Source organism: Theobroma umbraticum, unplaced genomic scaffold (assembly GCF_002168275.2).
Source record: "Theobroma umbraticum cultivar Fairchild unplaced genomic scaffold, ASM216827v3 scaffold_56.0, whole genome shotgun sequence".
In the NCBI taxonomy this organism is placed as follows: domain Eukaryota; kingdom Viridiplantae; phylum Streptophyta; class Magnoliopsida; order Malvales; family Malvaceae; genus Theobroma; species Theobroma umbraticum.
In genome coordinates, this window is record NW_018397256.1 from 2,746,073 (window position 1) to 2,810,487 (window position 64,415).

General features: G+C 31.8%; 2 protein-coding genes and 1 long non-coding RNA gene across 4 annotated transcripts; 2 read left to right on the top strand and 1 right to left on the bottom strand.

Annotated features, from left to right (window-relative positions):
• The first annotated feature begins 18,490 nt into the window (after positions 1-18,490).
• Positions 18,491-25,644, top strand: LOC110410524 (basic helix-loop-helix (bHLH) DNA-binding superfamily protein). Of its 2 annotated transcripts, none has more exons than XM_021420258.2 (5): positions 18,491-19,713; positions 19,847-20,009; positions 20,164-20,394; positions 20,523-20,693; positions 25,269-25,644. In XM_021420258.2, exons 1-5 carry the CDS (start codon positions 19,625-19,627, stop codon positions 25,356-25,358), a joined length of 744 nt encoding a protein of 247 aa, XP_021275933.1. In that variant the 5' UTR covers positions 18,491-19,624; the 3' UTR covers positions 25,359-25,644. The 2 variants fall into 2 exon arrangements, with proteins under 2 accessions (XP_021275933.1, XP_021275934.1); XM_021420259.2 differs by having other exon boundaries at positions 18,499-19,713; positions 19,850-20,009.
• An 8,057-nt stretch (positions 25,645-33,701) lies between these two features.
• LOC110411307 (uncharacterized) lies at positions 33,702-35,489 on the bottom strand. Its single transcript, XR_002444743.2, has 4 exons — positions 35,233-35,489; positions 34,633-35,142; positions 34,430-34,542; positions 33,702-34,266 (listed from the first exon to the last, which is right to left on the bottom strand). It is a non-coding gene; the product is annotated as an uncharacterized LOC110411307 (long non-coding RNA).
• A 14,311-nt stretch (positions 35,490-49,800) lies between these two features.
• Positions 49,801-54,037, top strand: LOC110411634 (mitotic checkpoint protein PRCC-carboxy-term protein). The gene is made up of 2 exons (XM_021421873.1): positions 49,801-50,908; positions 53,659-54,037. The coding sequence occupies exons 1-2, from the start codon at positions 49,841-49,843 to the stop codon at positions 53,815-53,817; spliced, it is 1,227 nt and encodes a 408-aa protein (XP_021277548.1). The 5' UTR covers positions 49,801-49,840; the 3' UTR covers positions 53,818-54,037.
• Positions 54,038-64,415: the final 10,378 nt, after the last annotated feature.

The following is a 64,415-nucleotide window of genomic DNA, read 5'->3' on the forward strand; positions in this document are numbered from 1 at the left end:
TAAGCCCAATGATATATATGATATCTGTGGAGGCTCTTTAGGGATGATGATTTTCCCTTATATTGGAGATGTTTGCTAGAATGTTTGGTTGCACTGGTAATGCATTAAATAATTAATGATATATATATGATTTTGATTTTGTCTACACCCTTCATTAAGTATTAAATGACTCACCCATTTGTTTGTACCATGTGTAGATAAATAGGCCATCAGATTACGTGGCAAAGGTCATCCATTAACTCACCCATTTTTTACATCTGGTAAGTCCCCTATTTTGGCCACTTTATTGATTTTGTCACGAGCTTCCACTTCTCATATGGTAGTAGATATATATGTAGGCATGATGTGCCAATTGAACTTGTGTAAGGGTTGTTATGTACGAACCCACCTTGTATGGCCTTATGAATATCATGTTTGTAAATTGTTTGCCAAGGGGCTTATTAAATGTGTTCGAATTTAAACATTTTGTGATACATGGAAATCGAGAACCCTTGGCTATGTATGTTTGGCATTTGAATTCTAAGGCTTGCTCAGGTTTCACGGGCTCCACTTGCTAAGCTCATACATTGATCATGGACCTACGAGTTTAGGTCATGACAATACCTATGTTTTACCTTGAGTTGAGATTTGAGATAAGTTACAAGGACATTATGAGAGATCATGGGTTTGGTGCAACCTATCTCTAGCTAGTTGTTTTCTTTATTTAAATTGTTTTCATCATATACATGCTTTTGTTTTGCTTAGTTTTCTTTTCTGTTTTGCTTGAGGAATAAAAAAAAACTTAAGTTAGGGGATGTGATAACTCTTTATTTTGTCACATTTAGAGGATTAAATGGATTAACTTCTCGAGATTAAATTTAGAAATTATATACTTTTATTTATCTTTATTTAGTTTAGTAAATCATTTTAGGTTGTTTTAAGCTTTTTTATAATAATTTCCTTTAAGTTTAGTCATTATTTAAGTTAGTTTGTTGCTCTTATAAGTGTGCAATTGAAAGGGCTTGAATTGATGAATGCTTTTTCCACACATGTTTCAATATTTTGAGCATAACTTTCATTCTAAAAATTCAATTAATGTGATTCTTAAGCCATTAAAAAGATAAGAGACAAGGCTATAATTTTATGTTTACCACTTTACCCAATTCAACTTTGAAAAAGGAGAAAATTGCATCACAAGTCGAAGTAGTGTTGCATAACAAATGTGGCAAGATAAAGCGTTGGGTGCCGCGATGCTATGAAGAAGAGGTGAGCATGGGCCAAGTCAGAAAGCTCAGTGTCACAATGTTGTGGAGTTAACATGACATCTTAAGTTTCATGATATTTGGACTTTCAATTAATGTAGAATTCTAAGCCCTATTTAAAGACCCTTCCAAAGCACTTAAGAATAACAATTAAGCTAGGTTTTCTTTGAAGAAAAAAAGCCATCAAGAAAGCAAGGAAAAACTCTTGAAGGTTAAAGATCGAGGACCTAATGAATCTTAGTTTTCTTTTCTTCTCTAGTTCTTTTTATACTTTCTTTGTTTTATTTTGATGGTTAAACTTTTTTAGATGATGTTTTTAGCAGTTATGAGGAACTAATTTTCTTATCTAGAATAACAATTGAATCCAACATGTAGTTTGAATTTTTAGTACTCTCTTTTGCTTATGATTGATAGTGTTTGAGTTAATTATTTCAATGCTATTCTTAATGCATTTAATTGATTGGCCACCAATTAGACTGATAAGGTAACCTAAATGGAACTGAAAGAGAAAGTTTAGTGTGAGCCTTGGATGGAATGGCATATGATCAATATCAATTGCATAAGATAATTGATTTGATTTACGTGTAAGGTAGATATACACTTACATGTCATATGTAGCCAATATTAGAATCTAAACTTTTTTTTTTATAATTAGGGAAGTGGGGATTCGAACTCTACTTTTTAGGTAGAGGGATTATGCACCAACCAATGAGCTAAATACTTAGGTGCATATTAGAATCTAAACTTAATGAGTCATAATTGCAATATCAACAATATTGAAAACCCATTATCAAGTGCCAACTAAACTCTTCCAACATAAGCAATATTCTCAAACACAAAAATTCTTAAAAACTTAGCACTTACTTGAGAAAACAATCTGCACTTTGAAGGAAGAAAGTTGGTAAAAATCCTTGAATCTTGTGTTTTTATGGAAGAAACTTGAGTTTTTGGAAGGTTTTGTGAATGGGTTTGATGGAAAGGGAAGCAAGAAATTTGCAACTAGAGTTTAAATTTGAGAAGAAAAGAGAACGTGAGAAAGCTTAAATAAAGGGAGAATCCCCGACCCAACATCGCAACGCTGAAAAATGCTATTCTTTTTGTTTTTTTTTCAAAAGCACTATTGTAGTGCCGCAACACTAAAGGACCAATGCTGCAGTGTTCCCTTCTTAGGTTAGCCTTCATGGTTGTTTTAGCGCCTCAATGTTGAGCTTAATGTTTTACCTTGCTTCTTTTCTTCACTTCTCACCTCTTTACTTCTTTCTTTACACTAAATGAAGGCAAAATGATAGAAAATCTACAGGAGGAAAATAAAACATAAATCAATCATTAAAAATTGAAAAATTAACATCTAATAACTAAAATTCAAAATTTTAAAAGACAAAAGAAACATTAAAAGTTTAAACACTTGGGTTGCCTCCCAAGAAACGCTTCTCTATAGTCACTAGCTTGACTATGGCACCTTTTTGCTCTTCTTCATCCACATAATAAGGCTTGAGGCTTAGTTTATTAATCATAAGCTCTCTAGTGGCCTCACTCTGTATCCCTGTTATCCCATAAGGGTAGACCTTGATCACTTTAAAAAGACCTAACCATCTTACCTTGCGTTTCCATGAAAAAAGTTTAATATGAGAATTAGAGAGTAAAACTTGCTACTCAACCTCAAAATCAAGACAATTAGGAGGTGGTAATGATGCTCCTCATGCGATTGCTTGGTTTTGATTTGTGAAGGTGGCGATTTTAACTCAAAGGTTTGGTCTTGCTCACTTGAAGGTAAAGATATAGGCTTACCAATAATTGTGCTTGCAGTCACTAAGAAAGGACATCCCAAGATTAAAGGAATTTTCACTTCCTTTTCCATCTCAAACACAACAAAGTCCACTGAAATATAAAATGCCCAACTTTAACCAACACATCCTTTATAATCCCAAAGGGTGCCAAATTGTTCTATATGTTAACTACAAAGAAATAGTAGTAAATTGTATCTTATTAAATCCAAGTTTCTTGGAAATAGATGAAGGCATTATCAAAACACAAACACCCAAATCACACAGTTTTAAAAATTTTAAAACTACCAATAGTGGAAGGAATAGAAAAACTTCCTAGATCCTTAAGCTTTGGTGGAAGCTTGTTTTGGATAATAGCATTGCACTCCTCAATAAGTGTCATTGTCTCATAGTCACCCAATCTCCTTTTTTATGTCAAGATATTTTTAAAAAACTTACCATACGAAGGCATTTGCTCTAAAACTTTAGCAAAAAGGATACTAATGTGGAGCTTCTTAAAAACCTCTAGAAATATCTGAAATTAAACGTCTAAAGTTCTCTTCTAGAAAAACTGAGGAAATGGAGAAGGGTGTGCTGCTTGTGTATTTTTTACCTGCACTTGCTTGTCTAGCTTTTGAACTTTTGATTCATTCTCAACTGGCTTCTCTTATGGCTCTTCTATCTTATTACTGCTACTAACTTCTTTCCTACCCCTAAAGGTTACTACCATACAAGGTTCCTTACCTTTATTTCCTCATATTAGGCTCAATATTGCTTAGTAAAGTCCCTTTAAGGCATATTGTTGACAACATTGTCTAATTACCCCACTTGAGTCTTAAGATATTTCAACGAAACTACTTGACTATGAATACAAGCGTCTGCTTTAGCCATATATTACATGAGAAGCTCCTCTATAGATAGCTTACTTTCTTGCATTGGGGGTTTAGGTTGAAATGGAAAACCTAGAGGAAAATTCAGTCTTAGAGTTGACGAAGGACCTTGATTGTTACTCTAAGTAAAGTTGGGGTGATTCCTCGACTTTGGATTATATGTGTTGGAGTATGGGTTGTTTTACTGTATATTTCCCACAAATTACACTAACTTGATACTCATGACACTGATTGCTCGAGTGTCCCTCACCATAATAATCACAAGTAATAAAGGAACTTTGTATTGAATGGACTCTAAAGGAATTGTATTTCTTAGTGAGAGCGATTACCAAGCAGTCAATCATTAATAGCATCCAACTCGTGAACACCAGCTAACCTCCTTAGTAACTCTCAAAATGCCACTGATATTTGTTCGATGCAATCTCTTCCAACAAGTTATAAGCATCATCAACGAACTTAACCATGATAATTCCACCAACTACGACATCAATTGTAGTTCGAATTGGATTCAACAACCCATTATGAAATATTTGTACTTGAAACCATTTAGGTCGACTGTGGTACGGGCATTTTCGAAGCAAGTCCTTATACCTCTCCCATGCTTCGTACAAAGACTCAAAGTTCAATTGTGTGAAAGAAGTAACATCATTCCTTATTTTAGTTATCTTAAGAAGGGGAAGAACTTGGCTAGAAACTTCTGTGCAAGGTCATATCTAAGTAATGATGGAGCTAGTGGGAAAAGAGTTCAACTAAACCTTGGCCTTATCCCTTAGTGAGAAAGGAAACAACCTCAATCAAATGGCCTCATTTGTAACTCCTTTGTGTTTAAAGGTGTCACATCTTCGAGAAGTTTGAAATGTGAACGTTCGAGTCATCATTTGGAGGCTTCCAAATTGAACAAACATTTGGGTCATTTGAATGATGGCCAACTGAATTTCTAAATTTTTGGCTTGATATCATGTCTCGAATAGGTTTTCACATCCAAAACTCTTTCTTATTTCTTTTTGTTGTTAATAGTTAAGTCTCTTTTATTTCTTCATGTGTTCTTCTTTATCTTTTCGAGTATAGATTCCAACAATTATGAGGCTTTTCTTGTTTCAAATCTGATATAATGGGGAGCTAATCAAGAAACAAAAAACTGTTGCCATATCCAATGTTGAGGTCGAATACAAGGCTATTGCTTCAACAGCTGCTCACTCACTTAACTTGCCTCTCTTATGCGTAACCTTGGTGTTCACTTGTCTCAACCGTCTATTTTATAATATCAATGCCCTCTTTATATCTTACAGCCTGGTGTTTCATGCACAAACATAACACATTGAAATTGATTATAACTTGGTTCTTGAAAAAAGTTTCTCAAAGTCCTCTAGTTACTCGTTTTGTGCGTTCTTACAGCCAATTAGCAAATATATTCACCGAAGCTCTTCCAAAAATTTAATTTCAAATGTTGCATGCCAAGTTGGGTGTTCTTTCTCTCTCACGCCTCAACTTGAGGGCGATTAATGAGGCAATCTGTTCCTCCAATTAGAAGAAGAAAAAAAACAGCAATGTTAATACTGCAATATTGACTAAATCGTGGCTGTAATCTGGTGGTCAACTCCACTAATAATTGTTTCCATTTATTATTTGCTCAATTGTATATACATGGAATAGATTGAAATATGACACTCAGCATTGAGAGAGTAAATCTATAAATGTGCTCTTAAAACCTCGTAAGTTTTACTAAGTATTAGAATTTGAATTTTATTCAGCAACTATTTGATCAAATTGTATGAATAAATACAATTTATAATAAATTATTCACGTATTGATTATTGATTCGCTTATTAAACTGATTTATCAATCTATAAGTTATATATAAGTATATGAAAAGAGGAACCTGATAAACTTAACCTAAACAACTTTATCTTGCTTCTACCCTCCTTGTTTAAGTTCTTCTTTTCTTGTTCTAGATCTGTCATTCCCCTCTTTATCCCTCAAAACAATTACTAATAAAATAACATTAATAAAGATATGCCCATTAAATAAGTAAGAAAGGACATTGTTGAACTGAGTTTATTCTCCTAATAATTTCTGTTTGATGGGTTCCTAGATTAGAACCATTAGCTAAGAAAAGCATTAAAGCTGGGGCACCAAAGCCGTGTCCACAGTAATAGAAAGTGGTTATACAAAGCACCAAATTCAACGTGGGAAGATGCTGAGGTAAAAAAGTTTGAGCCCATGGTTTACAGTAGTCTCGATGTTGATTGACAAGAGAGTCTTGATGCATCAATTCCAAAGAATTTTGTAGGTGAGAGACAGCGAGAGAGAGAGAGAGAGAAAGAATGACCCAGGAGTCAAGACCACCGTCCGTAGAGAGTCATTGGCAAGATTTGCTTTTGTCAAAACAAAATTGCTGCTGTTAGATTCACAGCTTCGTTGTTCATACCCCCAATTGCTGTCGTGTTTCTCAAATGCTTGTAAAACCAATGACCTTTGCTGGACTTAGTGTACAGCCCTCTCACATTTTCTTTGCAACGTTGCTTTCCATGCTTAAAATAAAGGGCCCTAGCCATTTATGTCTTTCTTTGACAACAAAAGAATCGTCAAAAAACAAGCAAAGCAAGAAAATACATCGTAATCATTGTTTTCAAATTTTGAAAAAGGAAGCATTTGAATATTCCATTCAATAATTGATATATATATATATATATATATATATATAGACATACATATTTTAATTTAATGAATTATATTTAAATTTTTTCTTTCTCCTCTGAATATAAGATTTTGGTTGATAAGATTTGCAATATGCCCATAAAATAATTAAAGGACAAAATTATGTCATTTTTTTTAAAAAAATTAAATAAATAGATTATTTAATCTTCTGTGCAATATTACAGATATTCCAGATTAACAGTAATGAGATTTTTAGTAAGTTTTTTTTCCATGTATCCAAGATCGAGTAATTAAATTCAACAATATTCTTGCTTAGCCATTGGGAGGAAGAAGAAGCATGTGGAGGGGGTACACTGTGTAATTTCCTAAGCAATGAAAACGAAATAATCGTTGAAGCATCACATCCAGTCCAGGTCAACTCGGTCGCCATCGCCAGGTCTTCCCACCCGTTTCCGCGTGGCGAGAACCCGGACAAGTGTAAACGGGAACACGCCGCTTTCGATATCATGCGTTTGCGGCCCTTTCGGTGATATACATTATATACTCCCTTTCTAAAATATTGAATTTTAAAAAAAATTAGTAAAAGAGATATAAGGATACTAAATACATAAAATAAATATATATATATATATATAAACAATTTTGTGTCATTTAATAAAAAAATTTCAAGTGAGATTTTACACGTGTGAAACTAAATTAAGGAAAGCGAGGGAGGAGGCGAGCCACAAGGAAACAATTCATCACGGCTGTCCCTTGTGTTTTTCTGTAGATCTTGTCTCATTTGCCTCGTTCACCCTTGCGTCATTACAAAGGGTAAGGAATGATGACATCACGTCTCGTGAAAGACAAAAGCAAGTCATTTGCCCCTTGACTGAGATATTATCTATGGGATGGAATAATTCTACTCTTTCTCTCTCTCTCTCTTTCTCGTCCTATCCCTTTCTTTTTTGGTGACTTATCTTTACTTGTTTTTCCGAAATTATTCCAAGAAAAATCTTAGACAAAATTTTGTTGCATATCCCGATCACTCCCGTCCATTCCAATCAGCACATGTAAACCAAAATGATTTCTCGTTTGGACAGTCAAAAAGCTTTTAGATATATTTATTTATTATCAATTGTTGAATTTGATGCAACCAATCCATCATATCAAGTTTGGTCAATTTTATTGATAAAATTATTTAAAATTAAAGAAATTATAACTATATTTATCAAATTAGGAATGAATGTGCTTATTAATTTGTTTTACCAGTAAAATTTTTTAAACAAAATCTTTCAAATATTTATGAAAATTTAAATATATTTTTATTTTTTTATTATATTTAATTATTATTAATAGTTAGTTAATTATTATTAATTAAAATATCACTTATCATTTTATATCATGTGACGTTAACGTAGTATACTGACATGTTATAATGGATAATGTTATAGTATGATAATATAATTATATAATTTTTTTTACTTTTCACATTAGCGTCATGTGAAAATTAAATAATAAATGATATTTTACCCAATGATAATTAATCATTCATTAGTCATAAGGATCTATTTAGTTTAAAATAAAAATATAAAACTCTTAATTGAATGCAATAAAAGCATAAAAATTTAATTAAAATTTCTTAAATAATTGAAAAGCTTTTTCAAACATTATACCATTTTTAAATTTTGTTCTCTTGTACCCACCAAGTGGTTATGTCGAATTCTAGTTATTATTATTTCAAAAGACTAGACCAACCTATTAGATGTCTTTGGCATACAAACCCCATTGATATTATTTAAAAGAGTACTTAGTTTTCATTTTTATTAACTAGAGAAGAAATTAGCATTAACTAATGTCTTTTCTCCTTGCTTGAGGATAGGATCGAAGAATAAGAATATCAAAAACATGATGAATAGATTCATTAGGTAGGTGCATCAAATTATTAAATATATTATATCCCAAAGTGTTAATTGTTGCATTATTTTATAGCTTTGCTTGTTCCAAGTGTTATGATGTTTCACAACTATGGAAAGAAAAGTGGATTCTTTCTTGTCTTTGGAAAACTTGAAAGGAGAATGACTAATTATCTTAGTGGTCTTTATAATCTTTTTGCATTACTTTGTTTGGTTGGCCGACCAGGACCAGTATAATTTAATTAATTAATTAATTAATTGAATAAGTTGTGCATTATCCTTCGATGACACTAAGGAAATGGGGTAAGTGTATTTTCCACTAAAATAATACAATTGGATTGGAGAATAAGATGAGGAAAATATTAGATTAAGTAATGCGTCTTTTTTATTTTGGGCTATAGGCTAATGGCAATTAATTAATCTAGTCATTACTACTAATGCACGTGCCAAGATTAAGAGGTTTGACATTTTTAGTATTATGAGTCAAAAAGCTAAATTCATAATTTATCAACAAATATTAATACAGCCATGATTCTGTAAAAAGAAATAGTATGACCATAATTTTAATTAAAAGCCTTTTAAAAATTAATAAGTTCGATTGATGTTGTGTGTGTGTGTGTGTATATATATATATATATATATATATATGAACTTTTTTAGTGTCTTAAAAAATAATTATGATAACAGAAAAGGAATGTTTCTAATCCATACAATTAGACATAACACTGAAAGGAAAAGGTGATTTCAAGTTTTATTAGCGGATTAAGTTATAATTAGCAAAATTATAGCCAAATGCTATGTCTTTTAATTTAATTTTAATGGAGCTAAATAAAATTTGTCATTATATGCCATAATGGAGTAATTAATATTTTTTTAAAGAATATATAAACAATATATATCATTAATTTTTTAAAAATATTAAAATAAACTGTATTTACACTTTTTTATGATTTCAACTTTGCTCAAATGACTTCCTATGATTTTTTTTATCAATTAATACCTTGTAGTTTTTTTTTTTTCTGATTAACGTCATATGGATAACTTATGTTTTTATAAGAAGTTAGATTCTTAATTTTGTTTCATTAAAATTACCAAATACTCTTAATTGAGAACAAATAGATTAATTTTGAGTTGAAGATATTTTTATAATTTTATTGAAAAATATTATAACACATTTGAATAAAATGTAAAGAGAAAATAGAATAAATTATGTAAACATGAAATTTTATGTAAACAAATAGCTAATAAGCCCCTCACTAGTATGAATAATAATGTTACATGTGAGTCTATGTTTCACACAAAACCTTTCTCTAAAATTTCAAGAGACCAATAACTTTCAATTAAAAATTCACCACAAGTCTAAATGAGGAATAACCAATAGCATAACTTTCGAGTAATAAAAATATCAAATAAAATTTAAATTTCAAACTCCAAAAGATAGATTGAAAGACCTTGGTACATATACCTCGTATAAAAATTTTGAAATAATTTGAATATGTTTTGATACTGTTTAAATTGATGTTCTCATTAAAAATTCTGAAAAAGTTTTCACCGTTCACTAAATATTGATCAAATTTTGTATATAGATAGTAATTTTTTGTACATAGATAGTAATTTTAAGGTCCGTTTGGTAACCGGAAAATGATTTATTAGGAAAAAAAATTTTTTATGTAAAATGTTTTACAGGAAATTCTGTTGTTTGGATAAATTGTCAAAAAAAATTTCTATTGTTTAGATCATTTTATTAAAAATATTTTTCATTATGGAGGAGTTATTTAGGTGTCAAAATAATAAATAGGAATTAAGTAGGAAACAATATTGATATTTAATTTTCACTAAGTTGGGATCAAAATTAAGAATGAAAATGAAAATGGATAAAATCAATAATGATATTTCTCAAAGTATTTAACCACAAATTTGTAATGAAAATAAACTCTAATTTTCAAAAAATTTTCATCTTATAACTTTTTTATCATAACGATAAAAATATAAATATTCATCAATTGTGTAAGATATCCAAAACTTATATTTGTAAATATGTATTCATTAAATAAAAATTATTGAAATATTTTTTATTGTAATTATTAGTAAGATTTAAATCTATTACAAATGTGTATTCATCAAATGATGATCATTGAAATATTATTATAATTATTAGTAAGATTTATTTCATTTATAAATAAAAAATGTAATTGTATTGAATGGTTTCATTAAAATAATATTTTTTAATTTTAATAGTATTGTATAATTTAAATATTAATATTTTAAAGTTAAATATTAATATTTTTTATTTTTTAATATTTAAATTAAATATTAATATTCATCAAAATTATACCCATAAACTTATTATAAAAGTGTTTTTATTGTTCTTTGAAAAATGTCTTATGCCCTTAAGAAGATGTAAGACATTTTTTGTGGTTAACCTTATTGACTCTTAAAATTTTTTATATCTGGAATTAATTTTCCGTTTGCTAAACAAGCACAAATCTTAAAAACGTTATCCAAAAAATATTTTATTGCAAAACTAACAAACCCTTAGTTACTTGTTTTAGGTATTACTATTAATCTTCTCATTGAACTTTATCATTCCCTCAATTTTAATTTTCATATTTTTGTTTTTAATGGAAAACTTAACAAGTTCTACCCAAGAAACTTTACTTAAGTTCTTTCCACACATAAATATTTATGTTTTTAATAGAACATGGTACAATGATAAATTTGATCTTTATCCCAACTATATATTTTGCTGCTTGGTTCACATAAGAACCTGGTTATAACTTTTAACTGCGGCAGTGGATTTTATATGTAGACTTTGGGCAAGACTTAGATAAAAAGCTTAAATAACAATTAAAATTTAAGATTAAATCCATAAACTCTAGAATTTGTTACAAAGATTAAGTACATAGTTTTGAATAGTTTGAACAAGTGTTAATACTTTAAATACTAAACATGTATTTTATGCTGACACCATGTTGTTTTTTATGACTGTTAATGAACCAAAACAAATCCAAAGAGCTCAATAAGATCAAGCAAACAAATTAAACAATGATCAATTAAGGAAAACAAGTAAGTAAAGCTTAGTTGATTATCATGGAGTATTAATCGACTAAAACAAATCCAAAGAGCTCAATAAGATCAAGCAAACAAATTAAACAATGATCAACTAAGGAAAACAAGTTAATGACCTAAATTCTCAAGAAGTCCTGAAGAGCTAAAGAGGCAAGATAATCAACACTTCAGTCTGCTAAAGTTTCCTTTTAATCGACTATGGAAGTAAAACCAATCAATTAAACCCATTTTGAAGGGTTTTAAATCTATGAAGTACTACTATAATGGACTAAAAGAAAATGATGATCAACTAAGGGCAAAGGAAGATTTTCAAATTCAACTAGTTAGACGAACTAACAATCAAAGCTAATTGTTTAACTGATGTGTCAGATAACTTACCAAATCCTTACACATTTAATGGGCAAATTTCCTCTAAACGGCTAGTTTTCCAATTACAGCTATACAAAAAAGCCTAAATATGGACTCCAATAGGAAATGGAAATTCCATTCCCTCTATTTCTTATTACCTTCTTATAGCTTCGCGGGGTCATTTTGAAGAGGTCAAAATAGCAATCATTGATCATCCTTTAGTAATATTAATTTTGCTGACTAAGAAATGAGCAAAAAAGATTGAAAAAAAATGCCCTTAATCATTTTGTATAAATATATGTGTATATATATATATATATAAAAACTTAACATATAAAAGCCTTTCATTTTCCTCTTTTTCTTTCTTTCTCTACATCATCCTCCTCTCTCCGTCTCTCTCTAAATTTCTTCCACCAATGTTGTCTTTCAACGATAGCCGATTTAATGCTCCACAACCAGATTTGGCCTCGGGAAGTGTTGATTTGGTGCTTTAGCAAGCGATATCTAGTTGTACAAACTGTACATCTAAAAAAATGTCAAATTCTAAAAATAAATATCGGGTTTTAGTGTAATTTGTAAAATGAAAAACATATTTTTTTTATTAGGAAAGCCTTTATTACAAAAAAGTGTAAAACTCCACTAAAAGTACAACAAAAACAAGGAAAAAGCTCAATTACAACTGCACACAAACAACCAACATTCAAAAGATAGAAAGAGCTAACAAGAAATAAAATACCTACAAAGAACAACAATATAAAACACACAAATTAACCATAATAGAAAAACCTGAGGGAAAAAAAATAAAAACAATAAAACCCAAGAAGCATGAAGAAAGAAAGCCTAAATGATTAGTAATGAAAACGGAGAAGATCATCAGAACGGTTGATTCCAGCCTTAGCCAAGTGATTCGTAAGATTATTGGCAGATCTAGGAATCTTAACAATCGATCACTGTTGAATTCTTTTTTCATGCAATTGATGAGATTCATAGTGTTTCTCATTGTCCAAGGGATGAGAGAGGGACTGTTGACCATAACACATAATTGGAAAAGTCAGACTAAACAATAAGTTCATGACTACTAACCCAATGAGAAATAGCAAACAGGAGAAAAGCTTCCTTGATAGCCATTAACTCTGCAAAATTAGAATCAGCACTACCCAAAGATTTAGAAAACAAAATTTTTCACACGTCCACAATCATCACTTAAAGCACCTCTTATTCCAGAGTCGCTTGGATTTCCTTTCGAAGCTCCATCGACGTTAAACTTCATGCAATCTCTAGCTAGTTTCATCCAATCAACCATTAGTTTGTGTTTCTTTACCATTGATTTAGCTTTGACACATGAGGGTTCTCTCACAACATAGAGAACAGAAGGATTTCCAAAGGCCATTTTGCCTTAGCTTATCACCCAACTATTAGCTTAATGATATCAAAATTTTGATAAAGGTCCCTAAGGTTTCCATTAAAGAGCAACCCATTTCCTTGAATCCAATCATCCATAAAATGGGGTAAAAAGCCATTCACCAAGAGAGCAAGCAACTGCCTTGAGAAACAGTGTCATTCCAAGCAAGAAAAAAGCTTCTCATGTTGCTAGGGAAAGCCTACTTAAAGCCCTAAGAGTCCATATTTTCCAAATGTCAGAACATCTAAGAAAAAGATGCTTAATAGTTTCAATTTCAACATTACAAATAGCATAAAGAGTAGAATTATGAGCAATTAAACCTCTTCTAGCTAATTCACTTCTAACTGCCACTTTGTCCTAGATAACTTGCCAATAGAAAACCCCCACTTTGGGAAGAGCAAGATTGGACCACACCATCTTCCAAGTATTATCAAAACTAACATGATAACCAAAAATAGTTCTACAAAAAGACTTAGCAAAATAGTTACCACTAGTACTTCCTTTCCATATAAAGCTATCCGGCATATCCCTATCAAGAGAGAAGTTATAAACAATACCAAATAGTTGGTTCCATTGGTTGCCAACAGAAAACCCCCACTTTGGGAAGAGCAAGATTGGACCACGCCATCTTCCAAGTATTATCAAAACTACCATGATAACAAAAAATAATGCTACAAAAAGACTTAGCAGAATAGTTACCACTAGTACTTCCTTTCCATATAACTTTATCCAGCATATCCCTATCAAGAGAGAAGTTATAAACAATACCAAATAGTTGGTTCCATTGGACTCTTTCCTAATCAAAACAATTTCTTCTCAATTGAATATTCCATTGACATATATCTTCATTCCAATATCCAAAATCAATCAAACATCTAGTTTTACTAGTTGACAAGGCAAAAATGTGAGGGAAAGTATCTTTAAGAATCAAATCGTCAATCCAAGGATCACACCAAAATTTTATATTTTTACCATTGCCCGAACATGAGATCATCAAAGGAGAGAGGACTGACAATGTTTCTCTAGATAGATGACATTTTTCTAATCTTAAAGGGAAAAGGAAACAAGTTGTTCGAATCTAAGCCATTCCACTAAGTAATAATTTTACGCTAAAAACAGTTTTTTTCATCACCAAAACTCCAAATCCACTTGTTGAGTAAAGATCTCTTTCTAATATTGAGATCAACAAGGTCTAGTCCTCCATTTTCCTTGGAAGTGCACATAAAAGCCCAATCAATAAAATGGATTTTCTTTCTCGAAGCAACTCCACCCCATAGAAAATTTCTTTCTATTCAATCCAGCTCTTCCTTAACAATAGAAGGAATTCGAAACAAAAACATAAAATAAACAGGGTGACTAGCAAAAACTAACTTTAGAAGAATTAATCTACCTCCCATAGAAAGAAGTTTGCCTTTCCAACCTACCAAGCGAGTCTCAAATTTCTTAATAATAGGCTTCCACACAGCACAAGATTTAATATTTGCTCCAAAAGGCAACCCCAAATAGGATGAAGGAAAAGAACTAATTTTACAAGAGATATGAGAAGCCTAATCCTCCAACACATGATTGTCAATCCCAATACCATAGAGGTTACTTTTGACAAAGTTAGCCTTTAATCCAGAAATCAATTGAAAACATATAAGAATTCTCTTGATATTAATCAAACTATCAATATTAGCTTCGTAGAAAATCATTATATTGTCAACAAAATGCAGATAAGAAATCGTATGTCCATTCTTTCCAATATTGACACCATGACAGTAGCTAAAAGAAATCGTTTTATTAATTAAAGCACCAAAGAATCAACCACCATATCAAATAAAGAAAGAGATAAGGGTAGCCTTGTCTAAGCCCCTTACTCCTTCTAAATTGCTTGGTAAGAATGCCATTGAATAAAACTAAGATAGACGCCCGATGACATGCAAATGGAGATCCATTTTCTCTATCTAGAACCAAATCCCAACTTGTTCACGATCACAACTAGAAAATTCCAATCAACATTATCAAAAGCTTTTCGAAAGTCAACCTTAAAAATTAAACCCATATTCTCTTGTTTCTCAAGATGATCAATGATTTTGCTAGCCACAAAAACACAATCGAGAATTGATTTGCCCTTAGTGAAGGCAAATTGATTATGGCTAATCATAGATCCCATCACCTGTCTCAACCTGTTCACAAAGACTTTTCCAATCAGCTTATAAAAGACAACCAACAAGACTAATTGGTCTAAAATCACTCAGATTCTCCTAGTTAGTAATTTTTAGAATGAGAAAGATAAAAAAGGAGTTAATCTTGTGATTAAATCTGCCCGAAGCATAAAATTCATCAAAAAGAGCCATAACATCAGATTTAATCTTTATCCATTGGTTTTGAAAGAAACTCATATTAAAATCGTTAAGACTCAGAACGTGATTCCCATCAAACTTTTAAGGGCTTCCCAAACTTCAATTTCTGAAAATGGTTCTTCAAGCTAAGAAGATAAAGAAAGATTGAGATGATTCATGGGGCAATTAAATTTGCAACTCCAGCAACCTCCTAACTTTAAAAGTTCTCCTCAAAATGAAAAGTAATAAGCTCAAGAACCAGCCTAGAATCGAAATTGGTCTTACCGCAGAAAGAGATTCTATCAATGAGATTTTTCCTTCTCTTATTAGATGCTACAATGTGGAACAATTTTGTATTTTGGCCTCTTTTTAAAAACCACTTAATTTTGTGTTTCGTATTTAATTATTTATATTTTATTCCTTATAGTTTTATAGTTTATTTTTTAAGTTTAAATATAAATAAATAAGAATATTGAATGATGAATTTGAACCTAAGAAACATCATCGAGCACAATTTTCTTAAATAACTATTATAAGTCTTTTTTTTGTTTTTTTATTTAGATGTTATATAAATTATTATTTATTATAAATCTTTTTATCGTTGGTTAAATTCAACATATTAGTTTTAAAAATTGTTATCTTTTAATTTTTTTCATCTTTGGCCCCCAACAAAAATTGGCTAGTTCCACCCTTGATTATCATCATCCTTTTCATCACCATTTTCAGTCTCTTGATCTTGGTCTTCATCATCATCTTCTTCTACTCCATCTTTTTCTCCTTCCATGTCACCTTCTTCTTCCTTCTTCATAAATGGATTGATCTCTTCATAATCATCATTAATAAGAATTCTATGTTGTCAAGTTCCTTTAAGGTAGCGGCATTTGTTCAAATAGACATTTTAATTTCTTAGATAAACCCCTTTGTTCAAGTCAAATTTATTGTCTCTATCTCAATCACTATTAGGAAGATGAAGTCTTCTCCTAGCTTTAGCTTTGAAAGACAAAGGAAAAATAACAAACAACATCAAGGCTTGATAGGATTTAGAGGTGTATTGGAAGCAACTAAAATTGCATTTGATTGCAAATAATGGAAAATTTTACTAGCTTTAAGCCTCCTACACTTTGAGTAAGGAACTAAAAAAAGAAAAAAAAAGATATGAAACAATTAAGATTTTTTGATGATTTCGCATTAAATATAATTCGGTGTGTAAAATTATACGTATAAAACAGTTTCCTTTTTATCAAATAACTTTTAATATTACTTCTCCAAAAACACAAAAAAAAAAAAAAAAAACTCGTAGATAAAAGAATAAAGCAAAGTGTAGTTCGAAGAGGATATTAGAGGAGATTCAGAGTTCATTTGTCTTCTCTCCTAAACTGATTTTATTTTTTTTTAAAAAAAGGAAAGTTTTATTGTTATGTACGTAACAGAAAATAAAAAAAAAAGAAAAGAAAAAAGATTTTGAATGGTTTATGTTGTGCAACTATTGTGTGAGTGTGATTTTGGTGGCTATCCGTCAATGCCGAAATTCATGTTAAACCCAGTTGAAGACAACCTTATCACGTTCATTAAATGCACTGCCCTTTCATTTCACCTTCAGAACTACATAAACAAAGATATTTTCCTCTATTTCATTAAAAAAACTGAAGTTTTAACTGTTCAAATGTGTTTATGGAATCCACTCTGTATCCCTAGTCAAAGGTTTTTGATCAGATCGATGGATTCAGAAAAGTGTGAATGACCAAATGCATAGTAGCAACTTCCTTTCTATTTCATCTAAATTTCAATCCAACGTATAAATTGATAAGAATAAACTTCCTCCTGTTTGCATATATATATATATATATATATAATATAGTCACATAATTAAATCAAGTAGTTCGTGGTTGAACGGTAGCTTGTTAGCAATCTCCCTTGTTAATTAAAAAATTAGTTTGAAATCAACAAGACGTTACACCAAGAATCTTCTCTTCTTATGTCCTAATCATAACAATGCGTGTAGACAACTCCCCCTAATAATAAACAGACAGATGTTTATTTATTTATTGCCTAAGAAAATAAAATTTCTTAAAAAAACATACATCACAAATGTAGGACTTTATAACATTAATTATCCGTGCGTGATACGAGAATTAAATATAATATATATACATATCACACTGGACGCACATGATTTGGATCCAGGAGTTGTGACCTCTCCAAACAGTTTGACCATCAGCCCTAGTTACAAGACATGGGACTACAGGCTAGGTTTTCTTTTCTCTTTTTATTTTTGTACATCTACAAGATTAATTGTTCTATCATCCTTTACACCCATTATACATATATACATATTATGTGGGGAAAGAGAAAAAAAAAATAGAGAGAAGTTTTATTTTCAAAAAGAATAAGTTATTTTAAAATAAGAACGACTTTTATTAAAAACAAAAAAAAGTACATTTTGTTATGAATATTTTTATAAATATCTATTTATATTATTTATATCTAGATTTGATGTAAATCAAATTAAATTAGGATATAATCCATCTAATCTTTAAGTGTTATTTTCATCTTATAAAAAAATTATCTTGTAAAGAGATTATTTGCCTATAAATAGACTCCCTTAGTTCATTTGTATACACACTTTAATAAAAAATATAAATTATTTTAAAATAAGAACAATTTTTATTAAAAACAAAAAAAGTGAATCCTGTTATGAATATTTTTGTGAATATCCATTTATATTATCTATGTCTAAATTTGATGTAAATCAGATTAAATTAGGATATAATCCATCTAATCTTTAAATGTTATTTTTATCTTGTAAAGGGTTATTTGCCTATAAATAAGTCCTCTTACCTCATTTGTATGCATACTTTAATAAAATTTCTTCTCTCCCCCTAAATACTTTCTTTCTCTCTAAATACTTTCTCTTATATTTTTCTTATAATTGTTCTTTTAAATTTATTTCATAACACATCCCTAATTTTATATTTTTAATTTTTTTTTTGAATTTTATGTAACTTTACCAATTATATTGAGTTTTATGTAATTTCATTAACTGAGTTGATATCACCAAACTTTTAGAGATTTTGTTAACAGTACAGATATCTAAAAGGCTTCAAGGGGACTCCTTGGTGGTTACATGTACCAAACACCTTTACAAGCTATATTGGTAAGAAGATTTATGAGTGATTAAATTAAGTTGGAGACTATCATATAGGGATTTTGAATTCAAATCATGGGTTGAGGAGTCTACAAGACTGGAAAAAATTGTCTTTTTGATCGTGTAACGTAAGATCATACATATAAAAAAAAATTGTTATTACAGGTCAAGGTCGCACTAAGCATTAATGGAGTGATCATGATTTGCCGTGTTTAATTGTGACAAAAAAGAATAATTAGACGTCTTAATTAATAATAAGAAATCAAAATTCAAAAGATTGATCTTCAGTTTTAAAAATAATATATGATATGATAGTAGTACTTTTAAGCAGCCAAAAGGCCAAAACATTACAATGTTTGATAGCTTCAATGTTTAGTTTTGTTTTTATTTTCGGACGTGTGAAATTGTGAAAGGATGAGTTGAGAGAGCTATGGAGAAAATCACCTGGAATAAAATAATAGAGCATGGTAGTGACAAGTGAGGACCCAAGGAAAAAGCTTCAATTATTCGGGGCGTGTGGACTCAAACGGCATAAGAGAGACTGGGGGAGGAGCAGTTGCGTTAAGTGGTGTTTTCATACGCGTCCTTGTAGACCGCGGCTGATTGACGGCTCTGATCTTTCGACGAAGGTGAAGAAACGTTAAACATGGCATCCCACATGGTATAAATGGTGCCTCGCCCCTGCGGTTTGCTTTCCTTCTCAAAAACATTCTCAACTCTCATTGGGCTCTTTCTCACTTGGTCTCTCTGATTCCCAAATCGCTCCTTGTAAATTCTCTCTTGCCCAGCTGGAGTGAGAAACAATCCTTGCTGCCTTTCCTTTCAACGAGTTTAGTCTTCTCTCTGTCCCCTGTCTTTCTCTCTTAATTTTTCTCTACAAAATCAACATATGCTTGCCATGGAGAATATTGAGAATATCGGTGATGAGTACAAAAATTATTGGGAAACCAAATATTTCCTGGAAAACGAAGAATATAGGTACCTTGTTAACTTTCCAACTAAATTAATTTTGTTTTCTTTCTGCCCATTTTAGCCCTTTGGCTACACACTGTATCTATGAACAACTGTAGACAATTGAATTAATGGAAACGGAATTTGCTTGAATATGAAGCAGCTGGGCAATTGATGAGTTCTCCGGGTACTATGATTCGAGTTCTCCTGATGGGGCAGCCTCGTCTGCAGCCTCTAAGAACATCGTTTCCGAGAGAAACCGGAGGAAGAAGCTTAACGAACGGCTCTTTGCACTCAGAGCAGTTGTCCCAAATATCAGCAAGGTGATGGATAAACAAAAAATTCCACCACCATTTGCTTCGCTTTTGCTTCTACTCTTTAAGATTTTTCTCTCTCCTTTTTTTATCCTTTTAGAGAAAAAGAAATGGGATTCTTTGGGTTGTTAATTACTTTGATCTTATTGGTATGTTTTTCCAGATGGACAAGGCTTCCATAATCAAGGATGCCATCGACTACATACAGGAATTGCATGAGCAGGAGAGTAGAATCCAGGCTGAGATACTGGAACTGGAGTCAGGAAAACTGAAGAAAAATCCGGGGTACGAGTTTGACCAAGAGCTACCGGTGTTGCTGAGATCCAAGAAGACCAAACTGGAGAACATTTTTGATTCCGGGGGATCAAGAACTTCCCCTATTGAAGTTCTTGAAGTACGCCCTCTCTGTTGCTGTCGAATATATATGTATATGTATATTTATATTGATGTGGAGTAATTGTTTGCTTTTGAAAATTTCTTCTGTTTTCGAATTGAAATTAACTTTGTTTATCCTTTCTGCAGCTCAAAGTGACGCACATGGGAGAGAAGACAGTGGTGGTGAGCATAACATGTAGCAAACGGACAGACACGATGGTGAAACTGTGTGAGGTTTTTGAGTCCTTGAAGCTCAAGATCATCACAGCGAATATCACTGCTGTCTCTGGGAGGCTGTTGAAAACCGTGTTCATTGAGGTCAGTCCTTTCAAATTTACTTCTCTGAGGCTCTTTGCTCTCTGTTCTATCCCTGCTTGTCCTGTTTCCAACTATTTTGGCATTGTTCCACTGGTGACAAAATCTTATGATATATTAGTGATTTTGTTAAGTATTCCGACAACCCAAACATTGTACACTGTTAACATTATTCTTTCTATTTTTATCTACTCTTCTCTTCTTCCCTTCCCAAATCTCACCATTCCTAGTATTCTTTCTAATTTTTTGGTAAGGTGCGCCAACATTACTGCTAAAACCTGCTCAGCATAAACAATAAAGTTTTTTTAATCCAAAATTAGAAAATTCGAATCGAGCAAGTTGGATGGATGGGTAATTAATTAAGTGGGTTAAATCCCATGTTTAGGGGAGGGGTGGTTGATTATTTAATCATAGGATACCCAGCATTATTGCGCATTAAGTAGCCTTCAGACAAGATTACTCTTGTTGGATTTCTTTCCTTTTCAGGGTAAAAACAATTTATCCAATCTGTTTTCACTTTAGTTTTTCCCATATTTGCTTTCTAGTAATACATATCCTTCTTTCACAGCCAGTGCTTATAATTACAGAAGTTTGAGAAAATACTCTTTTTTTTATTATTTTAATTTATTTTTTGAAACAGAGAAAGTACTTTTTCCATTTTAAAGTTTCACGACTTTTTTTTTCTTTCTGGTTTTAATTACTTTATTTTGTTTGCTTTTTTTTTTTAATTTTTGATTTTAATGATTTTTTTGAGAGAGGGTTTTTCCTCTACTTTAAATATTATTTATTAATTTATTTAAGAAAATGAATTCAACGACGCTGAAACAACTTAAGAATTCCAAGATCCAAATGGTTATTTATTTCTAAATATTTTTTTATAAAACAATTGTCAGAAATTATTGAAGAACACCTTTTTTAAAAAAATATTTCCAAATCATTAATTAATAAAATAAAAAAAATTTAAAATCATCGTAATAACGTCTTATAATTTTTTTTCCCTCATTATTATATATGCAGACATGAATATATTGGATAAATATTTAATAATTTAAGCAATGGTACAGAATCGGACTTTACAAAAACTACTGCGGATTAAGAGCATTAATTATTGGGTAATAAATTTGTTGAAATCGGAGGCGTACATAGTTAGAAGGGTATCAATATAAAAAACGGCCAAGGACTGTGGGGCCTAAAAGATTGGAAACCGATAGACTCACTTTAATAAAGCGGATGATCTATCATGATGAATGTAATTTAGGGCAATGATGGGGTAAGTGAAATCCAGAGTGTCCGAATAAAACCCACCCTTGACCACTAAAGTAATCAAAAGAAAGGACCCCATTTCACTTCCGCTTTAGACCTCTATTATTATTTTTTTTATAATTTATTATTTTATTATTACAATAGCATCATTCTTCAGCTTTTTTTTTTCTTTTCTTGTGCTTCCTTTTTTAACTTACTCTCAAAATTAAACAAATCTTAAAATATTATATGAAGCGTAATACTTATGATTTGGTATTATATATTTTTTGAATTTAATATTTTTTAATTATCAAAATATTATAAGAGTTGATTATACTTCAAAGTTTTTTGTTTTCCTTTTCAAGTTTACCTTGTTTTATCAGCATTATCCACGTTGTTTGTTTTGTTCTGTTTTTACTTAAAATAGCCACGAAATTTAGACATGTGATCAATTTGTTGACATCAGACAATATATAAATATTGGAGGTCGCTACTGCACCCACTTGGCCTATGTTAACCTTAAATGCATTTTTTTTTTCCTTTTGTGTATAAGACAATTAGGTAAAGTACAAAGGTGGGAAATGATATCACCATCAAATTAATTTTTATAGAACGTACCAAAACAATCCAAATATTCAAATATATATATATATATATATATGTGCTAAAACATTTCTTTGAAAATAATAATTTAATTAAATAGTACTTTTTTTGACTTAAACTAGATCAATATATCACAAAGAACACTAATAAAATAAAATTAAGCAAATTCATAAAATTTAAGTCATGTTTTATTTTTTGGCATTGAGTAATATAGGTTTACCCTTTGGATGAATATTATATATATATGGCATGTAACCATTTGTGCATAAACTCTAAATTATAATTAGGATGAGGTAAAGAATGAATAGAGAGCTTTAGGTTCAAGTCATAATGGTGTCTCTCCTATAAAGAAAAAAATTAGAAGGTAGGGCATAAAGATTTCAATGGGTATCTTGTAATTAGGTACTTTGTATTGTCTTGTTTGATTAAGTAAGATTAAGGTATTTTATAATTAGATTCTAGTAGTAAAGTTACTATCTTTTATGGATTCGAGTAGGATTACAGTACTCATTATCTGAATTCGATTATAAATAATAATTTTTAATATTCAATTTTAGTTTTACATATATATTATTTTTGTTAATAAATTCATTTTAAATATTTTTGGTCAATATAAACTCTTTATAATTAATGTAATACTTACTAAAATTTATTAATTATTTTAAATAAGATTTTTAAATTTTAATTTATTTTTATAAACTAATTTTAATTTATTAATATAAATTTCATTAAAAATATACATAAAAATTATTTTAAATAAATAATGAGTAGTGTTTAGGATATTCGGGTATAAGTTTGATAAATAATTTAAAAAATTAATTACTGATTTATAAAATTTAACTATCCTATCATTAAATAGAGTTTAGATTAAGGTATTTCAAAACTAACAAATATTCTATTTGTTGATATCTCTAATAAGACAAGATAGGTTGATACCCATATGAGAAAACAAAATCATTATCAAGTTTCTTCAAATTAACTATCATGTGAGAGGAGGACCCATGAAATTAATCTAAACATAGCCATGGGCCACTGCACTAAAATGGTGATGTTGCTGAGAGAGCCGAGGCACATAAAGTTGTACAATTTCCCACTTTTTGTGGTGTTCCTATGAGCTGCCAATTGTTATCCAAACTTTGAGGGGTCCCAAACACCCTGTGATTGATTACCACGTCTTCGTCTCCCCTAGTCAGATGCAATCCTTTTGGGCCAACTGACAAAACATCCTTGTTTCTCATATTGTCAAAAGCTTTTCAGTAAAATCCCAGGAAACAAACAAGACTCCGAAAGCCAAGAAACCACATGGAAACCTCATGTGTGAACAATGGGAAAAACAGAGAAAAATTTTGCATTCAAAACGTGTTCTCATTTATCTAATCTGATAAAACAAGCAATGACATGTGGTTTCATACGTCATCCTCACACCTTTCTCTAGTGTGAATTTTTTTACAACGTGGGTAATTTCTTCTTATAAATATCCCACTCTTGTATCGTTTTCATTCAAGAACATAAACAGGTGTGGGGTTGTTCTTTTTAACCCTCTCGATGTGAGTTTTCCTTGGTTAATTTACATTGTTTTATGTAATTGTCACATCACCAAATTTAGGTGGAGCAGTTGACACTTAGAGCGTTGGTTAGTGTTGGGTTTGGGCTTTAATCATTGATCATTTCCCTAGCAAGACATCCAGATTTTCTGGGTTAATTTATTTGTCTTTGATATCTGAAAGAATTAATTATTTAATTGAAATATCATTGAATTTTTTATACTAAAAAATTATTGAATTTGTCAGCAAGTTGCCAGCAAACATATTTTATCAGAATCTTCCGAAAACAATCATAGAGGCTAAGGTTTTGTTTATTATAAAAGCATGCTTTGCCCCACATTTTGGATCTTTTTAATGCTTTATTTATGTTTGAGAAAGATATGATGAATCTTTTAGAATGTTAATTTAAGCAGTCTTCTGTCATCCACGTATATTCGGCTCCACAAGATAAAGAATAGTGCCAAATGTCTACACTCTTCACCTAAAACTTGGGAATTTGCCCTACCCTTTTCTTTTTTTTTTTTTTTTCGCCATATATTCTTATACAGTAGCCATTCCACACCATCTAGTTTCTTTTTTTTTTTTTTTTTGCCATATATTCTTATACAGTAGCCATTCCACACCATCTAGTTTCTTTTTTTTTTTTAAAAAAAATTTCTCAGACAAATTTCATTTTATCAGTTTCATGGTAGTATGATTAGGATATAATGCATTTTAACAGGAGATACAACAAGGACCCTAAAGTTTCCCCTTTTTTGGCATTTTCAACTTCTTCCTTTTTGGCTCCAATCCTGAAATAACCCTTTTCTTGTATTTGAATGGTAATCTCTTTTGTTCTTTCACAATTTGTCACAACACATGTTCCTGTTTAAAGCCAAGCAGACTGCAGTCTGCACACCCCAGGGCCTTAAGAAGCATCTGGTAGGCCAAAAGAGGTCAAAAAAATGGCTGAGCAGCACTCATTAAAACTGGGATTTGGACATAAAAGTCTAAAATTAGCAACTTCCCTTCCTGCTTGTAATATTTCTGTGTCACCAGATGAAGATCAAAGTCAACTGGCAGAAATTGTATTGTTTTATTCTTTCTGTAGATATGCTTTTGCTTACTGGACTTGATCATACAAGGGTTGGAAACCAATGATCCTGGCTGCTAATTCACCTTTTTAATTGCTCTTAAACTTGATATACAGGCTGATGAAAAGGAGAAAGATGAGCTAAAGGCACAGATTGAAACAGCCATTGCAGCTCTTAACGATCCGCAAAGTCCAATGAGCATGTAATGAAGCCACATCCAAGTCTAATATCGTCCTGTCTTCATTCATGGATGGTATTTCCATCGCACCGTGGCCTTCGCTACTTTCCCATCTTCCTTTTCCCGCATCGGAGTCTTTAGTTTTTGGTTTCCTTGGGAAATCGCCACGGTTGAAATGTAAGTCTAGTCCATGGCCTTGTAAAATAACTGTCTGTGTTTAAGAATTCAGCAGAATAATAATAACGTTCGCTTTTGTTAACAAAAAATAAAAATATAAAAATAGAGGTATCCGTTCATGGAGGTGTTTCTTGAAACGTCTTGTGTCGACTTGGTTTCACTACATCTGTAGCAGCTGTCTTATCAAAGTCCACTTAGATTGACCATCATTGTCTTTTTCAGCGATTTGGAACAATTTCCATTTCTTAAACCACAAAAATTTCTTTTGAGCATTCCGTTTCTTTCTATTTTGTTCACAATAAAATTATCATTATCCTATGATATATTATAATATTAATTAATATATTATATCATTTTAATCAAATATCAAAGAAATATTATATGAGACGTAACACATATCATACCTATTATTATTTTTTAATTATTAAAATTTTTTAAACATGATAAATTATTTTTGAATATATTAAAAAAATATCAAATTTTATTTAATTTTTAATTAATAAATTAATATGTACAAAGAATATCTTATTTAAAATATATTATTCAAAAATATGTTAAGAGTTTAAAATAAAAAATAATAATTTTTTAATTTATATCATAAAATCTTCAATTTCATAAGTAAATATAATAATTTAAAATTTTTTATTTTACCAATATACATATTATTTATAATTAATTTTAAATTTTTTTATTATATTCTATGATGCGATAAAACTCGATATCTAATATTAAAAAATAAAATTTCACTACATGATATATATCTCAATTTAACTTCTAAATCACATTTTTAACTAAATTATGGATAGCAACAAATAATTCAACAATACAAAAATGAATGGAATTAAAGACGGGGAGGGTGGGTTCGACGGTGGAGAAGCTGGGTTAGTAGTAGGTGACGTTCGACCAACTTTCAATTAGCAACGTGATTACAAATTTGCAGTAGGTCTAGGTTAAAATGGGTGGAATCAACAGTGACAAGGGTGGGTTCGACGATGAAGGGGCTCAATCGATAATGGGTGACATTTCAACAACTTTCAATTGGTAGCGAGTTTACAAATTTGCGATGGGTCTAGGTTAAAATGGGTGGAATCGACACTAAAAAGGGTGGGTTTGACGATAGGGAGGGTGGGTTCAGCGGTGGAGGGGCTTGGTCGATAGTGGGTGACATTTGGCCAACCTTCAACGGGTGGGAAAAAGGGCAAAGGGAGTGGGTTGGGAGCTTCAAGGCAGAAGGAGAGTGAAGATACAGAAAATAAAAGGGAGAAATCAGGGGAGGGGGAAGGAGCTCACTTCATTTAAATAATACAACTTACCAACAAAATTCTTGATGAAATCGTCGATTATATTACATCCGTTGGTGTTCTTCGTGCCTTTTGCTTATATTATATGCCAAATAATTACCGACCAAATACCAACAAAAATATAATTGTTAGTAAAGTCTATTGGTAGTTCTTTGATGTTTTGTTAGAATACAGCATGTCTGCTATCCATCTCTATTTGTTGACAAAATTTTATTAATGATTCCTTTCCGTCAATAAAAGTCTATTTTCTTGCAATGTTAATGAGTTTTTATAAAGACTTGCTAAATTAACAAATTGCTATTTTAGAAAGAATTTGATTAATTGTGCTTATAGTTATTTGTTAAAATTAATTAAATTTATCATTTTAAAAATTAGTCTTTTTTATTAAATTCACTTTTATCATTAAATTCATCAATAAAAAATGTAGAGTAACTTTTTAACAAAAATATATTATGTGTATTATGTGACCTTAACAATCGTTAAATCCATGGTCAATTAGTATTTTTTGCATATATGAACATTGACGTGACTTTATTGATGTGGTGAAATTGGTTGAGTGGGAGAGCTTCTCCATCTAAAACATTGTCATTCTAATTAGTCAATTTCACTACTTTGAGAAAACCACATCATCTGTCATGAGTGTAGAAGATAGAGGCTAAACGATGAACTTAATGCTCGCTAATTGTTACATGACATATTTTTGTCGATGTAAAGGTTTATTTGAACATAAACGGCAAAATAAGAACTTATTTATAATAAAAAGATGAGATTTCCTTTGAGAAATTTGAGATAATTCAAAAACTTATTTAACATTTAGATATTTTTGGATTTTGTGGATGAGGGTCAATTTACTTGACATGGGCATAAAAATTGGATCCACATCCGACATTCTCCCACTTATATGTAACGAAATGAACTCTTTTATTGTTGAAAGTTGTGAACATCATCTTATCAAAAACAAAATCAGACTCTGTACAACATGTGCCCTTTCTTTGAATTTTCATAATAATGGATCACAACAGCACATGAAAAACTTTTGTTCATCTCAATATGTTGGTTACTGTATGCCCCAAAATCATTTTTGTAACATTAATGCAGGCATACCTATATAAAATCATTTTTATTTTTGTTACTATATGCCTAAGATGTTGGATCACAGAATTAGAAAATAAAAAAATTGCTCTAAGGCGTGTAACAATGCAACTTTTCTTAAGGTTTTATTCGTCCCCACTTATAGTGTATAAAAGAATTATCGATGTATAAATCTCAAAGATATAATAAAGCTTAGTAATTAATTGCGTTTTTGCACTAATGAAATCCATCCACGAAGCATTCACCAGGATATGACAAGATTATCAAATTCTTATAGAGTCTTTCTGCAGCAAAATACTATAAAAGCAATCTAAGAAGAATTTAAAGAAAATGGAGAAAATGATTGAAATTATTTCTCTTTTGTCTTTTTCCATACATCTTCAAGAAGCCAAAAAGTCTTATTTACAAGCATATTTTCCAACAGACACAATTGTCTATTTCCAATAAACACATGCCCACCTTTGTTTTCCATCACGTTGTTCTTGATGGTATTTACATATTGATATCATTGTAGCTCAATGTATAATAGGAATGCCACATGTCTATCTATCACATGGACCTTGATGGTTTGTCTTTTATCACATGGACCTTTTCCAACTCGAGATGCTTTACTTTAAGTTCTTTATCTTTTTTATTTTGTTTGTGACTTCATCTTGGTTGTAGCAATCTTCTTCTATTCGAAGATAATTACCAAAAACCTTGAGAGGCATATGCTATTTATAGGCAAAGTTAGCTTTTTCTGACAGATACAACTCTCTATTTTCAATAAACACAATTATCTATTTTTTGACAAACATAAGTGTTATTTTTTAACATAATTATTTGAATAAACTTAATTATGTGAACAAACATAACTTTTAAACAATCATAATTATTTAAAAGATTTCTTTACTTTCATTCTTCCTTTATTATTGTTGAAAATGTTCCTACACAAGAACATTTATGCTCATAGTTTCAATGCAATCACTTTCATAGACGTGTTCCGCAAATCGAATCAGCACAGCCAAGGTAACATGCTAAGATAGCAAATATTGACTTGGCGTCTCAAGCGCCAGAGGAAAAGTCACAGTCTAGAAGTTGAGGCATGTGTCTTGGCTCAAGGAACTCAGCAAAGGAGGGAAACAGTGATTAATATGCATTCATTTTCCTTTGAGGTGTGTGAATCACAACGTCTGATGGAGCTTCTCCTTTAATAGCACATGCCTTGTTCAGTAGGAAATCATATACATCCTCCACTGCTACACGACGCTAACATGAGTGTCAAACTTGATCTTTTCTGAAGCATCAAATTCAACTCTCACGTCTGGCTACTCTACAACCTCTCATGCTTATGTGGCAAGATTACCTCATCCTGATTCGTTAAGGAACCCTACGGCCACAACCTAATATCTCTACTCAAATTCCGCCGCCTGGGCTACTTTCTAAATACTTAATAGGACCGTATTTCATTCACAGGAAGAAAACGATGGTGTTTCATCTTAGTTAGGTATTTCGCATGCGAAGCCATTGCTTGTGTAAGATCGTACAGGTGTTCATGTAAGAAAAAAACAATACTTGAAAGATTTGTCGTATTGTGTGCAAGATAATATAAACACGGCAATAAAATCAATAAATGTCCCTATTTGACTTGCATGGAGTTTAAGAAAAAATACTTTAAATTTTGTGTTTTTTAATATCTTTTAAAAATATTTATGGCATTGATAAAGTATCATTTTTAGTATAAAAAGAAGAAGGAATTATTAAAAATTAACTTGGAACGTATGAAAAGAAAGAGTTGTAGGTGTTCAGGAAAATGAACATAATTTTGAGTCGTTCAAAAAGAAAAAGATAGACATTTAATTTGGAATGGGTGGAGTAATTAATTACCCTTTTTAGAATAATTAATATGCCCATAACCCTTTTGATTAAATTTTCATATTTTATTTTTTCATCTTCATATTTGGGCCACATTATTGGATTTAAGCATCATAGTCTATTTGGTCATTTGGGCCCATTCAGCCCAAATTGCGGAGCCCTTAAAAATTAATAAACATTACAAATTACAAAAATTGAAAAAAAAAATTTGTAAGATTGCAAAACAAAAACAAAAAATTTACAAATAATATAAAAACTTACAACAAAAAATATTAAAAAAAAGAAAAAAAAATGCGAAATTTGCGAATACAGAAAATCCTAAAATACAAATATACATTCAAAATAAAAAATCCAAAAATACAAAAAATAAAACCGGAGAAGTAGCACATCCTCCTCCTCCCATTGGCCTCCTCTTCCAACTCACTTCTGTCGTTGTTGCCATCCAAAAACAAACTTTCCAGGTGGAACAGTACCAATCGTAACACTTTTCCCTCTCCTTGTTGGTTGTCGCGTCGCACCTTTCACCACCACCAGCTCAGCCCTTCCACCACAACTTGTGCAACTTAATCTGCACCGTCAATTACCCAATCTCTTAGCTTAAAAGCGCCAAACAACACTAGTCGAAAGAGAGAAGCAGAAATTTGGAAATTCCAGCAAAAACGGCAAACTTACAGCAAAAAGCAATACAAAAAAATCCCAAAAATTCCCACCTCTCGACAAACCATAAACCACCGCTCACATTGGCCGCACAAAGTTAGCACCTGCAGCTAAAACCACCCCCTCCGAAAGCCTAATTCTAATTTTATTCTTTTATTACATTTAATTAAAATTTTAAACTATTCAAATAAAACCCTAAATTATTAACAAAAAATTTAAATAAGTCATTATTCTTTTATTACATTTAATCAAGTTTTCATATTTTTATTTTGAATCAAATAAGTCTTTATAATTAATGATTGACTAATTATCATTAATAAAAAATTATTTATCATTTTATATCTATATGTTATTACCATTACATTGATGTGAAAAGTAAAAAATATTACATGATTATGTTATAATGTCAAATTAGTATATCATATCATCATTAATTATGATATGTCAACATGTTATATCATATCATCATTAATTATGATATGTCAACATGTTATATCATAATCAATTATAATATTTAACATATCACATCAATGTCACTCGATATAAAATAATAAATGACATTTTGACTGAATCAATCATTAGTTATAAGGGTTTATTTGATTCAAAATAAAATTATAAGGGTTTATTTGGTTCAAAATAAAATTATAATGGCTTATTTGAATTTTCTTGTTTAGTTTAGGGACTTTTTTGTATATTATGCTAAAAAATTATCATAATCCAAAAAAAAAACACTCTAAACTTTTTTTTTAAAAAAAACTTTTATACAACCAACAAAAATCCATAAAAAAAAAGTCAACATTTGAATTTAGTCCTTTTACTATGCTAAAATGTTGAATTTAATCAATTTACCATAATTTATATAAATTAGGTCCTTATATTTTAAAAAAATTTTAATATTAACATTAAAATTTACGATAATTCAATGATGTGGCACTCAAATAAAACTGTTTAAGTTTTCTATGTTCTTTTAAATATGATATGCATCAATTTATCAAGCCACGTGGCCTTGATCAAGACTTAATCCATTCAAAAATGGATTCAATTTTTGACAAATTTGAAAACTGGTTAACTTGATCAAGGATCAATCCATTCAAAAATGGATTTGATTTTGAAAATATGAAAACTCCTTGATTTGATTAAGGCTTGATTCATTTAAAATTGGATTCATTTTTTGAAAAATATAAAAACTATTTGACTTGATCGAGGCTCGATCCATTCAAAAATGGATTCGATTTTAAAAATCTTGAAAATTACTTAACTTGATCAAGGCTTGATCCATTCAGAAAAGGGATTCTAATTTGATGATGATGTGTGCCTTAATTAGGAACTAATTTATTTATCTAAGATTATGATTGAACTTAATACGTAGTCTGATTTATTTATCTCTCTTTTAGTTATGTTTGATGGATTTAAGTTGTTTATTTTGACCTGTTCTTAATGCTTTTAATTCCTTGATCACCAATTAGATTGAATTAGAGACCTAGGTTAACCCTTGATCTAGAAGATTTAGGTACACCTTGAATAGAATAACGTACACTCGAATACACTTAGTTGATTAGGTGGTTTACTTTACATATAGGGTAGACATACACCTATAAGCCATATGTAGCCAAAATTAGTGCACAAACTTAATGAAACTTTTTTTAATTTAATTTGCATAGACATATAGTAAATTAAATGAGAGAGAGAATTTTATGTAAAGCTCGATAGAGACTTGTAAATAATTTAAGACTCGAGGTTAGCAGCTTAATCCATTAAGCTAAGTTCAGAGAGAGAGAGAGAGAGAGAGAGAATTCAGATGAAGTATTGAGTGACATCATAATCTTAGGCCTAAAAGTCAATCAAATTTAAAAAATAATTTTACTGAGTAAATTTAGATTCGTTTTTGTTTTTAAGTTTGATTTATTTTGCTTTTTAATTCAAATTTGAGTGTCTGGATAAAATTAAGGTGTGTAATTTTAGTAATTAATAGTAAAAATTAATTCAATTCTCTATGGGATTCTACTCCTTATTATATTATCTTTGCAATACGTATACTTACGTGGGTAGAAAATTGAACAACACAATTTCATCGACAAATCCAACATTATTTTCTAGTTAGTCGATACCTCAACGACGACGACAACCAAAAGCATATTCAACTTGTAGACAACTTGAGTACAAGCGCAATTGCTGTCCAATGTGAATGACAAACTTTGAGAACATATGGGGTCTCATAGAAGAAGATAATGGCTTCTAAGAATGAAATGTATCACATATACCTTGATTTGTACGCTAATTAACTAGTTGAGCCAGAATACTCTTGTTATGATATTTTGGTCATTGTTTATGAACCTAATGTTTATCCTAGTAAGTATAGGCCATTGCCATTAACAGATTAAACATGTAACATCATTGTTAGTTACTTTTCAATACATACTTGTTAATTAGTTTTCTTATGTCTTAGTAATGCTTAATATAATCAACGAACATATTTGTTGATAAGTTTTTTTATGTCTTGCCATTGATAAAAGTATATGGTAATTAAATCCCAAACTATAGAAGAAAATGAGAAACAAAAAAAAAGAAAGCATGCTGCTATATATTTCCATTATTTTCAAGAAAAATATTAGTCTTTTGTTTCTTGGGGAAGCTAGCTTCTGATAGAAACTGATTAATTTTAGAATAGAGGATGAGAATGTTAATGGGAGGAATACCATTATAAGCTTTTGTCAATTTGCTTCACTTAATATGGGAAGAAATTGCCAATTTCTTAGTTTCTTTTTTATGGTTTTGCCAATAATATTGATGATTCAAGTCGACAAACATTTAATTTGGGTGTTGAAAAGCCTTAAGTTGCAAGTAAATCATGTTCAATATAATGCAATGTCGGATGTGGGGTTATGCAATGCCTAATAACCAGTCACATAATATTTAAAAACAAGTCACGCAATGCCTAAAAACTAGTCACGTAATGCAATATCGGATGTGGGGTCACACAATGGCTAATAATGCCTTAAAACTAATCATGTAGTACCTAAGTCGTGCAATACATAACAACCAGTTATGCAATGCTTAAAAAATTATTACACAATGCCTTATCTACTAGTCACGTAGTGCACATATGTTATACTCATGTTTAGTTCTAGATTGTAAATTGTGTAATCTATCTACAAAAGATATGATTTCCACAATTATAAAGCTATACATAATTCAAAAGTTTATAACTCAATGGTTTAGAGCAATAATAAAAAAAGTTACTTTGCAAACTTAAGTTTGAATAAAAAATAAATAAACAAAGTTACTTTGCATTTCACAATCAATCTATCTCAATACTATTAACAAAAATTTCTAATGTATATCTTTTCCTCAACCCTTCAATTGCGTCCTTCCTCAGGATCGTGTTGCATGTATCGATCAGCCACTCCATTGCAATGATTACCTAGTCCCTGTAACTACCCTGGTCCTTTTGCTACAGGGTTGAATGATTTAATTGGTAGCTTATCCGTATCCAAGGTCATGTTCTACGAGGTGTTCTGTAGAAGTACCCGAACTGGTGGCATAAAATGGAAATCAACGTAATTAGAGGAAGCATCTGATCTTTGCACAATGAGGACTTAATTGCATCCAAACAACCATATGAGGAGTCCACCAATGTTATAACCCAATCGACCAAGTTGATATGCAGTACAACCCGGTGGCTGTTAAAATGGCACAACACCAAGATCGAGTAAACCCCATGTGATGGCTTCCCCCACGAAAGACTGTCACCCCTCACATGAGCAAGCAGAAGTTCAAGAATACCCACTTTTTTCAACTTGAACTATGGATAAGAAGGTTAGGGATCCATTCATGGCACAATGCATGTAGAATGTTCTGTCAATTAAATTACACTCAATAGTTAGATGCCATGAACTAAACCCCTAAACAGATATTTTAATAATTAAAACTCATTATAATATACTTACATAGAAAAGCATGTCAACAATGCATAAGTTCTACTTGTACAATAGGGAATGGTGCTCACGACTATACTTACACATGACACTGATGCATACGTCTATGTGTTAGCTACTCATCCACTCATCATGTTTCTCCAATAACCTGAAAAATTCAAGGCCTTCTTGCCCTTTGATGCCCATCATGTTAACCCTGCACATGTAATATATTGGCGTTAAAAGGTAGCTAGATTAAATTATTGCGAATCTTAATGCCTAATATCGTGTAATGTTTCCATTGTACCTAGCCTGCTTGTTATTCTTGTAGTACTTGTATTTGTCCTTCAACATGTCCTTCTCTTCACTTTGGACTAATAAGGCATTAATGTAAAGGCTCCTCAGGTTTTTGTTGGCCATGCTTAGTTGTACATCTTTAACTAAAGGTGGACATGGAGCCTCAGGAGAAGGTGTGCTCTAAGCACGATGTGGATCCTTAAGCGAAGGTGTGCTATGAGCAAGATGTGGGCCTCAAGAGGATCTGCGTACAGGCTAAGAGGAGGTGAGCTCTGAGCATGATTTAGGGCCATAAGAGGAAGTGTGTTCTTAGCCAAAGGGACATATAAGCCTGGCTAGGACTACTTGACACTCGTATGTGAATCCAAACTCGTTGGCTCATCACCACCAGTGTGCAAATGCGAACCAATTAGCTCATTACGACTAGTCCTCCAATTTATACCAGTTGGCTCATTACTATTAACCCCGTGGGCATCGCCATTATCGTTGCGCACACCATTCTATTGATTGATAGACTCACCTTACATAGTGACAAAAATCAAATACATTAAAACATCAAATACATCTTAAATGCTATATGTTGAAAATGAAAAAAGCTAAAAGCTCATACCTCAAAATGGTCGAGAAATCGATGTATAATTCGGTCTTCTAACTCCTAGATCTCCCACTAGATCTTTAGTTGCATTAACGACATCTCCCACTAGATCTCCTCTAAATCTTTAGCTTCATTAACTGTAAGTCTTTTTTCGACTATGTCCCCAGCCATTTCAGCCCATGCTTTAATGCGTTGACTATCTGAGGACACTGCGTCATGTGCATTTGATCATCATGTAGGGATTGAGCAACAAAAGCCTTAAGAGTAGTAGAAGGGGCATTGCACCACGCTCGTCCAATAATGCGCCTCTATTAATGGCTCTTGTAACTCTCTTCACCTTGTGGGTGATGATCTTCTACTGTTGTTCGAGACCAAATGCTACTCAACCCTCTACTGCCATAATGGAACTTACTGATGCCCCTAAGATAGATGGACATCAATGTCGACCTAATATGCCTCTAAGTTCTCCTTTGTGATTAGCTTCAAGGCTCATAATGCGTGCAATTGCACCAAAACAAACATTGCCATTAAGTTGAAAGATAGTTGACATATGACAGCAAAAAAAAAAACCATTTTGCTCCTCACATTATCTTCACTCTCTAAATCTGTTATGATCTTGTGAAAACCTATGGGCCTCTCATCTCAATGCTATCTAAGATTCGTGGATAAACGTCTTCAGATTGTCAGAGGGATCCAAAGTAGCTTTGGATAGTAGGAATGGCATCCAACACCCAGAATTGCAAGTCAATTATAAACATTATAATCACCAAATAAAATCTTATGTGAAGAGCAAAATGGAAAACCTTATAGCACCGAACCTATAGCGTCGATACAAATTTGTACAAGTGGTAGCATTTCTTCTAAGATGTCTACGCTGGTGAAACTTGGAAACTCTTTGATATGTAGTCCACGTTCAGATTCCACACATAGGTACGTCATGGGAATGCTTTCCACTGGTTGATGTTCTCAACTAGGGAAAACATCCATGAAGTCACCGATCTTCTATAATCTTGATCAAATAAAATATTATTTGCAATCAACAGTAAGGCCATCCTTATTGTGTCTCTGTCCTAATCAAACTAACCTCTCTCGATCGTATCTAACATATCTTAGAGCTTCACCTCCTAAGGACTTGAGATAACATCTAACATGGGGTCGAACTTCAATTTTGTGACTAGACAAAACTCATTATTAGAGAAACATATCTAGGAATTGCCTATGCCAAACCATAACTCACTATCGATGGCGCCGGGTTCTTTGATTCTGTGTAGCAATAGGTTGTGTGCTAGATTGGTGCAAAATAAGCTTTTTTTTATTTTATGTCCATTAGCTTCCCGGAGAACGTTTTCTCCACTACCTCCAACTCATTTTTTTTGTAACGCCTCACATATGAAATGTAATTACCAGCATTGAAGCCCCACTTGTCCCTCGAAACACAAAGCAAAGCTTCCAAGTTCTCCTACTCTGTTTTGGTCATCTGTAACTGAAGCGAATAACATATCCATTTAGCAAATATGATCAAGAAAGACGGAAAAACAAGAACTAGTTTTTACTATCTTTGCATACATAAAAGAAAATAAATGAATCACATGTGAATCATGACTTATTAAGTAACAAAATAGATACATAATACGAGCATTAAATTTGAGAAAAAAAAACAAAAAAGCATTAATATCCAAGCAATGCCTAGAGAACAATCATGCAATGCCACAAAAACTAGTTACGCAATGCCCTATCAAGCAATCAAGCAATGCCTAAAAACCGGTTATGCAATGTCCTACAAACCAATCACACAATGCCCTATCAACCAGTCACACAATGCCTATCAACCAGTCACGTAATACCTAAAAACTCATCATGCAATACATATCAACCAGTTAACAATGACTAAAAACCAATCACGCAATGCCTAAGTCATGTAATACCTAAAATTAGTCATGCAATGCTCTTTCAACCAGTCACGCAATGCCCTATCAACCAATCACACATTAACTAAAAATAGTTGCATAATGCCTAAAAACCAATCACGCAATGCATTAAAAACTAGTCACACAATACCCTAAAAATCAGTCATACAACACAAAAAAATTGATCACGCAATGCCTAGATACAAATCAGGGAATGTCCTAAAAATCAGTTACGTAATTCCTAAAAATTAGTCATGTAATCCCTCATTAGCCAATTACGCAATTCCTAAAAATCGGTCATGTAATACCTTGTTAACTAGTCACACAATGCCTAAACCCCTAAACCCAATGCCTATAACTAGTCACGCATTCCCTATCAACCAATCACGCATGCCTTATCAGTGTTCAACCCAAAAACCACTAAAACAACAAAATTCCATTTAACAAAATCAACAACTTCAAACAACACACCATATTCCATTTAACAACATAATCAATGAATATGCTTACTTGGCAAGGAATGTTGAAAATGCTCAAAGGTTTGTCTTTGCATATCAAAAATCACTCTAAAATGCTGAAAACGCTCAAGGTTTTTCTTCCTAGCAAAGAATGCTTCAAAGATAAATGGTAGAAAGTTGAGAAATTATAATGGTAAAAAACTTAACCTAAACACAGTTTGAGGCGTGGACCAAACATATGGGTCAATTTCATTGAGGGCAATTTTATCCAAAATGAATTTCTCTTGGCTTAAAATAGTTAAAATTATAGAGAAGGTTATTTTCAAAAACATCTTGTATATGAGGAGTATTTTTTAAAAAAACCCTGCAATATAATAAAACCATTTAAAATTCAAACTCAAAACAAAAAAATATTTTATTACTTTCTTCCATTCTTTTTTAATGATTTTAATGATCATTTTGTTTACCATCAAAACTTAGAAGTAAATTAAACCAAATGAAATGATATTTAATCACTGATCACACGTGAAAATACACTATAAGAGAAAGAAAAATAAAAGAAAGAAGAAAGGTGACCTGACGATAGCGTTAGTCTAGGGTTGATGAACTGATCCTTAGTGGCATAATCCTCACCATAGACAACCTTAACGCTGCCACTATCAATAGACATGGGATCAATGTCAAACACTAATGTCCCACCTCTCATCTCCTTCATTGTGCTCTCCTAAAGTGATAATCTTCTTTTTTCTTCTTCAACCCTTAGTGACTTTCTTTTTTCCTCTAAGGCTCTTAGCCCTATTTTTCTCTTTCCTTTCATCTTTCTTGCTCTTTTTTAGAATCATTTGATTCTTTTTACAAAAAATCTTTGATCTTCTTTGGTAAGCTAAAGCTAGGTGTTTGAAAAAGTTTCTCAAGCCTAGTCTTTGTTCTTGTAAAATCACTTGAACACCATCGTATATGAGAGGTAAAGGAGACTAAGAAAAATAAACATGGAAAGAGTGAGAAAGAAAGTAGAAAAAAAGTAGGCATGGGCGGAAGGAGCAAGGTGAGGAAAAAAGAAAGAAAGAAAAACTCAAAACTCAAAATTGTCTCTTAGAAAGTCACAAATGACAAACTCATGTGTTGTGCTATAAGGAGGGCATGTGCATCACATTCATTATGATTAAATTATTCCTTAATTGTTAAAGACTAAAATGTAAGTGGTTAAAGCAAATCAACATGATATTAGTTAATTTACAATATTATGATTGTTGATTTCTTCTTGTTGTAAATTTTAATTAATGTTGTGTAAATTAATTGATAAATTAGATTTGTTGGGTTGTTCTTCAAGTTAAGTCATTTTTGTTCTTCATTAACATCAAAACTAGCGTAATGATAAAATGTTAAAATTAGAACAATACCATACCACTTAATTTTAAATATCATCATCATTTATTATGACAAGGAAAAATAGCTAATGTTATACTATTACATATTGTTTAGTAAAATTAATTAATACCAACTAACAAGAAATCCAATTTCGCTTAAGTTGTTAACTAAAAAGAGCACATCAAAAAGGAAACATGTTTACTGAGGTATTTCTCTAGAAAAATTCACTACTAGCAATTCCAGATGATCGATCCCACAAGCAAGTTTGATTGCGTGAGAATTCCAGTTCTACTTTATTAAGGGATTCAATAGTTATGGATAATAACCCTTCATTCAAATATGCCTTGATGCATTTGGATGGTGATGCTCAATCTTCAAGTGAGAACATGGATTTTAAAGATAGGTACGAGATGAGAAGGGTAATTTTAATGAAAGTGATTCGAAAGGCTTTAAGAAAGAACAAAACAAGCTAGATGATTTTTTATTTGATATGATTGATGGTATTTTGTCGATCAAAATATTGGATTTAAAACTAGAATTAAACTAGCTAAACAATAGTAGAAATCTATGATTGTAAAACTTATAGAGCGTACCATTATGTACAAAACTTTGTGTGAAAAACTCACAATTTTATGGGCATTGAAAGGAAATTGCAGTGTGGTAGATCTAGATGATAAGAATTTTTTGGTGAACTTTGCAAGCAAAGAAGATTATCTTAATGCACTTCTTAAAGGCCCTTTAGTAACATAGGGTAATCATTTAATAGTGAATCCTTCGACTTTATCTTTCTCCTAAGGGACTCAAGATGTAAAGGTTATGGTCACGTGGGTTCGTTTCCCTAGCATGCCTCTACATTTGTACCAAAAATCAATTTTGAGACAAATTACATCTCTTCTTAGGTGTTTACTTAAGATTGATTACAATATATGCAAAGAGAAACGTGGGAAAATTGCTCGTATAACAGTTGAACTTGATCTTTCTAACCACTTTTGCTTAAGTTCTTCCTCAATGGACAACCACAACCAATTGGATATGAGGGGCTTACTCATGTTTACTGCACGTGTGGAATTTATGGTCATACAAAAGAAGTTTACACTAGTAAATATCCAACCTCTATTGAAGCTAAAGAAGAGAAATAACAAACAATAGTGCATCATTGGAGGAATCACCATTTGGGCCATGGATCCTAGTTACTTGCAGAAAATTTCGTGAAGGGGAAATCAAATAGGGCATTAATTGGAATTCAAATTTTGGAAGGTAGTCTCACTAGGGATCTTGGTATATGGTTTTACTTGATAAAAATGGGGTTAAAATTGAAACTACGAGAAAAGTTGACTTTGTTGGAAAATCTTCTTTCCATAGAGCGAGTTATCAAGACCAATCATAAAGACATTAGAAAGGATAATAATCCTAATCAGCATGGGAAATCTCACCACTCTTGAATGTCTCACATCAAGCAAGGGTCTTTTGTTGACAAAGATAAACAAGGTGGAAAAGCCTCCAAAGGCTCCAAAGGTGGAATTATAAACAAACCCAAAGATGGTTCTTGGTTGACTTTGGAGCCTACAGCTAAAGGAAAAAGAGTTAACTTGGACATGGGGTAAAATAAGGAATTAGATCTTCAACTTAAAAGTAAGGTTTTTGAAGAGGTAAGTCTTGCCATTATTGAAAAGTTGAGTGAACCCTCTCCCCAATTGTCAAACAATAATAAAATGCCAACTGTATCTAAACCCATGAAACTCATGAAAGGTGAAGATGTTTTGTCATAAACAAGACTCTTCAGAACATTCTACAATTAAGATGGCTGACCTTCCAAACTTGAAATCCACTACTTCCACGCTTTCATTACATAGTAGACGTCACATCTTACAATTGAGAGAATGAGAGGTGTTGTTATTCATGGAAAAGAAAAAATAACCTTCAGATAAGAAAAAGGTAGTTCGAATTGGCTATGCCGTGCTTAAAAAAAAAGGCTAAATCGAAGTCCTTAGTGCCTAGAGATTATAGAGTTTTTTTGTTTGCTTTATTAGTTGAAGATGGGTTGAAACTAGGGATTATTTCTTCAAGAACAAAGGCAAAGTTGGCTGTTGTCTTTAGGTGCAATCCTAGTTCTGGGATAGATATAGTGGTTAATAGTATAGGGAATTCCTAGTAAGTTCCTCTTATTCTCTTTTTGTCATTTATTTTTTATGGTTTAAGATTTTTTTTTGGAATTGTCCAGGTGCTGGAGGTAGGAATTTTGTTAGGACAGTAAAAGATTTTATTCATTGATATTGACTCATGGTGTTAGTTTTAGTTGAACCTCGTATTAGGGGGTTTTTTGCAAATAAAGTTATTAGGAATCTTAGGTTTAATAGATTTCAAAAAGTAAAGGCTTTTGTATTTTTTTTTGTGGTATTTAGGTTCTGTGGAAAGAAAGGATTCGCATCTCAATTATCTGTAATTGTCATAATGTGTGAGTCTAGGAACCTGACTGTTTAACATGAAATGGAGTCGCCATTAATCTCTATTGTCAAGGTGCAATTGGCCACCTATTTGAGTCTATTTTTTTTAAATGTTACCTTAAACTTAACCTAAGTTCATTTAAACAAAGAAGTTTCGATCTACAAAACAACTTTAAGGTTCGAGAGTATGGTTACGAGAAAGGAAAGTGTTAGCAACCCCATGATGCCCGTCTAAAGAATGATACCAATTAATCATGTGTTATTCTATTTTAGCCTTAATTATTGATTTTTATTTTATTTTCATTAAATCTTCATTTTGTTGGCACGTGAATGAAACCTTTGTATTGGAAAACACCTTTAGGCTTTCCCATCATTCTGGTGGAATTTAAGAATTCATCCTTACCTAGAGAATTTCTTAAGAAAGCTTATATTTATAAGATTCCTGAGAGAATCCCATCATTGGAGATTATCATTCATGTCCTATTTTAGCATTTTTATTTTTACGCACAAGATGCAATCATGGAATGGATGATGCAAATTCTAATTTTATTAAACAATAAATGAAACTCTCTATTAAAAACATTACCTGAGTCTTCCCATCCTTTTGGTGGATCTTGAGAATACTTCCTCACCTAGAGAATTCCTCAAGAGAACTTATCTTTGCAAGCTTTTTAAGAAAAGTCCCATCATCGAGGATTTCGCTCATTTACAAAAAAATATACATCCAAAATGAATGCAATTCATGAATGAATGTTGTTGATGCATAATGAGCAAAAACTTTATTAATAATATTTTTATTTATTCATTTTTTCAAAATTTATTATTATCCTTTACTTTTAATAATTTTATAACTTTTAAACTCTTATAAATAGTCATATTTTTTAATTTAGAAATTTTTTTCACTTAAAATACAATTACTAGAATCAAGAATACTAGAACATAGAATTAAGACCCTCCTATCATTCTATTAGAGTCATAATAAAATTCCTCACCTAAAAAAATTAACCCGAAATTGTAAATTTTCACATTCCGAAGGAAGATTCCATTATTGGTTTAATTCAAGTAATCTTCTTATTTCATTATGTAATAACCTAATTTATAAGTTTTTCTACATTTTTCTAAGCATCAATTTTATCATTTTCATGGCATATATTTTTTCTAACAATATAAAAAAGGCTATTAACCATGATAATATACCTAAACAAAATACCAAGTATAAAACTATTAAAAACAAAAATAGGCCCAAAGAACATACCTCACTTGGGTCAATTAAAACCCTAAGCTTTCACTGGGTTTAAACTGTGGCCTTAATAGGCTTTATTTTGTTTTGTTTTTTCTATTTTGCTTTTCCTTATTGTTAGGTTTCCCTTTTTTCTTTAAGCCATTGGTCCACTTAGACCTTTTTTCTGGGCCACATGTTAGAGCTTAGCCTCTAGTGGGCTTGCTCCTCATTCTCTTCTTTCTTTTCTCAAAAAAGAAATGCAATTGTTAACGCTTGAATTTGAAACCTCTAACGAGCACACCAAAACCTTTACCACTACATCTAAGTCCTATTTTTTAACTTTTTTTTAGTTTTGCTTTTTTCTTTTTTTTTCTTTTTTTTTCTTTTCTCTTTCTGTTTCTCTCTTTTATTTTCTTTTTTTTTGTTTTTTCTCCCCAAAACTATGTCGTTTTGAAGTATTCCTATCTTCTTCAAAAACCCTAACTATGAAAGTATTTTTTTCATTTTCCTTGCCCTTTTTCCCTTTCTTTTTCTCTCTTTATCTTTTTCCTTAACCTCTTCTATCGTTCATCGTTGTTGGCCGCCACTCACAGACATTGGAAAATTTCTAAAATTTCATCAAAATTCCTTTTGATCTCCTTTACCCTTCAATCAGATTACTTTTTTGAAATCCTCTCCTTCTCCTACATCTCTGAAAAATTAGGCAAAAAAATTATTTTTATGGTTTGTGTTTGATTGGTTGCTAGATCTAAGTTGTATTATTTTGCAAGGATCTTTCTAAGTTTTCTTTTCTCTCTGGGTAACTCTCTAGGGTTTTCTCTCTTCTAAAAATATTTTTTCTTCCCGGTTGTTCATATTTTTTGACAATAAGGAGAGGGGTTGCATGGTAAGGGAGTGGAGCAAAGAGTGGTGGTGGTGTTCATTCTACCAAGGTATGCAACAGAGGGGTGGTGACAGGACTTGTTATTGTTAGAGAGAGGAGTGTAAGAGAGAAGGGAAAAGCTGATTGCAACAATAAGCTTTTCCCTTTTTTTAAATCTTTAAAATTTTTTTATTTTAAATTTCTTCAATTTGAGCCAAATGGCCTTTGCGCTGCAAAAGACCCAAATTAAAATTCTTCTTGGACTATCTTTGGGCTTCCAAAATACAAAAGAACTCGTTTAGCTCCAACCCAATAGCAACAAAAATAAAAATAAAGATAGAACCAAAAAAATGAAAATAAGCAACTAAATGAAATAAAATAGCAAACTAAACAGTTTAGCTTTAAATCGACTTGAACAAAATATGGTGTCTACAACAACCACTATTACTATTTTGTATATCTTTGTCCATCATTCATCCGTTTTCTCTTAGGTGGCATTTAGTTCTTTACAATACAATATGATTGCAGGTAATGTAATTACAAGTAATGTGATTGTAAACAATGTGATTGTAGGAAAAATAACATTACAATATTTGGTATATAAGTAAAATAATGATTAAAATATAAAAAAGATAATATTGCAGCATGTGGTTTACAAGTACTTTGTTGGGAATGTAGTGTTAATTTTCAAAATTACCCATATTTATTAAAATACAAGTTTAATATACTTGTATTTTTGTTGTTAATTTTTATATAATATCACTTCTTAAATATATTTTTAATGTCATATATTTTATTTTCATTTCTTATTATAATCTTATATATTTTATTTTCATTTTTTAATATAATTTTTTGTATTTCATATTTTATTTTAATTTCTTTTACCTCTATTGTATAAATTTTATTTTTTATATTTTATTTAATTTTTAATTCTTTTATTATATATTTTATTTTAATATTTTTTATTTTAATTATAAAATTACAAAATATTTTTAACAAAGTAATAAAGTTGGAGGGTAAAAATATCTTTAATAATATTGTAGAATGCAATGTAATGTGATTGCATTACTTTTTTACTGTAATCACATTACATTCCTTGGCTGTAAATGTGATTGCAGTGCAATCTTACATTGTATTGGTCTGTTGTAAAACAAGCATTACAATGTAATTTAATTAAACACATTGCAGAGAATGCATTCCCGTTTTCCTCATACCAAACGCTACCTTAATATCTGTCTACCATTTACAATCATCCTATGACAGAAATTCAATGCCTTCTTTACGAGCAATTTTTTTTTTTTGCAACTTTAGCTGATAGACTTTAGCTTTTTATGAGGGATTTTTACCCTTTCCAATTCTCCCATGAAAAATTAAGTGGTTTGAATCTTAGCAATCATCTTTGTTTGTTATTTCAATGTTTTGTGAATGGTTATAAAATATTGGATCTCAAGTTTCAAGGGTTTACATTTACTAGGTGAAGAGTTTTAGTCTTTAAAAGACTGAATAAAGATATTTGCAATGTTAGTTGGTGCTTTATGTTCCAAGAGGCTTATTTGCAACACTTATGGAGAGTTATTTCAGATCTTAAGCCTTTTCTGATTTAGTTGGGTGGTGATGGAGGTCTGCATGGAGACGTTCTTTTTAAATTTCAAGCAGCATGGTTAACCCACAAGGAATGTGGTGACTTTATGTCCAATATGTGGGAGGGTTCATTAGGCATCCAAAAAGCCCTTTTAAGGTTCACTACAAAAGCCAAATAATGGAATAAAGCAATCTTTTGTAAAATCTTTTATAAGAAGAAAAGGCTGCTTGTATGTCCAGGGCGAGTGGAGAAAAGCCTTGGAAACTAGCCCTTCTTAGTAGTTTTAGGATCTTGAATATAGCTTACATCTAGAATAAGAGACAACCCTGCGTCGAGAAGAAATTTATTGGATGCAGAAGTCTAAGGCAAATTGGTTGAAATTGGGTGACTGTAACCCCAATTATTTTCATCTTTGGACAACACGTAGGAAAAGTAAGCTTAAAGTTCTTCGCATTTGCTCTTTGGAAGGGGATTAATGTGATGACCAGGAAATGTTGAAATCTCAAGTGGTGGATTGTTTCAAAACCCTATACTCCAAAGATGATGTAATTCTCTCATTATTTCTGATAAAGGGGTGTTTCCTTTCGCCTGATCAAACTGCCCAAGCTAATATGGCAAGGCTAGTTAAAGATCAAGAGGTTTATGATGCTTTATTTGAGATAAAGTCTCTTAAAGCTCCAAGTGGTGATGGATTTCTCATGTTTATAGTTATTAATATGGTATGATACGCAATACATATCATACAATACGATATAATATGGATAAAAATGATATGCATCGGTATATATATATATATATATATATCATATTTAATTGATTATCAAAGGTGTATCATCCAATTCATTAGTGTATCATATGACACATACAATATGCACAATACACTTCATCTTGATTTTTTTACACAGTGTCAAATTATGCTTTCAATTTATTGGATTCAATTTTGAATTTTGAGTTAAATCTATGAAAAATGGAAAGTTTTGCTCAATTTTATCCTATCCAAGTCTAAAATATTATATTAAAGTACAACTATATGATGAAGTGAAGTTTGAATACTTTTTGCAAAGGACAAGTCGTTTCAAATGGACTTTTTAGTTTTTAATAGCTTATTTAGGGCCTTAAGTTAATTGAAGCTTCTAGAAGCGTACTATGCTAGTACTTGTTTTTTTTGAAAGACCATACCGTACTAGTACTTGTAATTCAACATTTAGGAGTTGAAGGGAAAAAAATTGAAGACATCTTTTTGGCCTTTTGTTTTCTCTACGATTAACAAGAGGCCATTGTCAAACTTTGAAGCACTTTGAAATAGAGTTTTAAATTTATACTTCTAAAAGTAATATATATATATTATTTGTGTTTTAGTCAATCTAAATTAATACGTAAATATTTATAGGTTTTTCGTTTTAGTGGTTGTATACATATTATTTATAATTAATTTTAAAATTTTATGCCTTATTTTACGATATGATACGATATTTGATATTCAATACTTAAAAATTGAATTTCGATACACGATACATATCTCAATTTATCTCTCATTGTATATGTTCGTAGTGTGTTTGAAAGGGCAAATGTGTGCTAAGAATTAGGTAGGTCGATTATTACTTTGATCCCAAAAGTCAAATCTTTGGAACATATCTCTCAATTTTGGGCAATTGGTATTTTGTCGGTGGTCTTTAAAGGCCTAATGAAAATGTTAATTAATCGTTTGAAACCATATATGAGTCATTTGGTAGTAGAAACACAATCTAGTTTTATCCTAGAGAGATAAATCATAAATAATATTGTTATTGATCAAAAGGTAGTACACTTCTTCAAAAAGCATCAAGGTAGATCGAGATGGATGATGATTAAAATTGATTTTGAGAAAGCATACAATTGTCTTCTATGAGAATTTATTTATGACACTTTAGTTGAAGTTAACATTCTTGAATCTGTGGTCAATATCATACTTTGTAGCTAGAATTGTTGTAGCTCTCAAATTCTTTAAAATGGAACTCTATTATATAGTTTTGCTCCATCAAGAAGGATGAGACAAGGAGATTTGTTGTCTCCATATCTTTTTTTTTTCTTGTGCATAGAAAGTCTAGAGCATGGCATCAAAGTGGCGGCCTCGCAAAGCCTTTGGAAACTAATTAAACTTTGTCGACAAGGTCCTTATTTCACCCACCTTTTTTTTTTCACAAAAGATCTAATCTTATTTACAAAGGCTTCGATTTCCCAAACGTAGGTGATTAAGGGAGTTTTGGAAGACTTTTGTATTTGCTTAGGTGAAAAAGTTAGTTTTGAAAAATCCTTCTTTGGTGGCTAAAAAAATGTCTCAAAGGACCTCGTTAGAGATCTTTCTGTGAACTCAGGTTTTGTCTATTTGGAAGATATGGGTCAATACCTGGGACTTTCGTTATTACATGGGCGTAAGGGCATCCATCTTTTTCAACAATCAAAGGAGAAGTTATATGGCAAATTGAGTACTTGGAAGGCTTCCACTCTTTCCTTCGCAGGTAAACTCACTTTAATTAAATCTATTCTCTCTATGATTCCTTATTATACAATGCAAATTGTTGCTATTCTTGCAAATACTTGTAAGTGAATTAAGGTCCTTTGTCAAAGACTCCAATTCTAGGAAAGTGCATTTAATGAGCTAGATGGATGCCTGTAAGCCCAAAGATGAAGAAGGTTTGGGTATTCATAGTTTAAGAATCATGAATGATGCATTCCTTTTTAAATTATGTTGGCATATTGTATCCAAGACAAACACACGTTAGGTGAAAGGATTGTGAGAAAACTACAATCATGGTTTTTGAGAATAGGCATCGTGTAGGTTCTTCTATGCTCCGGGCATCTTTTAGTCGCCTTCAAAAAAAATTTAAGAAGAATATTCGTTGGGCCATTGGTGATGGTCAATTGACATGTTTTTGGACTGATATTTGGGTGAAGGAACACCCTCTTATAGATGCTGCTCAATCAATGGGGATGGACATTAAAGATTAGAGTTGTGTGAATAGCTTTAGTTTTTTGAATAAGGAATAGGATTGGAGTTCTTTGTCTAACTGTCCTCTAATAAAAGAGTTGAGTTTAATTTCTAGTTCTGCACCGCCTCGTTCTTCTTCTAGTCGATTCACACTGAATTCAGCTTATGAATATTTGCGAGAGATTTCTACTTTGGAGACTGAGATTAATAGGGCTCTATGGAATTTGGGGTGAAAGTGGGAAAGTCCATAACGCATTCGAATGTTTTTGCTCCATTGCATTTAGGATCATTTTTTAACTAATCAAGAAAGAGTTTGTCATCATCCTTCGAACAATCCATCTTGAACATAGAGTCATTTAGAGAATGAATAAATTTACATGAGTTAAGGGATTGTTCCTTTGTAAATGCTATTTGGACAAGGCTCCTACCTTGGGAAAACTATGGGAACGTTTTCTCGTCAGGTGCATTAGATTGGTTTTGGTTTAATCTTAGTGAGCAAAGAGTTTATGCTAATGGTATTCCTTGAACTGTTGTATTAGAAATCACAAGTTGGTTCCTTTGGAAATGGCAAAACTCTCTCATTTTTAAGACAAGGTTGTTAGCCGTATTATTTTGATTCACAGCTTGTCTTTTGCCAGTGCATCATTACTGTTCGAAAAACCTTGAGTGTGTGGATATCTCTCAAACCAAAGAGAAAAAGTTCTCATTGATTGGTACGCTCCTCCTTTAGGATGGATTTCTTTGAATTTAGATGGTGCTCATCGTCGATCTACAAAACTCACAGCAGCATGTGGTTTTATTCGAAACCCTACACGTGAAGGGCGGGGTGGTTTTGCATTTTGCCTTGGGAAATGCACAACGCATGGTGTGGAGCTCTAGGTGGTATCTCAAGGATTACGTCTTGCACGATACTCAGGCCTTTGCAAAATTGATCTTCAAATTGACAACAAACTTGTTATTCTGGCCATTACTTCTCCTCTAGTTCATCCATGTTCCAACTCGGACTTGATTCAAGCTATTCAGGATCTCCATTGTCAATGGGAAGTTAGTATCCATCATGTCTTTCAAAAGGGTAATGCCTTGGTAGATTTTATGGCTAATAACAGTTTTTTTCCTTTGGCTGAGGAATTTATTAGTTTTGGCTCTCCTCCTATTAGACCTTGGGACCTATTGATGAATGATTAAACTGTAACGTTTTTTGTTTTGTTCATTTAATAATAATAAAAATATCAATACTGATTAACAATGTCTAATATTCAATGCTCTAGTTGGTTATTTGTCTTTATAACTATATGTTTATATCTAATGTTAGTGTTTATAATTTATGTTAAACCAAAAAAAAAATATTAAAAATTATAACATCTAAAAAGATAAAATAATAAATAGCATATAAAAATACTGGTACTAATTGTATAGATAAAACTATAAAATTAATTATATTTATACAAATATTTATTATTTGTTTGAACTTTAATTTTTCTGTGACATTTTTATTTTAAATTTTACAGAATGAATTAATGATATCGACTTAACATTGATTTGAAAAGGTGAAATTTAATCGCATTCGAATTTACAAAATTATCTAGAGCTTATATGTATCTTAAAATGATCGAAAATTAGGTCAAACCAGTGTGAATCCAAAACTATTTACACTTGAAATAGTCTAAATCTGAACAATCCGAACCAATATGACCCGAACCCTAAACCCGAAGAACCGCCCAATTTACACCTCAAATGGGCCTTTGGTATTTTTTGGCAAAAACGTAGGTAAGGTGGATTCGGTGCCCTAAACTTGATCTCTCTGTCTCACAAATGGAGTCTTTGCTAGCCAACTACGCTTCCTCCGACGAAGAGGAAGAGCAACAGCACCAACAACCTCCTCCTCCTCTTCACGTTTCCTCTCTCCCTCAACCCAAATCATCTGCCCTTTTCTCTTCTCTTCCGCAGCCAAAACAACCCTCCAAAGCCCCCAACGTCCCAATCGACCATGCTAACCAAAGAGAAGATGTCGAAATTCCGAAACCCTCTGTTCCTCATCCCAAAACCCCATCCAATCTTTTCTCTTCTCTTCCTCAACCCAAATCTCAAACCCCACAGGAACAGCTACCAACCAATCCTTCCAATGTCAAAAGAATTGTCCAATTCAAGCCTCCCATAATCCGCACCAATCACGATGATGACGATGATGACGATGGCGATGACGATGACGAAGAGAAAGAAAGACGAAGGCGCAGAGAATCCGAAACCCTGGCTCAAGGTCCTTCAGTAAAATCCTTTCTATCTAGCATTCCTGCGCCCAGGAACTCGACTACGTTGGGTGTTGCTCCCTCTTCAGGTTCAGGGAGAAGATCCATTATCGAAACCCAAGTGCCCACATCGACTTCAGCCGCTTTTGAAGACAAAAATGAGGCAAGTATTAATCAAAATGCACCCAATCATTCGAATTATGAATCGGGTGTTGATTCAAGTGCTGGAAACTCTGGGAATTATCAATCGAGTATTAGTCATAATGCTGGCAACTATGGACACTCTGAATCAGTTGTTGACCAAAATGTAGGCCATTATGCAACTTATGCTGATTTTAGTAGCTATCAATCGAGTAGTGATCCAAATATTGGGAGCATTGGTGGGGTTAATAGTTATGGGACTGACGGGAATTTCCATGGACAATATGAGAATAATTGGGTTGATGGGTCAGCTGCGACTACGTTGCCAGAGACCACTGGGATAGCTGAAATTGGGGTGAAAGTTAAAGGAAAGAGAGGGAGGAATGAGTTACCTACAGAGATTGTTGAGGTGAAGCAGGATGAGCTTATGAAAAATCGGCCGAGGGAAGACCAGGTCAGGATGACTGGAATTGCTTTTGGGCCTTCTTACCAGGTATTGAACTTAAAAGCTATCTAATTCTTCAGCTTGTTCGTTTACTTTTATCTGATGAGTTTTATATATTTGGTTGGGGTTGCTTTAGTATACATTTGCGTTTGCTGTTTGGTTCTAACGTACACTTGCTTTTGTATTACTTTCATTGAATCCTGATTTTTCACCAGCTAGTTGTTAGTGGTTAAGGGTTTTTAGACTTGCAGTGGCTTATCTTCAGCTAGTAATTGACCAATCAAGGATATTCTTCCTTGGGAAAGAAAAAGGTTGTTTCGGCATAGATTGATATGATAGTAAGTCAAGTTGTGTAAATTTAGTTCGTAGTATTTGAAGCTATAAATACTCATGATCCAAGCAAGCATACATATTGCAAAGTTACTAGTAAAGCTACAAGAGATATATACTTCAAAGATACTCTGCATTGTGAATTTTGGATAATTTTAAATATTGATGTTAATAATTTTCCAATGCTTTGCTTATTTCAATGATCATGAGTAAGGGTAACAAAGAAGTACTAATGTCACACCAAGCCTTTCAAAGGAAGTAGTAGGGTGCTTCAATCCCACATCGGGTAGGTAGGGAGATCCTAGATATAAACATTGCACACATTATCAGGTTAACCTTTTGGTGAAAGGTAATTGCCGCATGGCAAAGTGGTATTATAGCGGACCAAATTAGACTCGACTCATGCCTAGCACCTCTAGAGGGAGGCAAGGCAACAAGGGTGTCGTCGAATTAGGTGGGGGTGAATGTCATGCCAAGCGCTTCGAAGGAAGTAGGTAGGGTGCATTAATTCCACATCAGGCAGGTAGGGAGATCTTGAAAAACTTATAAACATGGGCGTTGCACACCATGTCAGGTTAACTTTTTGGGGAGAGGGCAATGGTCTCGTGACACATACACCATGCATGTGAATGCTTGGGTTTTGAATATAAAAAATTTTGCTCTAGTTTTGGATTTCCTAGTATCTCATATTAACTTTTCTCTCCCTACACACACTGACCAATCTTCCCCCACCAGCATGGTGGACAGCATCAACACATGGCTATCCCCAGTGAGTTCTTCCATCTCTTATCCTGCTCTTTCTCTCTGATTGAATCTCTAACCAAAGGAGATAAAAAAGCTCACCTTTACAAAGCAAGGGTCATGATAAAGTTGATTTACAACTATATTTGAAAGTACCACACTACAAAATTGAGCATCATCTAAGACTAATGATTACTTGAATTACAAAGGTAGAATTTATGAAAATTCAACCCATTTTTCAATCCTGATAAAATCAGGAGAGCTCCAGTTTGATCATGGATGTCCAAATCAGGAGGTACTGATCAAAGGCTAGAAAAGAGTGAGCACTTGAAATCTGAAGTTTTAATCTAACTAATTTTGCTACTCCAATGGAAGAGAATTTTTAGCAAATGTCGACTTATTAAACTTGCTATTGGAATTAGATGGCTTGTTGGAAGCTACTTCTCACATTTTTTCCACTGAATGCTAATTTGACTAGATTTTTGTCTAAGCATAGATAGAAGCTCATGTAAGAAAGGATCCAATCAAGTCAGGAAAAGGTAAGTAAGAATAGACGAGTGGCTGGCTGTAGGTCAATGAAATATTGGAGAAAGAAGGCAGAGCGTAAAGGTTGCAGAAACAAAAGAAAATAGATAAGAAAAATAAAAGATAAAAATGTCATAATCAAAGGGGAAAAAGGTATAAAGACAAAACTGTGATTTAAATTCAGAAACCATTGCCCAGACACCTCACATATTTTGGTAATTGTGGTTGTGTAACCTTTAGCTGTAACTTAGACACAGAATTAGCATTATACCAATTTGAAAATTGAAGGTTTCCACTATAACCTTTGAGGTTAAAGGTTTTATGCATGACCAATGTAAGTTACCAAAAAGGGAAAAGAAGGAACAGTGAGCTTTTGAAGTCATGTTTTGTTCTTTTTCAAATGTGCCAATATATATCAATACTAATATGCTATTAATAATCATGTTAAGTATGTTATTAAGTGATATTTTTATGTTTCTCTAGGATAGAATTTTTTGTTTCCTTTAGTTTCAAGTGTCAGAGGTAGTTTACTAATAGTAGATTTTTATTCATAGTTTAAAATGTTGTCAATTTTGGTGGATCTCACGTCCTTATAGGAAGAGAATCACTGGGACACAACAGATGGGCCTGTAACTTCTTTTTTAGGGAACAAATATGAGATGAGCCTGTTAACTCCTTTTTTAGGGAACAAATATGAGAATGTTAGCAGCTATTATGCTATATTTGCAAATTGCAATTATCTGAAACAACATTGACCCTAGGTGTTATGCCTGGACCTCATCCTTCTACTCTAATCTCTAGTTTTCTGTCTTATATCAAATTTTGGTCCTAAATCGAGCCATCAATTACATTCTAACCAATCGCATCCAAATTGACCATCAAATGTAAACCTTAACTGTTTCATTGATATGGTTCACAACCTACACTACCTATGTTCATTTGTCTTTTGGATTATATAGGTGACAATTGAATGTGGGAACTTGAATATTTAATTTGCAAGATTATAGATCTTGATATGAATATATATATATATATATATATATATAGCATTGTTTTAGTTATTTTGCTTTAGTTGTCTGGAAAAGTGGCAGCCAGATGTAGCTAATAATTTGTGATTAATTGTTGCTGAATCAATTTGTATAGCTGTGGTAAATTATATGATCCAATTTTTATGGTATTTACTTTCTTCTCTGCGTTTATAGCCTGCTGCGACAAAAGGGAAACCTTCAAAACTTCACAAGAGGAAGCATCAAATTGGTTCTCTGTACTTTGATATGAAGCAAAAGGAGATGGAGCTGCAGGAGAGGCGATCTAGAGGCTTGCTCACTAAAGCTGAAACACAAGCCAAGTACGGATGGTGATCTTGTAAAATTGACCAATCTGAAATAGAATGGTAGTTGGTGGTAGTTCCTGTACATCTTGTCTCCTTTTTTTCTCAAAAGTTGTGTCAATTATCTGCACTAATATTTCTACAAGCTGCATTATTATTAGTGTTAAGGAATTTTCTTTACAGGATATCTTTATTTTAAGCTGAGAACTTCAGAATATATGAAATTGACAGAAAATGTTATTGAGCTCTGATATTAGGCTACTTTAAATTTAGGTTTAATCTATTTGAAAATCATATTAGTATATATATTATCTTAACCATAAATAAACATATAAGCTTATTACATTATAATATAAGAATAAAATAATCCATACATGATATAATAATAAGGAAAAAGCAAAATAAGTAGCATTAGTAATAATTATGAGTAGGGATTTACTTTTCATTTCATTATTTTTATTAGGGACGGATATAGTCTGTGTGGACGATTTTAAAGTAAAGATCACAAACCACTTGTATAAGAATTTTTTTTTTTTTGAGGAAAGATGAATATATCATTATTTCATCAACATCAACACATTGTGAGTGACTTTATATTAATATATAGCAATTACCATTCACAATATTACATAAAGCATGACAGATAAGCTTTATTAAAAATCTTATCATGAAAAAACTCAATGGGATAAAAATCACAAGGAAAAAAGAGTTCCCAAGTTACTCATGCATTAAAAATAACCAAATTTAAGCTCACACACCTTTTAATTAATTGAGCAACAAGGCATCTTTAATCACATGATCTCTAAGCAGGTTTGGTATGAGAGAAGCATCCCTCCATATGGATTGATCTGCTGGCATATTCTTAGCAAACTTTGCTACCATATGAGCCACCACGTTGCTTCTCCTATGCGCATGCTGCACAATCTGCGTTTTCATTTCCTCCAATACCAACAAAGCCAAAGCCCTTCTGAAATTGTTACGTGAAATCCATCCAGCCACCAAGAGGCTGTCGACTTCTATCTCATCAAGCATTATATTTTTTTTCCGTACGCATCAGCATCTCCCATGTAACAGTCCTCAATTCTGCATCGTAAGCACGAGTTGTGTAACATTCTTTTTGCACCCATGAGTACCACGCCACCATTAGAGTTTCTAACCACAAAACTCGCAACCATCGTGGCTTCACCATCCCTTACAAATAAGGCAGCATCTGAGTTCAACTTTAGACCATTAGGTCTACTTTAAGGTGTCCACAACACGGCATTGATATGTAGCATATTATAGGCAGAACAACTGGCCTCCCTATATTGCCAGCATAGAGTCAAGCCTATATGCATGACCTCACCTGGTTCCTCGCCTAGTTCCTTCTTCTTGTCCTTAAATATCAGCAAGTTTCTAACTTCCCATATTGCCCATAAAACACAGAATTTCTTGAATATTCTCGTCATCAATTTGATCAAACAGGAAACAAATCCACTTAAATAAATTATGAAACTGAAACCTAATATCTCCAAATCCCTATCCCGAAGGTAACCACACTACTCGAGCATGCTGACAATTGCATAAACACTGAAAATCTGTTTATGGATCATCGCCATAGAAATAACAAAGCATATCCACTTTTACATGCCGTTTATGTAAAGTGGCCCTAGCAGGAAGAATTCCTATCATAGCTCTCCAAGCAAACAGGAGTATATTCTTAGAAATATTTAAATTCCAAATTACTAAAAAATTATTTAAGGAGTTTGCCCCATCATTACTGCTTGTTATAAAACAAAGTAGTCTGCAGTCAGATTTAACAGTATACTCACCCTGCTTATTATCAAACCATATTTGCGAATCATTTGGAAGCCTCCTACTAATTGGGATTGGTAAAATCAAATTGCATTCAAACGGTGGGAAATATCTATTAATTTCTTCTACATCCCACAACTTTGTACTTGAATCAAACAAGTCGCATACTAGAATTACCTCCGATACTTCGCCATGATACATTAATGCCAGTCTCGATGTCTCATACGGAATCCAACTATCTTTATTGACAAAGATATCAGTTCCATCTCCTACTCTCCAAAGCAACCCTTTCTTGATTACCATCTGACTTTCTCTAATACTTGTCTAACTATAACTCGAATTTGATCCAATTGGAGCACCAACAAATTCATGCCTAGGAAAATACCTTGCCTTTAACACTTGGTACGCAAGAGTGGGTTCTTTCATTTGTAGCTTCCAACCTTGTTTTGCAAGCATTGCTATATTAAAATTCCGTGTATCTCGAAAACCCATTCCACTAGACAATTTAGATTTCAACATTGAGTTCCAGTTCTTCCTGTGAATCTTCCTATCCTTCTCATCACCCCTTACCAAAATCTAGCAATTGCAAAATCAATGTCTTGACGAACATAATCCGGTAACTTAAAGCAACTCATCACATATGTAGGAATGGCATGTGCAACTGATTTAAGAAATACCTCCTTACCTGCTAATCTCCATCATACCAAACCACGTAGCAATTCCAGTTAAAAGTTTGTTTCTTCATCAAACAAGTTGAATTTCTTCCACCTCTCGCTAATCTCCTCCATGAATTCAGAGTTAACAACTTATTCAAAATAAACAAACCACGTAGCAGAAAACTAAAGGCCAATGACTAATGAAATTAGCCCTAACCAACACTTTTCCTAAAAATAGAGAACAGCGAGGGTTTTTAGTGAGAGAGAAGAGGAACGACGGTTTTTTATTTTATTAGATTATTAACCACTTGTATAAGATTGATCTTGAAAATTTTAGATCATAAATCAATCCATCCATTTGTTTGTTTGTTTGTATCTAACATAAATGTTTTAAGTTAACAATTAAAAGGGTATTGCTTTTTTTTTTTTTCTCATATGATTGACCCCTTGATTCTATAATTAAAAAAAAAAACCTTTAATTAAGATCATTATCATAAAGGTTGATGAAAATCAAATAGTTACCAAATTCAGCAATATTATTACAAAGTGATACAATGAAATTATTATTAATTTATTGTTAGGTTTTATTTCAAAATTTTAATTTTTGTTTACTACTTTTTTAATATTTTGTTTAATTTTGTTGTGTTTTGTTGGTAGTATTTTGTTTGTTTGTTTGTATTTGACATAGATGTTTTAAGCTAACAATTAATGTAAATAACTATTTAATTAATTCAGTGATCAAAACCTTGAAAAGACTAGTGTCTTGTTTTTTCATATGATTGAAACCTCGATTCTATAATTAAAAAAACAAACTATAATTACAATCATTATCGTAACGGTATATGACAATCAAATAGTTACCAAATTCAGAAATGTAATTAAAAAGTGATATATTGACATTACTATTAATTTATTGTTAGGTTTTATTTCACAATTTAGCATTTGTTTAATTTTTTAATATTTTCTTTGTTGTGTTTTATTTTGTTGGCAATTTTTTTATTTATTATTTTTTATATATTTATATTTGATATAAATGTTTTAAGTTAACAATTAACATAAATATCTCTTTAGCTCATAAAAATATTCTTTTTATTATGAATTTGAGTCTTAAAATGTATAAATATTTAGTTTATTTCATATAAGAATTTTAAATAATTATTATTTTAGAATCTGAAAAATATTTGGTCATGTTGTTTTCGACCCTTCGATCTAAGGCGGTGGATAAGTGTTCAAAGCCATGAACCATTGAAAAAATGTTGATCCTAACAAACTTGAAACGTAACCACTTGTCTAGTCACAAGATTATCCTAAAATCGATCTAATAGGATTTATTATCATTTTCCATGGCCTCACTTTTAAAATATTTTTTTTTGGACTAAATGGCATTAGTCTAATCATAATTGCTTTCAAAATATCAAAGAACTATAGAGGTTTTATTGTTTATCAAGGTACTAAAGTACTAATTGTAGCAGTTAAATCAAAACTAGTGAGATTTTGTCACAATAGTCGAATAGAGGGCCTAAAAGTTGAATTATTAAGTTTTTAAGTTCAATGAGTTCAAATCTCATTATGTTGGATTCTTATATTTACATAGTGGTTTATTGGTTTATTTGTTGATTGTTCTTCCTTTGGAAGGCTTTGTTTGATCCATACAACTTGCGTTTGTTTTCTTACCATATTGTAAAGAGAATTTTGTAATAAGAAAAAAAAGAAGCATTGCAAATAATTAAAAGAATGTACTAGAGACAACAAAGAGGAAGATTGGAGCAATCTTTTAAATACTGAGTGTTATGGCAAATGAAAGATAATAGATGAGTAGTGTTGGTGCAAATGAGGTTTAGATGAAATTCAAGGAATTAACAAAATTAACTCTAAGGCAAACCTTTCAATAGACACCATCTTTAAGACTTATTTCAGCCCCAACACTAAGTATGCAAAAAAAAAAATTATACAAATAGCTTTAGGGGTACAATGAAGCCAATGTCTAACTTTATCAATACACTTTATGAGAGTAAACTGTTGGATACACTCAAGGGTTTGCAATGTTGTTCAGCTTTAGAACCTACTTTTTTTAGCAAGTATTTATAAGGACTTTGGACTCCTTTGGTAGTTGATGGGAACTTAAGTTTTTATATTAATTTTAAGAACATAACACTTCTCTTACTCTTGGATTTTTTTCCTTGTTTTTCTTGCTTTTTTGTGTGTCAAAATGGTTGGCAGTAAGTCCTTCATAAAGACTTGCAAGTGTCTCTTCTTAAGGACACAACTCTTTCATCAAGGCAACTCTGTCTTAAAGATACCTTTGCATTTTGCAAAGCACAATTCTTGGATAAATCTATTGTTTCAATAATCACTTTATGAAAGGACAACCATTCGTTCTATAAGACATAATTATAACATAATAACTTTTCATATCTAAATTTTTGAGTTATGGTGTTTTTCTTGTTGTCTCATAACCTTTGGATTTAGAGGTTTTTTCTAATATGCCACTTTACTAAAAGACAACTATTCACATGAAAAACATACCTACAATCCAATAGTCACACTATGTGACATAAGCTTTGAACTAAGATAGCTTTTCATTTATAAAGACAATCTTTTATTTTGAAAATACACCAACAGTTAGTAGAGTAATGGTTGAGAATAGGTAGAAAAGAAGTGAGTAGTAGAGTAATAGTATTGTCAAAACAATTAAGACTAAGAATAGGGTAGAAAAGAACTAAGTAGAAAAGAGTAAAAGAAAGAAGCTAAGAGTGAAAATATGTTTGCAATAGGTCAAGACAATCTTGTTTTGTCAAAATCAATTATCACAACTCCATATATAAAGTTAGAAGAAGTAGTTACTCAAGAACAAACTTCAATGCACTTAACGATTAACAATATAGAGGGAGATTTAAAGTACATAATGAGTAACAATTACTAAAACCCATTATGTGACCATTCAAGTAGTAGTTTCATTATACATAATGAGTAATAATTAGAAATCCATTATGTAGCTATTGAAGTAATGAGTGTTTTATGACCATTAATAATGTAATAAGACTTATTCTTGAGTAGAAGGTAAGAGTGAAAAAGTATACGAGAAAAGGTATAAGAGAACAAGATAAGAAGGAGAAACCTTGTACTTTAAAAAAAGATTAAGAGAAAGACTTTTTAGCTACCTTTATATTTAAACCATCAAGTCAAACTTTACAAAGTATCCTAAAGTCAAAATAACTCATGAACCCTATCACTTTTTCCAAATTAATTTCACGTTTATCTGTGTGAAACAGTTGCTCCACTTGTTTTAATTAGTTGTTCTCATTATTTTTCATATAAAACTACGCTTACTATAAAACAATTATCAAAGAAATAATAAGTTAGTAAACAAAATCAAATTTGGCATTTTGCCCTCAACATAAGAATTTTGGCTAGAGAAGTTCTGATGTATTGATTTAGGAACTTGTAATGCCTTGCACCTGATAGTAATACCGGTGTGGTATGTATGCCTTAGATAGTAACGTATTAATGTCTTATGTAATGTGTTGCATAATAATATATTTTCCATGCATAAGATAAAATAAGATTTTCAATGTAAAAGTTATTTAATTGTAAAAGAAAAGTGAATCTTTTTCGTAAAAACCTTGATCTATGCCCTGTAAATACAAAGTTGTCATAATTTTTTTTTTCATTTTAGACTAAAGCAATATTTAAAGTAAAGCAAAATTTAAAATAAAGAAGTAATTTTCTTTTTGGAATTTAAAGTAAACCAAAATTCAAAGCAAACCAATGGTTTTAATCTTTTTTAGATCTTTTAAGCAAGTAAGTTTTTCTTCTTCTTTTTCTCAATTTTTTCATTTTGATAAGATTATAGGAAATGTTTTAAATTTTTTTTTGATCTAAAATCGTTAAGACCTAAACCTTTTCATTTTTTTTTATCAAAAATACACTTCTCATTTGTTGCTACTTGCATAAAATTTTTTATGATCAAATATATATTTTTTTCTTTGTACGTAACCCTTTTTTCCTCTTTTTTCAACAACTGTTGCATGTAGAAAAAGTATTACGCGCATAGGACTTGTCGCATGCAAGTCTCCTTATGAACAGGGATCACCTTTGCATGGGACTTGTCGCGTGCATGGCTATTTTTTTTAATCTTTTGTTTTTAAAACCCTTTTTAAAAAATAAACCTTTTATTTGATGAGTTTTTTTAATCAATATTTATACTAATAAAAATATTATTGCATAAGTGTACTTATCTCATTTTTTATCTATGTCCACATGTTTCCTTTTCCTTCTTCCTCAATGGTTAAAATGCGTTTCATTTCGAAGATCCATTATGATAACTTAATAAGGATACTCTTGTTGCAACAACAGAAAAAACCATTACACATAAAAGGAAGAATATCGCTTTTGAAGTTTTTCTTCCCAAAAAGATTCTAGGAGGAAAGATTAGTGAAGATCTTTATGTTCTTAAAAGTTGAAAAGACGAAGATATTAAAGAAAGAGGAGAATATTGTTTTTAGGAAAAAGTCTATCCTAATTAGGTTGATGAACATCCTTTTGAATCCATTGGATATGATTGAAATCGCCTATGCTTTGAAACACCTTCTTATGAAAAACTTTGTACTCCAAGGCAATCAATTCTGAAGTTTAGGTTTGAGTATGGTTGCTTTTCACTTTCTGTTACTAAATTTGGCTTTAATTCTCAATTTGTTCATGAATGGGATGAGTAAGTAAACAAGGTGTTGAAGAATCTTACTTATGTTAAAATTCTTTCAACTGTGGGAGTGCTTAATGCTATATGGATTACCTCCTAGTTCAACATTCATAAAGAGAAAAGGATGGATAATGCATGGCATGCTATTCTTGCAAGGTGAAACACTTTTTCTCGTACTATGATTACATCATGAGGGGAATTTACCTTAACGTTGAAAGATGTGTGTATTCTCTTAAAATAATTTTCATTCTATCAAGCTTTATGATAAAATGGAGTGTGTTTGAAAATTTTATTTTGATCTATTCAAAAGTTTAAATAAAATTTTGAAGGTTGCACAATTCTGCAATTGGGTTGGTTATTTTGTAAAAAGTTCAACACCAAAAGAGTTAAGAGCAGCCTTCTTGAATACCCAAATCACAAGCATGAATTAGTCACCTAATTAATTTGTGGTTGGCTCGACATATATTTTCAAGGTGTTCAGATGATGAGATCTCTTTAAAAGTAATTGCTTTCATAATAAAGATGGCTAAAGGAATGAATTTTCCTCTAGCTCTACTATATTTAGAATATATGTATAAGAAGTTAGACTTGTATTAACTCAAGACTGCACAATTAGTTGGGCACCACAAAATTTTAACTTAATGTGGATGCTTTTTCCATTCAAATGTGTCTATGGGAAAGGTTTAGTAGTTGCACCCTTGTGCCTAATGTAAATCCTCTTGCATCTTGTTTATGAATAACTTTTTATCCAAGAATAACTAAAATATTAGGCATGACATGATCATACCTCAAAGGATGATACTTTTGTAGTGATAGTTGCGACAAAAAAATTCAATCCCAAACCTCGTGTGTAACCTAATAATGGATTTAGTGATCTTGGGATTTATTATGACTACCATCCATTATACTCTAGAAGAAAGAACTCAGGAAGAGTTAACTTTAGTGTATGGGTTAATAGTTTCTCATTATCTTCTATGATTAAGAGTGCTAGTCCAAGTGGAGATAAAGACTCACTCTCCGACAAAGTGTATTCACCTTATACAGTGGTGCACCAATTTAAGTATGACTAATCAGCTTTGCTTAATCTTTCTTCACCTATCAACTTTTCTTCTTATGTTTCTTTATTTCTTTTGACATGACGTTAACTTCATTTGGATAAACTTAAGTGAATACTATCCTAGCTTTTAATAGAGTTGATATTCATACTTCTTGATGGTTTGCTTACTAGAGGGAGTCTGGTGAAGGATGGAGATCTTAAGTTATGCCATTAGATAATCCTATCCTTATGCTTCATACTCTTAGAAAGAAGAAAATGTAAATAAAGAAGAATATGAAGGAGAAGGGTTACAACTTGCGTTTCTCTTCTTGGTTTTACTCATTGAATAAAAAAGAAATAAGTCTATTGAGGAGAAAGTTTACCCTTTGCTTTTTTTTTTACTATATTTATTTCCTTTTTTATTCTCTTCTATTTTGCAAGAGTACCTACAAAGGTAGAAGTAAACTTGGTTAAAGATTTCTAAATATTGATTAGGTAGAAATATGTTGAAATGTTTATATAGATCAAGTAAAAAAATGTTGAAATATTACTCAAGCTAATGTTGTTCCAAATCTTTCTAAAACTAACATTATCCTTGCTCCATAGGCTACTCAAGCTAAGGCTATTCCTAACACTAAAGCTATTATTGATGTCGAGGTTGATCCTAACGCTGAAATTGTTACTGAAGATGCTAAAACTACTTCTAAAGTTGAGGTTATTTCTAATATTGATCCTAATCCTCGTGATTCTTCTTCCTAGTACCAGAGTACAAAGATGTCAAAAGTTCTTTTGGCACTCACATGACACATACTAACAAATTGGTACGAAAGTCGACTTCCATGACTTTCAAGTTTCATTACAGCATATGGAATATTTAAAGTGTATTTGCAATATAGAGAAGGACGTTTGAAGTACAAACACTTGCAAAAGCATAAATGCCATTTTTTCCATGATGGAGATTTTGAGTAAAATTTTAGTAATTGTCCATATTCCATGGATGATTTTTTCATTAAAGAACAAAAACTAATGTTACAGCATATAAATGATGTCTATACATTGAATTCAAACTTGAGTGCTTCGTGATTATGTGTCTAAAGCTAGAGCTTTTTTTAAAGTAGAGGCTGAAAAGTCTTTGTTGAAAGCTAAGTTAGAAGATATTGCAATGAAGATTGCTTCATTGAGAAACTGTGAGGTCAAAATGCGAGGAAAATTAGATGCCTTTATCAATATTAAGAATAGTGACCCTTTTTCATGGGATCACGTAATTGGCTAGGATTTTTTTGTTGCTTTAATTTTTTTTTCTATCTTGTAAGCTTGGGTGAGCTAGCATTTTGTTATTGATATATCGTATCTTAGTTTTTTTAATAATAATGTTATAGGTATATGCATCTTTCATACTATTCACACTTCACATTGTCGTATGTGACCAAAGGAGAACTTTCAACTTTACATTAGGGAGGTTAACACTAAACCTAATGTGAAAGAGATTGAAAGTGACATTTAACTCCAAACATTCTATTCTTGAATAAAGAAGAACTCCTATTCAAACATCCTACATATTTAACTCCAAGATTTATGTAACTATGGCTAAGATTAACATACAATGTATAAGCTTTTATAGTGAAAGATTTGGAGAACTCTTTCAACTTCAAGTCATCATCCAATTTTGTTATTCCAAGGGTCTCCACAAACTTCATGACATGTTCTTATGCATCGTTAGTCTTTCCTTGAATTGCTTGAACTTGAAGCTAGTGTAGTCCTTAGTATATGGCTTGGCAACTATACTAGCTAAGTAAGACAACTTAAGATCAAATTTAGAAAAGTTTAAGCTATTATTCTTTTGATCTAGTAACCTTTAGAGCTCTTTCTTTGTCATGAAACCTTAGGCAGTGACTATTGTGATTGCTATAATAGAAATGGTTGCCGGCATACCTATCACAAAGGAGTTGATCAAATTGGGATTTCAAACACCTATCATATCAACAATATTTTCCCTATTTCCTCCATTCCCATTTGTGTTTACAACCAATGGAGTGTCTGCATCAAGTGCATTCTCTTTAAGATGTGCAGGTTAAGCTTGAAAAGTGATGGCAAATTGAGATATGGTCTCCATTATTTGCTTATTATTGTCTTCCAATTTTTACATCCTTTCTTGATAAGATTTGATCATTTTCATCAGGTCTTGAACGTAAGTGAGAATAAGTGCATCTTGGTTGCTTGTAGAACTATCCATCTCTTTCGATAACACAAAGTTTTTCCAATGAGATTTTACCTAATCCAAGCACTCATCCCAAGTAGACCTGTCAATATGGGCCGGCCCGGCCCAACCCGGCCCTAACCCTTGTGGGCTGAAAAAATATGAGCAGGACCGGGCCAGCCCATATTTTATAATGGGCTACAAAATGTTCAACCCAGCCCACCCCTTGTTAGCCCATGGGCCGGGC

Bases quoted from the DNA above. Each gene is read 5' to 3' on its own strand.
- LOC110410524 (XM_021420258.2), top strand. From the start codon at position 19,625: ATGCTTGCCATGGAGAATATTGAGAATATCGGTGATGAGTACAAAAAT. The intron at 19,714-19,846 runs GTACCTTGTTAA...TTGAATATGAAG, and splicing joins CTGGAAAACGAAGAATATAG to CAGCTGGGCAATTGATGAGT. The intron at 20,694-25,268 runs GTCAGTCCTTTC...CTTGATATACAG, and splicing joins TGAAAACCGTGTTCATTGAG to GCTGATGAAAAGGAGAAAGA.
- LOC110411634 (XM_021421873.1), top strand. From the start codon at position 49,841: ATGGAGTCTTTGCTAGCCAACTACGCTTCCTCCGACGAAGAGGAAGAG. The intron at 50,909-53,658 runs GTATTGAACTTA...CTGCGTTTATAG, and splicing joins CTTTTGGGCCTTCTTACCAG to CCTGCTGCGACAAAAGGGAA.